Raw genomic sequence first — 72,089 nt, forward strand, 5'->3', positions numbered from 1 at the left:
GGCCTTGCGCACAAGATCCTTTCTATGCCCAGCTCATCTGCCTTCATAGAATCAATTGCCTCGCATTACGATTTATAACAGTGTTCATTGGATATTCTGCATTTATTATTCTTTGTAACCCAGCCCTTATGTGATACCCCCAAGTGGGGTCTTTAATAAATAAAGTGAAAGTGAAATACTGAAGTAATTTTCATATAATTGAAACAGAAAAGTAAGTTTATAGCTCCAGTGGGGACAATTCAGGTAACTTCCTTAAAGTATTTGAAAGCATTGCACGCGTTAGGGATCAATTTGTTTCTTTTTTTTTTGTAATGGCTCAATGTCAACTGATTGCGGATTTGCACAAAGCAAAGACCATAGAAAATTCGTGTTTGCTTAGACCCAGCGCAACGTAAATTTATAGAACGTGTTTGTCTGCAATCTTTAAAAACAACTTTTGCAACACATCGAAATAGACAGAAAAAAAATGTTTACAGGAAAGCAGGGAAGTCGGCCGGAGCTACAGCTTGCTCTCGCCTGCTGCTCTACAGTGGGGAAAAGAGGCGGGAATGAAAGGGCTGATAAATGATGATGAGAATCGCAGAAGGAAGTGCATATATACAAGTCCACAACGTTGCGGTATTTCTAAAGACACATGTCTAGCCCAGTAGCTTGTATAAAAGCTATACCTGTATTTGTAATCAAAACTGCGCTGCTTGAATCAAGCCAAGAACCCAAAAGAAACTCACATGATAGCGGCCTCTTATCAGCGTGTCCTATGGAAGAGACAAGTTTTTATCGTTATTGCGCACATGTGCCACAAATGAATAATGTGTCAGCATTCATAAAATATCAAACAAAAGAGAGCTCGTCGACCTGTTTAAACTGAATACTTTCTCGCTTGAAATCACTTTTATTTTCGATCCGGATGCGACAAGATGTGGCGAGCAAAAATACTGAGCGCTAACAGAAGCCACACTTCTCAACGCAGCCGGTGTGGTAGATGCTGCAGAGCTTGAGAACTTCTTAAATCAGCACATTGTTGAAACAAGCAAAAAAAAAGTTCACAAGAGTATTTAAAGTTGTATAAAAGAAAACGAGATCATCTTAGCTCAGCCGCAATTGACAAATTTAGATAAATGCTCCCATGCAGAGAATTTTCACGTGCCACTATAGTCTGTTTTCTTAAAGTGATGCTGCGCTTTATACGCGAGCTATCGCAGTTTCGGTGTTTCCTCGGAATTGTGGGCGTTCGGAAAAGAAAAATATTGCTTAGCTAATTTTCCATGTATACAAGGCGGAAGTACGATGCATTTGATACGAAACTGGGCGAACTGCGCGAAGTACTACGAAAAGACATCCGGAGCACACACATCTGCTCTCGTTGTGTCATTACGTGCTCCTTCTTCGTGTCTTCGTGTGCAGCGCCGTTTGCATCACTGAGTACGCTTTGTTCGAGTAGCAGTATACTAAATACTTTTTTTCTTATGCCTACGGTATTGCGCGACAGAAACCCGATCCCGAATATGAGGAACGTCATAGCCAGAATTCCGGATCAATGTTCACCCCCTTGGAGTTCTTCATGCACCTAATTACAAGTACATTAACCTTTTTTGCAGCGAAGCTGTTAAGGGGTCACTCTTCGATGGTCGCGTCCGGCAATAAAAAAAAAAAACTCTCATTGGCCGTATGCTGTATGTGCGAGTGAAAGCGCGCGAGGGCGAGGGACGCACGCATTCACGGGGAGCGAACGCACGGCGGAGGGCAAACGCGACTTCCCAGTGGAAGAGGAGCGGTGGGTGAGGAGGGCATCGAGGCACCCTAGACTGTGCGTGTGCGTACCCGCTCTCCCACTGCGGCGCATGCGCTGAGCCCTGCCGGCCTCTGCCTCCTGTGCCACTGACTCTCTCTGGGCTCTCGCCCGCCTCACCCCTAACAGTGTCGACAACGGCGTTTAGCCGTTCCGTCACGTAGCCAGCGTTTTGACAGCAGTTGCGTGCGGTCAAACACACAACGCGCACAACTGTTGTCGACGGCGGCTGCGTTTTGCCCGCGTTCGCACCGAACGCGCACGGGATTGGTGACGTGTTTATGAAGAACGTGCCAACCTTTGCCGTACACCCCATGGTGGTGTACCGTAGCGACCATAAGGCTATGGTCCCTGTGGTCGCTAAATAAATGAAAACCACCGGATCATATACATTTCTCATTCTTTAAAACTTCAAATGACCAATTACACCATCACATCCTAATAGTAATAATTGGAAATACATAATTCCCACCATAGTACAGCTGCGCTGGTCTTCCATCTCCACCACAGTGCAAGGGCTGACAGTTTTTTTTTTCTTTGTTTCCTTTATTTTTTTTCATCTCGCACCCATCGAAATATGGCCGCCCTAGCCTGGATTGAACCCACGGCCACAATGCGGAAATAAAGTGAATGAATGAATGAATGACGTTGGGCCCCTACAGCGCCACTCCATCGCCAGTAAGCCGCCACGGCTGGTCTTGCTAGCGACTGTACTGCATTGAAAGATATTGGCATTCGTTAGGCGTGTTTTGACGCCTCGCTTACGTAGGCTAAGTCTGCCCGGAAAGCGATGCCACATTTAGTAATACACTAGTGGGAGTGTCCATTGGCCCTTCTGAATAGCAATGGTCTTGCGCCCAGCTTTGCGCATTTATCCCCGTGGTGCCTCTCCTTTCAATCGGCGTACTTGAACTGAACTTGCCACTCGCGGGAATGTTTGCTAGAGGGATAACTCGACAGCCAATATTATGTCATCTGGCCAAGGGAAAAGGTCCGACGAACGTTTTGTACCAACGCTAGGAACCAACCGTCCGCGCACCTGAACTCACGAATAAACAGGTGCTCGCCAGATCGAAAGTTCGCATTGTGCGCCATCCTATTGTTCGCCTAATCTCGGGGAACAAACAGCGCCTGAGTACACACGTTCGCATTGGAGCTTAACAAAGAACGTTTTGATGCAGAATGTATTGACGAACGTTGGAACCTTGCAGCTTCATTCCTTCCCATCCACGCGAACCCTGTACACCTAGTCCAAGCACAGTGGCCAACAGAGGGCCTTCGTAATGTTTGGTATTGGGCTTGCGATGCGGCTTTTTCGAACAGATTGTAATTCAGTCGGTCTTTTCTTTAGGTAAGTGCATTTCTCGGCAAAGAAAGGGCTGGTGTTCAGAAAACACTCAATCTTAGGAAGCCAGGACAAAACGGAGCTCAACAAACAACACGAGTTTAAAACTCAATAAGAAGCACGTGGAAAGACGTAGAGAAACTTTGAGCCACATTGAGCATACTGCTAATGATTATTTCTGGCATACAGCCGTATTGTTGTTGCTAAAGATAAACAGGTGGTATATTTAACTGCAATCTGTCAAATGTCTATCTACATGTATGAAGAGCGCTAAAAAAATAAAGAAACAGTTCTTAATGCACTCGTCAGTGTGCGTTCGTCTAATACTTGTCAGTGTTACTTCGTGCGTGGCCCCTCAGCAGCGCAACCATACTGCAGTCTTGCCATTAGACATGTGAAAACTTCGAGAAAAAGAGAGAATATCGGCGAAAAACCCTTTTTCTATCGTCTTTATTTCCCAATGCATAAAAAGCGGAAATGAAAAGAGTCCAACTTTACCCAATAAAATGGAGTGCATTGTTGTAAATTTTGAAGAAGTTATATCGGTGTCCCTACCTGAGTATAAAAATTGAGACGACATATTATTTCACCTAGTTTGCGTAATATTTTTCATGGTGTTGGTGTGCTACAGCTCCATTGTTGCTTGCTGAGAGCGACAGACCTTACTTGCGTCACTTATCCCCCCCGCAGGGGCGTCTGCGTAAGCAGGCGTTTGGTGTGTTGCGACACCACGTACCCGAGCACATGAGGGTTGGCCCCTGCCGCGTGTAGCCGTGCGCGGCTTAGCCGTGTCCGGGGAAAAGGGGATCCTGGGGGTTGAGCCGACGCTGAGTGTTTGGACCTTTAAGGCCCCTCGGCGGAGGCAACACACCTCTTTGGCCTCTGCTTCACGTAGACGGCACCCCCGAACTGACCCACCCGGGCGAAATCGGTGGTCGCCTTTTCCTGTCCCCCTCTCCAACCTTTTGCTGTCCTATCTCCTTTCTTTTGCTCTCCTATCATCTCTTCTCTTCCGTTACTTCCAAATTTTCACAGGCGGCTTGGGTTAACCTTGTGTATGTGCCCTCCCTTGGGCATAATATATTAGGTTATAGTGGCAATGTACGGTTGGCGCCTGCAGCCTTACGCGTTAAGTGCTGCAACGTCCCCTAGTTGGGCTCCGTAGTGGGTGGTCGCTATTGCCGCCGAAATAAAACAAACCGTTATGGGAACACCAGCTTTTCCCCGCATACTTGATCGTCATCCTCTAAAGAGGGGACGCACCGATGAACTTTACCTATCTTTCAACCGACCAAAAGATAACTATCCAAAATACCATGTTGTACACAGTGAGAACTCTCAAAAACCGGCCAGATCAATTTCACCATTCATTGTTGCAAAATCTTTAACCGAAGCTTTAGGGTCAGGTTACAAAGTGATCAAAATGGCTAGCGGAGACCTTCTTCTTGAGGTCCCTCAGAAACAGCAGTACGAGAAACTCAGCAACCTTGTGACGTTCGGCAACATACCAATTTCTGTATCCCCACACCGATCAATGAATAGCTCACGCGGAGTCGTATCAGAAGCAGACCTCCTAGAATTATCAGAAGCAGAACTCCTGGAAGGGTGGAAAGATCAAAACGTCACCAATGTAAAACGTATCATCATCAGACGGGACAACAAAGAAATCCCCACCAAACATCTTGTGCTAACATTTGGATCTAGCGTTCTGCCTGAAACAATCGAAACAGGATACATTAAGTTAACTGTCCGACCATATGTCCCTAACCCTAGACGGTGCTTTCAATGCCAAAGATTCGGCCATGGCTCGCAGAGCTGTCGTGGTCAAATAACTTGCGCAAGGTGTGGAGTCCAGGGCCACTCCTCTGACAATTGTAGTGGCACTCCTCACTGTGTGAACTGCAGTGGTGACCACGCATCCTACTCATGTTCCTGCCCGAACTGGAAAAAAGAAAAGGACATAATCACCCTAAAAGTAAAAGAAAATATTTCTTTCAAAGAAGCACGTAAGAGCTGCTCACTTTTCCACAGCACACCTTATGCTGATGCGGCGCGTCGGGGGGCAGCGTCGCAGCGGCCACTGCCACCTGCCCAGCCCACGCGCAGCGAGCTGTCGCTTGTGGCTCCTGCCCCTGGGGTGGAAGGATCTAAGCCTACTCCACCCAACCAGCAAACAGGCCCGGTTACTCTAGGGTTGCCGGTAGCACAAGAGCCCGCGGCGACAGCCTGCACTATGAGTAGCGAACCCGCAGGACCGCCAGCAGCTCCCACGGTGGGTGCAGTCAAGGCTGCCTCACCCTCTCCAGCCTCTGCTGGCGCTGGCAACAGCCGGCGCAGCTCAGGCCCAAAGGCAGCCCCATCGACCTCCGGGCTGGTGGGCACAAAGGTCTCGTCCTTCGCGGCGAGACTTTCTCGCGAAATTTCTCGCTCGCAAGAGCGTGTGTCCAGTGCCTCACATGAGGCAATGGACACTACACCCATGCCGACGGCGCATCAAGCGCCTAAGGAGCGGCGAGGCTCCCTCGACCGCTTCAGAAAGGACAAATCCCGCGTTACAGGGCCTGGAAAAGGTCCTGTAATCTAAGGCAACACTTCCTTTTTTGTACACAAAGCACCAATTTTACTTTCAGTATGGATATACAAATCATACAGTGGAACGTCCGAGGCATTCTTAGGAACCTCGATGATGTGCAAGAACTTCTCCATGAACACAATCCAAAAGTGCTGTGCGTACAGAAAACTCACTTAAAATCGGAACATACAAACTTTCTTCGACAGTATGTTACGTTTCGTAAAGACCGCGATGATGCTCTTGCATCTTCAGGCGGTGTTGCCATTATAATTCAGAAAAGCATAGCGTGTCAACGTTTACCGCTGCAAACGCCACTTGAAGCAGTGGCAGTTCGACTTGTTCTCCTAAACAAACTCGTCACAATTTGCTCGCTTTACATACCCCCACATTACCACTTACACAAACATGAATTCCAGTCCCTAATAGACGAATTGCCAGAACCTTATCTTGTTCTTGGGAATCTCAATGCACACAGCGGTCTGTGGGGCGACTCTCGCATCGATGCTCGAGGCCGTCTAATTGAAGGCTTTCTTTTCTCATCCGGTGCATGTCTGCTAAACAAAAAAGAACCTACATATTATTGTCTTGCAAACAAAACTTTTTCTTCTATAGATCTCAGCATAGCTTCTCCATCCATATTACCCGAACTTGAAAGGGAAGTTATAAAAAACCCTTACGGGAGCGACCATTTGCCAATACTGCTGAGAGCAACTAGACACCACGAATCTCCACCACTTGCTCCCCGGTGGAAGGTCGATTCAGTGGACTGGGAGAAATACCAAACACTTACCAGTACGATCTCGTGGGCTGACATTTCATGGCTCGGAATAGACGGTGCCGTCGAATTTTTTACTAATTTCATAATTGATGCAGCTCTTAAGTGTATTCCCCAAACAAGTGGACTTTCTAGCAAACGCCGTGTTCCATGGTGGAATGAACAATGCCTGAACGCGCGTAGGCAGCAGAACAAAGCATGGAGGCAGCTTCGCGATTCTCCTACTGCTGAAAACTTTTTCAATTTTAAGAAAATCAAGTCCCAAGGTAGGAGAACGCGCAGACAAGCCAGGAGAGACAGCTGGCAAACATTCTTATCAAGCATCAATTCAAACACTGATGAGGCCAAGGTTTGGAACCGGGTCAATAGAGTAAGAGGACGACAAACACATCCGCCTCCCCTGGTAAACACGCAGGGAGACAGCCTGGAGGACCAAGCGAACCATCTGGGTGCACATTTTGAACATGTGTCCAGTTCACCGCACTATTCTACAGCATTTACAACATACAAATCAGCAATAGAAAAACAAAAACTACACCGAAAGAGCCCCGGGAACGAGCCATACAACTTACCTTTCTCTCTAGCAGAACTTCATGCATCACTCGCCTGCGGCAACCAATCTGCCCCAGGCTCTGACCGCATACTATATGAAATGTTGAAGAACCTGCCCTCCGAAACGAAGAAAACCCTTCTCTGTCTGTACAACTGTATATGGACCTCCGGCAAGATCCCCTCTGCCTGGAAAGAGGCCATAGTGATTCCTATCCTGAAGCAGGGCAAGGATCCATCGTCCGTATCGAGTTATCGGCCCATAGCTCTAACAAGCTGCATCTGCAAAGTCTTCGAGAAGATGATAAACCGCCGTCTGATACATTTCCTAGAATCAAACAAGCTGCTTGACCCATACCAGTGTGGATTTCGCGACGGCCGATCCACCACTGATCATCTGATACGCCTAGAGGCTCAAATTCGTGAGGCTTTTGTCCACAAGCAATTCTTCCTGTCTGTTTTCCTTGATATGGAAAAAGCATACGACACCACGTGGCGATTCGGAATACTAAGAGACCTCGCACACTTTGGAATACGTGGCATTATGCTGAATATCATTGAAAGTTATCTGTCCAACCGCAGATTCCGTGTTCGTGTGGGTAGTGCCTTATCAAGACCATATGTGCAGGAAACTGGAGTACCACAGGGTGGTGTGCTTAGTTGCACCCTCTTTATCGTGAAAATGAACTCTCTGCGTCTGTACATCCCACGCAACATATTTTATTCAGTATATGTCGACGATGTACAGATAGGGTTCACGTCATGTAACCTTGCAATCTGTGAGCCGCAGGTTCAGCTTGGTCTGAACAAACTGTCTAAGTGGGCAGACGAGAATGGGTTTCGGCTTAACCCACAAAAGTCCACATGCGTCCTCTTCTCCAGAAAGAGAGGTCTGCACCCTCATCCCAACATCGAGCTACAGGGTGAGGGTCTACCTGTAAAAACTGAACACAAATTCCTAGGCGTAATTCTAGATGCGAAGTTAACGTTTATCGCACATCTAAAGTATTTAAGAAACAAGTGCCTGAAGACAATGAGCATCTTAAAAGTGTTGTCTCGCACTACGTGGGGCAGTGACACAAGATGTCTATTGAATCTTTATAAGAGCCTCGTTCGATCACGTATAGACTATGGTTCCATTATATATCACTCCGCGACGCCGAGCGCCTTGAAGATGTTAGACCCTGTCCACAATCTGGGCATCCGCCTGTCTACGGGTGCTTTCAGAACAAGCCCCGTAGAAAGCCTCTACGCTGAATCAAATGAATGGTCGCTCCATCTGCAGAGAACGTACTTATCCTTTGTATATTTCCTAAAAGTGAACTCAAACAATTCGCACCCTACCTACACAACCATACATGATCTGTCCAGTGTCCAAACCTTTCAGAACCGCCCTTCCGTTAGAAAGCCCTACGCACTGCGAGTAAGAGGTCTTGCCGAAGAAATGGATGTGTCACTCCACGAGCATGATGTCATGCCCCCTCCTGTACAGCTACCACCATGGCAGTGGCAGCTGATTCAGTGTGATCTGTCCTTCATTGAGATTACAAAGCATGCGCCGGTCCTACATATCCGTATGAATTTCCTCGAATTGCAGCACAAATACTCTTGCCCGGAATATTTTACTGACGCTTCAAAGTCACACGCTGGCGTTTCTTACGCGGTGGTCGGTCCATCCTTTTCTGCTGCGGGAGTTCTACACCCAAACACAAGCATCTTTACAGCGGAGGCCTACGCCATCCTGGCGGCGGTTAAACATATCAAACAGCTAGAGATACGCAAGGCAGTCATTTACACTGACTCTTTGAGCGTGTTGAAATGTTTAAACACTCCAAGTAGGCACAGAAACCCCGTAATTATAACTCTTTATTCCACCATTTGCACCGCGTATGTATCCAAGCAGCAAATTGTGCTCTGCTGGGTGCCAGGGCACCGGCCGCGAGATCGAAGGGAATGAGTTGGCCGACAAGCTAGCCACATCAGTTCATACAGACGCTGCCACTTCACCCATAGCCGTCCCTGTAATGGACCTAAAGCCCTTTATTAAGAAAAAGGTCAGGACCTACTGGCAACGTCTGTGGGACAGAGAAACGGGCAACAAATTACACACTATCAAACCTCATCTCTCTCATTGGCCACCAGAACCGAAGACACGCCGCACACAGGTTACACTTTGCAGACTCAGGATAGGACACACATACAGTACACATGCTTACTTATTGTCCGGTGGCGATCCGCCTGTCTGTGATAAATGTGGCGAGCCACTCAGTGTACTTCATGTCCTCTTACAGTGCCCTGAACTGGAGCCTCAGAGGAAAAAACATTTTCCATTACCATCACGGCAATATCTCCCATTACATCCTTCTATGTTTTTGGGCAATGAACCTCTTTTTAAATATGAATCAATTCTCGCGTTTTTAAAAGACATACGTAAATTCCGTGTTATCTATCCAGGTGACGTGTAGCACGGCCTCTCTGCAGAGGCCACTGCTGCGGTATTTTATTAAATAAAGCACGTGCCTCGTGGTCTTTGTTCACAAAGGCCTTCCGTAGGCGTTGTGCTGCTTTTATATCCTTAACTTTAGCACCATGACCACTTCTCATACATTCACGACCCATAGATCACACCACACGTCACTGCCATAATTCTATTAGATATATGTTTTACGCTTATATACCGCGATTTGCTCTTAGGCCTCTTTACAGCCACATAGCATCCTACCATCGGAACCCACTGATCATGGCAAACATACTATTCATTGTCTTGGCGCTCTTTGGCCACATTTGGCCCTTGCGCCAAAAAACACCAAATATCATCATCATCATCACTTATCCCGATACAAAGGATTCAACCTTTTTCGGGTAAAAAAATGGTAGAGGGAACAGCCCTGGTAACACGCCCATTCAGAATGACCCGGAACAAAATGGATTTGAAGGTTTCTCAGGTAACTTGCCTAGTCTACCCACGGACGTCTTGGACGGCATTCAGAAAAAAAAAAAGAAATTGTCATTTTGAAAGGAATACTGACAGAAAAAAAATTTGTCTTATTTCTTCATTGGAGAGCTATCAACCCAGTAATCACGCTACGAAGCCTCGATTTCTTCACAACGCAGGAAATAACTATTCATTTGACACTTTAATGCGACTGGGTCCACCAGCACTCAACTGTAGAAGAGAAGAAAGCGAGTTCTCCTGCGTTTCCAACAGAATCAACCAGTCGGCGACATGCTCATTGTAGAGCGTTGAACCATCGCATTAGGCGGACTGGCCCGCCATTTAGTTGTTTGTGATAACTTGTGACCGCTACCTCAACTTTGGGTGAGAAGAGCAGCTTCTTTTTTTTTCTCCATCAAGTAACGCTGCGCTTTTCGCGCGCTTTGAACTGGTTTCACCAAAGGTGCTATAAATAATAATTCGTGTGGTTTTATACAAATTTTGGCTTCGTATCGTAACAAGTATACCTAAACAGCGCAAAACGTGGAACCATAATTTTCATGTCATCAGTACTTCGTCCTGCACTTCTTGCTGTGCATAATTTTGGAGCCGCAGACAATGCTGCACATATATTTTGCACCTATGCGCATGTGGAAATCAGACTCCGTCCATAATTCGTAAACCTAAAGTGCTTGAAGCACGCAGGCACTACGCCAGCCTCGGCTCCCCCAAAAAATAATAGTGTGCAGCTTTCGTAGTTGGTAGACAAGAATTTCCAAAGCTAAGAAGAATCTCCGAGTGAATTAAAAAGTGGGTTATTTGTTATAGAATGGCCATGTCGCGCTAAAACATTTTTACACACATATGTGCATACACCATCGTGCGCTCTTATTTTTACAACCCTATGCTATAAAAGGTTAGGATATTTTTCCATTGTTTCCGAAAGTTCTTGAAAAAAAAACATTTTTTTTCAAGCTATTTTTTCTTAGCTTCAAAATTGCCGGAAGTTTTGCATCACTATTTACCATACCAACTAGCTCTCGTCGAAGAATATCTGCATGTTATTTCAAAAGCGTTTCCGAACACGAGCTGAATTTCGCCGTTTTTATTATGGGGTGGCTATAGTTACATGATATTAGGATTTCAGCTTCCTCTCATAGATAAGTTTATGCGATTTATTTTACACCTTATTTTCTTCACATCACTGATAGTGATGTTGGTAAACAAATACGCTGCCAGCAGCTCTTCGGTTCTTGAACAGATGGTACAGTTATATACGTGGCTTTTCAGTTCAGTTTTATTTCATTCTAGACCCTTTTGTTAGGGGTATTACCGTTACTAGGGCTTTGGGTGATTCTTCGCATAGTTTTGTAAGAGTAAGAGGACAGCGGTTAATGCACACGGAAGAACATTATCCTTCACAAGTCAAAACAATACCTCGACATCACAAAGAAGTTCTCACAGCAACAAGCGAATAACCTATCACATAACACAGCGACATTATTCAGAAGCACTCAAGCAACAATGCGAAGTACAATAATTTCACAAATCATACATAGCGACAACAAATGAAGAACGGTTTGATATATGAAACATTTTCTTCTCGTGTGTTCGTACCACACAACAATGTCGCTGTCTGCAAGAATTTTTGGATGTATCAAAGCGCACTTTTGCATGACTCTTGTTTACCAGGGGTCCAATTATTTCTTTAAACTGAGTGGTCAACGGTCTAATAACCTTAAATACTATTTAAGTCAGACTGATAGTTAAGGTGTCATGATGTGGTCATTCTGGATGAAGGTTATATCTGTCATCGCAAATGAAGCCACAATCACCCTCCTAAATATCACTGTTGTGAAATCTGTGTGAAAGGCGTTTTGTCTTTTTGGAAACATTTCTTTTACACCTACACCTCCGTACATCCTGGTAGATTGCTGCGCATCCCGGGAGCGTAACAACAACTCCAGCACAAGCACGGACTGTAACTTTTCGCTCTATGTATCACGTGTTTTTCCACAGTGTAAATATCGCAGGTAGTGCTCCATTGCAACGCAACGAATTTATTTTCTATGTTTATGAGTCACACCTTCACAGACACGTGGACGAAAAAAATCACTCAGGCAGTACCTTACTTTACCTCCTCAGATAATGACCTCAGATGTACAATCTGTTCTCAGCTTTCAGTTAAGATTCATCTAAGCTTTCAAAATGATCGCAGTCATTCGTAGATAATCTTCGTTTCGCGTACTTGACTTTTCGAACCGTAGTACGAACATCATCGTGAAACATACACGAAGCAGACAAGGGCGAACGAATTAAGTGATTCTCAATAGCGTGGGCAAGTATAGTTCTTGCAACCTTTTTTTTTTTTTGTAACCTCGGCAAAACTTCATGCCACTAGGCAAGTAAAATGTAAGGTGAGAAATAGTGCACAAGTGTAAAAAAAAATATTTTTATTTATGTCTTAGAAATACCCACCTCAATATAGAGCTTTCAGTCTGCTTGTGCACTCTTGACGAAAACTTCCTTTCGACAATGAGTCTGAACGCGTTTTGGCGTTTTTGACACAAAACAATAAAGCAAGCCAAAAATTTAAGGACTTGATATTAGGCTCATTTTTTTCCAATTTATAAATTCTCAATTAAATTATGTGTATAGATTTGAATTTTATTACAACCATGAAAACTCATTATTCCCGCTACTCTCGTTTTTTTTTTCTCCAGGATATGGCGGTAAAAGAAAAAGTACGCACAGGCAACGCGTCAAATTTAAAGGAAGCTTATTACAGCGAAAGCTGTATATGACTAGGCGAAACGAAAAAGCGTTCGTCCCATGTTTCGCTAAACGTCTCCATAGGCTGCACCGTCAGTTACGTCGTTCTCCATGTCGCACCCAAGCGCGCGCACCATTGGCAGCACCGTTAATGACGTCGTTCTCTGCGTCGTACCTGCTCTGCCCGAAACGCGGGCTCTTCGGCTCGCCGTTGTCGCGTGCGTTCGAAATGTCGAGTTAGCTCGGCCTCATGGTTAGCAGCATCCGCCAACCATTGGCGCTTGCGTTCCACGAGAAATAGGGAGCCTACATGAAGAGCCTACATGCAAAACAGCGTTGCATGTAGGCTCTCTAACTAAAAACACAAACATGTAACCAATAATTGAGAAACGCTTCAATACTGCATCGGGATTAACACACTGCTAAGCACCGGGGCCGCACGTTTCAGCTTCGCTGGTTAACCATCTGTACGGAGTGCTTGGGCGGTGTTTATTTCCAAGATTTGTCGCAAGAAAATGTCGCAGTTTCACCTTAAGGGCGAGCGACGACAACTAATGCAAAATCTTGAGTAGAGCTCGAACTCCAGGAGCGGTGTTCTAACTCTACGCGGGTCCAACATGTTGGTGCGACGCAGCAGGCAACGGAACTCCTGCTGCGTAGAAGAAACAGTGCTTTGATCTTTACCGGGAATCTCACAACGCTGGGGCGGTGAAGAGCGTCGCCGATGGCGTTGGAGGCGTCACTCCTATTTGGTGCACGAGGGGAGACTGATGAGAAACCATCGGCGTTAGTGAGCCACCACGCCCAGTTAAATATTTCATATCACTAGCTTGACGATTACTCTCTGTTCCGATCAAGCCAGTGCTTACATGCAGCCGCTCAGCAAAAAAAGTTATGGTACTAAGATGTCTGGTTCCGCCAATTAACCGATTGATCTTAGCGCTAATGGAGCGTACGCTTCACTTCGTCATTATTGCCGCCAAGCGCACCTCGCATCTCTAAAGACACTCTAACCCTCCGCCCGCTACCGGCGCATGCGCCGTCGAAAGTGGGACTCTTCAACAACGCCACACCGACGGCGACGGCGCGAACGCACCTTGAGCTTCCGTATAATTGCTGTGTCAGTAACATGTGAACAACTGGAGTCTTCTCGCACCGACAGCGTCGTTTGTGGTTATCCGATCGCACGACTCAGCTTACATCAGACATCTGTCAAGCACCTTAATTTTCCAAGTATGATTTCTTGCCGTTGATTGCCATGTAATGGAAGACAGCTTATCTTTGTTATCTGGGGGCGTATTCTGAAACGATCCACTTCGGCGATACTATCGCCTTGGCCACGCCTCTGACAACGGCGCGCGCTGATTGGCTGTTTTAGCAAAACTGGATGAGCTGATTGGCTGGCTGAGCACAATGGCATCCAATTTTGAACAACCAGCCAATCAGCGCGTGCCTCACGGCGTTATGTCGCCGAGGCGAAACTATCGCCGAAGTGGATCGTTTCAGAATACGTCCACTGGTTATTTTAAATCACAGGGAGACAGCTATATTACGTACGATATTTTCACGGCTATATCTTAGTGTAACAAGATCACTCTGATAAGCCGGTGATCTCATTCGCTGCGCCCGCATACGCACACACACTCGCACACGCACAACGTCTGCGTATATGCGTTGTTCTTTTGTCCTACGTCGTAGGCGATGCATCCAGGGCCTTTAGTATCACTCAACCTGCAACCTTGCTTCAAATGGCTGCGACAGCCTTGACACGAATGTGGCGAGCACTTCTCGCCATGAGGGCGTAAACATAACACCGGTCATTCCTTGAAAGCAAATGATGAGGAAATCGTGGCAGAAACGACAAACATGGGACTATCATTTGCTTGAAGCAGTAGATAATGCTGATTATGCTGAAGCCGTAGATTATCTTTTGCTGGAAGCCGTAGATTATGAACTATCTACTGAGCTTTGTTTATGCGAAGGACTTTATAATATGTAGGGCTCCGTGTTTTCGGTGTTTATGTTTCTTGAAAATCGGCGGGTGTTTATCGGAGTTTATATTTCTGGCGGAAATTCGACGTTTATCGGAGTTTATTTCCCGTAAATCCCCAATTCTCCGAAATTCCGAGTTTTGCATTCTTCTCAAAACCCGAAAATCTTAGATCAATTCATATCTGAATACTAAAATATCAAAACACACGAAGCACATTTTATTTTTCCTAGAACGTTTGAATGGACAAAAACGTATACGCACAAGCAAAATACTTGAACACAGAACACCTTTAATTTTGCGTTTAATAACCTTAGCTTAAAGCTTATTGTAAAACACGCAAGCATACTTCGCGAGATTGCTGTCAGTGATCGAAACGCGCTCCTTTCTATTGACGACTCTCAGCTTTGAAAGCGCCCTTTCAACGTTAGCGCTAGCAACAGGAAGCGCCAGAAGACGGAGCGCGCAGCGAGAAAGCACTGGCCACTGGACATTGTGAAGTCTCCAAAACGACAGGGGTTCAACAATGTTACGTATTTCATAGCACTGATAGTTCGCAAAATCACTCAGGAGCTGGCTCAAGTCGTCAGTTTCAAGAATCAATAATTGAAAAATAGGCGCATAGGTTTCGAACGCGCAGGGAAGCTCATGCTTCGTATTTGGGTTCACAATTTGAACACAGTACCAAAACGATTCTTTGGTGTACTGGAGTTGATCGCACAGGTTCCTCTCAGATGTCTGTCTCCACTTTTCGGCGACAGCAGCGTAGTATCCGTTAAAGTCTGCGACAGTCGTTAAGCGTTGATTCTTGTCAAGGAGGTCCAACATACTTGTGACATCTGATGCGAAGACCTCGCTTGGATCCCGCCATTGACTGATGAGTGCGTGCAAACGAACCCCCAGTATGGGATAAACTTGGTGTACCAGGGTACTCTCTGCCTCAAGTTCCTTAATGATTGAGGTCATGGCACACGCATTGGTCTTCAGAAACCTCTACTTAACGAGCAAGTCGTGCACAGCTTCAGGCGATGAAACAAGACTCCCGAGCTTCTTACGCTTCGTCCCCTTGGCTTCGTCGCTTCTCAAGAAAGACAAAATGGCGCGCCAGTAGTCCAAAATATCTTCTAGAGCTTCATAAAAAGAGAACCACCTCGACAGACATACGGTTTTCAGCGACTTGATGGTCATACCCACGGCCAAGCACACAAGACCAAACTTACGGCGCAGCTCCCGCGACGATTTCAACATGGCAGGAAAGTGCACAACAAAGTCGTGAACTACGTTGAACGAGCTCGTCTTGATTCCATCTTCCAGAGCGTTGTTCAGTAGGTGGCACGGATCTTTGAAGTGAAGCGCCTTGAATTCGGGGTTGGAGAGTTGCAAGTCCTTGTGAAGCTTCTGCATGTAGGAAGCTGAGTCGGAGCACAATACAGCTCCGTCGCCTCAGTTCTGTCCAACCTTCTGAAGGGCGGTTTGTATCAACATGTCAATTGATACTGCGTTACACTGCTGCACTATTTGCAAGTCGATCTTGAGGGTTCTACGTCCACGAAGCTCGTCATCGTAGAATGTTGCAAGCACCGCCACGGCCGAACGTCCACGAAGTTCCGGTGAGTCGTCGATGGTGACGGAAATGGGCTCGTCTTTCATCAAAGAGCTTATCGTCGCAAGGTCTTCGTCACTGACCTCATGTCGGTATTTCCGATATAGTTGGTCACTGCCTGGCATCGTGCGTGCCGCCGGACACTTGCTTCGAAAGAGGCTGCCAAGAGGTCCATCAGCCTGGTGCAGTGGAATCCCAGCATGACAGAGTGCACGGCAAAACTGATGCGGGATGTCATTCGCATCTTCTCTCTTTGAGCGGGCCCGAGTGACGCATTCTTCCAGCGAACTTTGCTGTGGCAAGTTGCCTGTGAGATAGGAATAACAAGACGATGTGAACAAATCGGACTCCAACCATACAAGTCTGTTTAGACCCTGGCATAGAAGAAAGCGTGCACGACGAAACCTCGTGAGACTGTACGAAGTATGCTGCATTCACTCTCACGCAGCCGTTAATTCAAAGCACCAACACTTCAGCAAGATCTTACCTGTGTCTGCGTGGCGCTTCTTCATATAGACGTGGCGCTGTGATCGTAAATGCTCCGCAATTCTCACGGCGCCCTTGCCGTTGGCAATGCTGTCACACGACAACAATGACTCCTTCAGAGGAAGTCGACTCTTCGAAATCGCTATAGACGGTTTCATCCAGCGCCACCGCGATCTGGCAACGCTGTGCGCCGGCATCCGGCGCCCTTAGAAAACTTCCGGTAGCCGTTCCTTTTGCTCGTTTTTGCTGGTATTTGTTCGCTCGCGCGCTCGTCCTGCGCATATTCTGTGTTATTTTTCGGGTATATCGATAGAAGTGCGACTTGTGGCATTCAGTGTTTGCGTGACGGCGAGGAGCTCTTGGAGCATCGACTCTTTTCATCACGTTTACTCGTCAACGGTGTTTTTCAAATCTGGGAGCCTACCAAGAGCTCCCAGATTTGCTCTGCTCACTTCATCCAAGATACGTTACTACGTGGCAGGGGCGTAGCCAGGGGGGGGGGGGGGGTTCAAACCCCCCCCCCCCCGAAATTTTTTCCGCGACCCCCCCCCCCCACTTACCCACCCTTTGTTCTCATCGCTTCGCGCTGACATAATTCATGAAACCGTTGCTACTATCACAATTTCATTCCTGGGCGCTTCCGTTTGGGTTGGTAATTTACAGCGAATCATGTCTACATATGGAAAAAATTGTCACGGTGTTTGTCAAGGCTTTGACACTCTGTGAAGTTTTGGGCGAAAATGTGGCGGGCCGCATTCTGAAGCAACAAATGCGCAACAAATGAAGCAACAAATGTGGCAGCCGCATTTTAGATGATGGCGAAAACGCTCGAGGCCCGTTCACTTATATTTAGGTGCACGTTAAAGACCCCAGGTGGTCGAAATCTCCGGTATACATTTCCGCCGCTTCCCTTCAGGTGCCGGTTAGGCCGCGCTCGCGCAGGTTATTAGTCTGCGCTTAGTCTGCGTAGGCTTAGTCTGCGATTGCGCCCCTACGGAAGGCTGGTAATTACTGTTGTATTGTTGAATCCCAAACCAGCAATTACGGAAGGCTGGTAGTTGCTGTTTTGTTGTGGAATCCCAAACCAGCAATGTACACACGAAGGGGTTGATGACAGCAGTGAAATTCCACCGACTCGCAACAGAATGCACGAAACAGACAGCCGACAAGCATGAATTACTGCTGTGCGCAGTACAGCGTAAGTAAACTCTTGTTGCAGGCGCTAAGAGTTCTCGTCGGAGTTCACGCGTCCTGAGAAATTGATTATGTGCACTATGCACTGAACAAGACCGGAGTTCATTCCTGCATCACTAGTACACCAATCAGTCGAGATTCTGTGAGGTACAAGGCCGCTTCCTGTTTGCATCGGCGTAAGTGAAGCAGAAAGGAGTTGCACGCACTACTTAAAATGCGTACACATGCCATATCTATGCTGTGCGGTGAAATATTCTGTACAATTCTGAATCTGTTGACGTAAAGACAAATGACGGCTGCACGCTTGCACACAGCGGAAGACACAGCGTGTCCCATGCACTTGCCGCAGGAAATGCAACCCTCTCGTATGAGGGAGCAGGGCGACGAAAGCTTCGAAAAAAAAAAAAGCCTTACGCGTTTTTGCGCGTATTTACGTTTTCTAGCGCAAAGACGCAGCGAACAAGCTATTGCTATGGGAGTAGGTATAGCTTGGTCACACGTGCATTTTCACGCGTACAGCCGTCCTTGACTTGTGAAACGCACTTCGCCCCGACGAGGACGACGCCATCTACGCTTAACGGAAATTAACAATTAATGATGTCTGCTCCGATCGCACGGGTCGTCTCAATGATGCGTTTTCGAAGACTGGTCCATTCAGTGGCGCGATGAGAGACCGTTGCTCCAAACGCCCACTGTACCTGTCCGTACTTACTGTATTTACTGAGCTTACTTTACTTTTTAGTTAGTTTCTTCACAAGCAAACGCACACGCGAGGGGGGGGGGGGGGGGGAGGGGCGGTTCCATGTCTTTGACATACATGTATAAAGTCTGCTCAAACTACCGATATTTATTATCGATCACGTGACGTAGAGGAAAGCAGAAGCTTGCCCCCCCCCCCCCCCCCCCCGAAAAAAAATTCTGGCTACGCCCCTGCTACGTGGAGTAGCCAGACTGCCATAATGCTGAATAATAAAAGTGCTACTGCGAGATTATTCTGGCCGTATGTCGTGTAACTCACGCCACAGCACCTCGACTCGCGCCCGAGTTTGCCCGCTCGTCCAGTTTCTTGCCTCGGCGTGGATCGCCATGCTACGAACATTAGTTTAAATTATTGTTTAGCGCGTGCCATGCTGCCACCGTTTTATTTTATTGTTTTTCGTATCTGGGGCACAAGTGCACTTCTGCAGCTTTACAACTTAGGTACATGTGCGCATTGGTTTATCATGTTTAACGTCCTAAAGCGACTCCGGCTATGACGGACGCCGCAATGGAGGGCTCCGGATAATTTCGACCACCTGTGGTTCTTTAACGTGCACTGACATCGCACAGTACGCGGACCTCTAGCATTTCGCCTCGATCGAAATGCGATGGCCGGGGCCCAAACGCGTCTTTCGGGTCAGCAACCGGGCGCCGTAACCGCTGAGCCATCGCGGCATGTGAGCATTCGTATCGGTATCGCAGAGCAGAATCGCAGAAAAGCTAGCGATTTCCGTGCATGCATGTAGGAAGTTTCAGCCACATTCTAAAAGCATTTACGAATTAACGGAGGCCAATTATGGATTGCAATCTCGTGCATAACACTACAGGTTTCATTTTGTTAGGAGTGTGGTAAATTCGTGAGCATTTAATTTAGTCCCATTTCAGTCGACTTAGGCTTCTTGCACTAAATGACTTTTGAGAATGTACAGTTCTTCGTGAATGCATATTGCAAAGCAGAAACAAGGCATACGCAGAAAACATGTGCATGTACACATGCACAGTTTACCACTTCATCCTCCATCTTGCAGCAATAAAAGTGCCATTGCGAAATGCAAAAACGCTCGTGTGTTGTAGGGCACGTTAAAGAACTCCAGGTGGTCAAAATTAATCCAGAACCCTCCACTACGGCGAGCCTCATAATCAGAACTGGTTTTGGCATGTAAAACCCCAGAAAGAAGAAAAAAGTTCCATTAATTTTTTTCTACTTTTCGGCAGTCCCATTACCTGCCTTGAAGACAACAGTCTGCGTTCATTGCATGTCCTCACTAATATGCTCCGCTTGTTGCTCCGGGTTTGTAACTAAGGGAAGGTGTTTGGAGCCCGGCGAAAACGAAAATCGCGCGACATCATCGTCCAGCGGATCGGGCAGCTCTCTGCGTCTAAACATCAGCTTTTGGCGATACCGATCTTTTGCTTCGGTGCTAAGCGCCTTAAAGTAGTCGCTCGTCATCTCGACAATATTCACGATGTAGAATCAGCTCATCACAGATTCCACCAAGCAGTGCAAACATCGACACGCCGGCCTCACGTCGCGCATCCTTTCAAACAACATAGCCGGAAGTGCTTCTAGCTCCCGTGCCGGAAGTTCCGACGGGGCAACCAATCAGCGGCAAGCGAGGTTCGTTGGTAAACACTGAAACCGTCTATATAGTCGCCGCTAAGCTTTCGTTTTCTTCCCATTTTGCTCTCTTGACGCGCCGCAGAAATGCGTCATGTGAGCATGCGAAGGTTTACGTGAGCAGGCTTTACACGCTTGACTGTCGTGGCTGTCTGAAACTGTTCTCTCTCGCGCGCGCGTGCGAGCAGACCAATCATAGACACCCAATACTCCGCGTGGCTGCAATCTACTCCAATGAAATCTCTTGAGGGGGGCAGCGGGCGGCGAAGCCCGGGGCCAGTATGTTGTCTAGGCGCCCTAGCGCCGCTGTCGCCTGGTGCGTCTTAGTGTCGCCAGGGGACCGTATATCAAGATGCCGTCGCGCGCTTCTGGTGCACCTACATTCGTTGACCTGTTGACGTCTCTCGCTTCGTGCGCGACAATGCCGTTAATAAATGTGCGATGGGTGCGGTCTCCGAGACACTGTCGGCGCGCGGTAAACTTTAAATCGGTCAAACCAAAAGTTCTATAAATGAGCGCGTAGAACTTGTCCTTTCGATAAAGAACGGAACCAGATCATATTGTCCCTTGAAATCGGAGTTTATCGGATAAATCCGAATTGTCAAAAATTTTACCGGCGAATGTCTATCGGATTTTTTCGGATAAAACCGAAAAAACAGAGCCTTACTAATATGCTATGTGGAGCACTTAGATGCTTAAGAGAAAAATGTGAGCAAGGTTCGTGTGAGGCGAGCAAACGTGACAAAATATGGGTGTTCTCTGAATCAATGAGAGCGAAATGCTTTTTTTTTTCTTTAATGAGTGAATATGTTGAAATTTTTTTCTCGCCTTTCTCATTCTGTTTTCGGGTAATGCGATTATAAAAATGATCGGTTACAGGAATGTATTATTGATATAGCATATTGTAGCAGCATATTGATATAGGCGCGTTGGACTGTATCTTGTAAAGCAGTAGTTCACCACTGACTTCAATAAATTACTTTCGAGTCTCCTTTCTGACATGACATTAATTTTCCGCAGCTGCAGTGAACAATGCTCGAGCAATGGGAAGAAAAGAAAATGAGTTCGCGGGGAACGATGCTGTTTTGGCACTTTCTAATCGTAACGCTTCCAAACGATCCAGAGATTTATACAAGTGCAATAGGAGGCGAGCTGAAAAATGAAGTCGTTTACAAGAAAACAATGTAACAAGCGCGAGATCGATGTGCGTGTTCTTCTTCGGCTGGCTTACACTGAGGCGTGCTGAACGATGTTTTTCAGAGAAAAAAAAAGAAGGTTTCGGCCGTCCTAGGACCCACTATCGTGTCAGCCGCAGCTATTCATCTTGGCCAATGCTGTCTGGCAACACCCTCCAGTCTGCCACTTGCGGGCGCAGCTGGTGAAATCTTTCGCTTTGAGGCAACCTACACACGAATGAGACGGGCCACTTGCGGGGGAATATTGCTTTTTTCGCTCGTTTATGCGGCTTGAAATTTTGTTGCATATTTCTTTCCCCCTAAGTTCGCAGGGCCGCTGAACTTTATTCGAAATGTGCTGACGGGACTGACGTGTCTTCTTCGATAAGGGAAATACTCGAGAAAAGCAATTTTTCTCCACTGGCTTCGAACTGGCACTAAGCGGCTTCGTATACCCTTGTGGGCTTTCAAGTATCCCCTTCGTCGGCTCCAAATGCCGGAAGTTAATTGAAAATCGCATCCATCATCGTCAATGGTGAATATTTTGGCTCTTCATTGTAGGAGGCCGGCTTGACAGGTTGTTGTTATTCTTCTGTCTCTTTATTGAGAAAAATCTGGCAGTTCAGTTCAATCAATTTCACTAAAAATCGCCTATGCCATTTACCGCTTGTCCTCTGTTGCAGAGTTGTGGACGCCACTTGTGAGTATAATGAAATGGCTGCTTGCATATGTAAGTATCTGAAGTATACCTCTAACTAGCGGTTTTGTGTGCCATTGTGGATGACGGGATTAAAGAGTACCACGCACAGCCCTTTTCGTTGAAGGGCCCCCTCAACAGGCCACACAGCTAATTTTGGTTACACACTGCTAGTTGTTACGTGCCGTCTAGGGAGCGTTCTAGCCAAGAATTTTTCAAATTGGTTCATTAATAGCCGAGAGAGAAATATTTCAAATCCCGCGAAGCCATGATTTCAGTAGCCGAGGGTCACCGCCAACACAGGCACTCTCTCTACCAGTCTAGCCTCCGCAAGAGAAATTCCTTCCCTGCGTTCTCCCATACCGGCGTTGGAGCATCGCGTGACGGGCCCCGCTTTTGCCACGGGCCCCGCTTTTTTATTTTCCTGGCGTTTTTGCTGAGTGGCGCACTTCTGGTGACGGTCTCGCGCGCGAGCCGCTGCGTTTGCCTCGTTTCGCACAGCGGATGATTTTGCGCGCTCTGCACGAGAACACCTGATTAGCAGTATAAGTCAGTGCCACGATCACGAGCACAAAGGCAAGCGTGAGAGGGTGAAAGGGAATCATCGCGGTGCTGGAACACGGTAGAAAAAGCCATAGTTTCGTTCTATGCGCTCGCGACTGCCGGATGTGGGAACAAGCAAACGAAACGGAAGTACATCTCTCTTGCTGCGGTACGAAGTAAAACAAAAAATGGTTGTGGCTTAACTCAGTTATGCCTGGGTGTGCGTAGCGAGAGGTACGGTTAAGCTTATTGTTTAGCTTGATCCTCACTTCGGTTACATCTTTATCGTTTAGCGTCGTACGTCTGAGTGTTTAGGTTTGGTTGTTACCTCTTGTTAGGTTAAGGTTACATTAAAGACTAGACATTTTTAAGGTGTAACGCATTTATTTTGAAAGTCTTCATCTTGTTGTTTCTCAATTGCCATAAAGACGGCCCGATGGTCGGTGAGGCAGGAGGATAAGGGGTTGTCGTTCACTGAATTGAACGCATTTCGGGTGCTATCCTCATCTGAATCCACTCGCCTTGTCACTTCGCTGTTTCGACGCATCTCGAGGCATGCGGCTCGTTCTTCCTCCGTCTCCTCGGCTCGCTGCCTCCTCTTGGTTTCGTTCCGACGACGAAGCCTGGCTTCTTTCAGCCTCTCCGACTCACTTTCCATATCTGCCAACGAATCCCACCGAGCCGCCCCTTCTATATATACACGATGCAACGCCGGCTCCTCCTCTGTTGTTGCAATGCGGTTTCACCGGCTCCTCCTCTGACGTCATGCCAGATGGCGCTGCCAGCTGCGGTGGTTGCTAGGCAACGGCTCAGCTCGCGGTGCGGCCACCGGCCACAGCGAAACGGCGAGAATACGGCCAATGTAGCTCTCGCTACAAAACACGCATACATTCGGTATGTATGTTTTATTATTTCTCTAAACATTGATTCGTCTATTGAAGCAACACATTAAACAAATTACTGATGTTGTCTTGAATAATTCTCGAAGTCACGTGTCACTATGAGTGACTTCACAGCACTGCCATGTAAATAGGTTCGCGATAGACGTCGATTCTCCGGCTTCGAGCGCGGCGCCCGCGAGGAGAAAGGCTAACGGCGTCTGGTCTGAAATGTAAGCTTTTTTTGCGGTACGTAGGGATGTAATACTTAACAGAGATGATCGTTAGCGCACATTCTATGCACTGCGCTGGTCAGCTCAAAATGGCCGGACCCAGTGACAGGCTCTTTAAGAGCTTCCCGCGTGCAAGCCAATGCGTTGAGACACTTGGCGCGTTTTATTTCGATAGCAACAAGTTAACACGACTTCTTTAATGGAACAAGGCCAGCATCGTGACCCCGTCCGACCGCATAGCACTACCGTCCCACCCAAAAATCGATGCCGCGGCCGAATGCCATTGTATCTGTCGTCCTCTGCCTGCAAAATAATCAGAAGAGCCACCAGTTCCCGAGCACCACGGCAGGCGCCACTTTTCTTTTCGTTTACCCGGCTCATATTTTGTTAAGATGTTTCCTAAAAGGTCTTGGCGTTAACCTGAGAAGGAAAAGTGCGTGCTTGGATAAGCTCAATCATAATAATACCTTGACCAATAACACTCAAGATATCGCTAACGCAATTAATAAATATTTCAATTATGCGTTCCTTTTTCAGATAATGACAATACGCAGTTGCAGGTATCATCACTTTTCGAGCATGAATAACATCACATGAAGGCGTGCTTTCACTCTTGTCATAGATGAAAGAAAAGAAAATCACCATCCAAGTACTCCGTGCAGACGGTTAACCAGCGAAGCTGAAACATGCGGCCGCGGTGTTTACCCCTGTGTTAATCCCGACGGCACATTAAAGTCTTTATCAATTATTGGTTACGTCTTTGTGTTTCTTAATGAGGTTGCACACACGTTCGGCTGCGGCGGAGAGAACGACGTCACTGACGGTATGCCCGCAGTCCGCCGCTGTGGCTTTGCCGCTTGCGATTCTTCAAAATTAAATGTCTTCAAAATTAAATCTGTCCGTCACGTAAGAGAATGAATGACTCATACCCCCTTTAGCAATGGCTCATACCTCTGTAAACGCAGCCTCCCCATTACGACGACGACAGAAGAAAAGTGAAATTCTACGCTGGAATGATGAGCGGTAACGGAGCCAGCTGAGGAAGACGACGACGACGAACGCGGTAGCAGTGGCACGAGCGCGTTCGCGCAGTTGCGCTGAAGGGCGTCAACGCGCCAGCTGTGGAAGAAGACGACGACGCTCGAGCCATTGCTGATGATGATAGTTTCTGCGCACATCGGACGGACGAATTTTGGTTTCGCCTAGTCATATTTAGCTTCGCTGCAAAAAAGCGAGAACGTTTGTAGCCAAATATAGCCATTTTTATTTGCAGTTTCGTTTCTATACACATTTTAACATTCGACTAGGGCAATCCTTTTTTTGCAGGACCCATCGTAAGAAAATGTCCGTGACGCCTGGCCGCACTTGCAGACTTTGTAGTACGCCATCTCAGAGGTGTCGCTTAAGCGTGCACTTGATAATGATGCGATCCAGTCTATAAAACAAGAAAAGTCACGTTTCGCACAAGGTGTGCTGTTCACCTGAGATAGTGATCTTGAACAGTATGTCCCGGCCAAATCGGACCAACGCTGTTTTTCTTGCGACCACGTTACGTGAACTTGTGAATTTTCCTCCTATTATTGATTCCCTCATTAGTGAAAATTGCTTACGAAATCTCTATGTGCTTGCACAATTGCCAAGGACCACATGCCAAATTTTGAATCACGTTCGAAAACATCATGTTCAATTGTTTCCAGCTCGCAACACACCATATCACCTAGGTATTTTTCCGCATTTCAATGTTGCGGCAGAAAACTAAATAATGAACGCACTGGGTGAAGCGCCCGCGCCGTCACTATAGGGGCTTCAAAGAACTTGGTCCGTGACCTCCGCTACCTCCACGTACGCCCGTCGCGCGACCGCGGCGTGATCGCGGATGCCACGGGTCGCCCTCAGGCGCACGGCTGACAGTGCAGCGTCGTGCGGATGCTTGTCCGTAGCAGGAACTAACATTTAAATCGCTGTCTTGTCACTTTATCACCATTGCCACATAGTGCACTGAGAAGAATAAGTTTTTTCACCCCTGTCGAGAATGGCAGCTGCCTCGCGATCACTTCGCACCCTTGTTCGCGCTCTGCGCTATGGCTGCTATGGCGTTGGAAAGCGGAATGCTTAAGGTGTAGCGAGCTCGAAACATCTGGACATGATGTTTTCGAATGTGATGCACAACCTGACATGAGATCTTGGGCTGTTGCGCAAGTAATTAGTAATGTCATTTTCTCGAATTGCGTACGCAATGGTAACCGAAAAATATACCATTTCGCTCACGACACACTTTGTTTCATTCGTCCTATCTTGGTTTCTCTCTCTCTCTTTTTTTCAGTTAGCTTTGTCCGCGTTAGCTGGGACAAAGTCCATACAATCTCGATTTACAACATCCTGGCCGCCATCTTAAGTCTCTAGCACGCCAAGAATCATGGTAAACCATCTGTAAATAAAAGCACCAGGACCAACCTTTGAGCTCGGGGTCTTGCTCGCATCCATTTTTATACTTTCTCGCACACCTGGCCCACTTACCCACGTTTGGATTCTTCCCTCCGAGTAGGATCCGATATTAAGTCCAACCTGTCGAAATGGATCTCGAATGTAAGTACAAACAAAAATTCATCTTGCAGGAAAAGGAAAATGCCAGTAAAGCTTACGGTGAGAAACGTCGAGCAGGTCGAAAGCTGTGCCCAGCGCGATACTTCGCCCAGAAGCCATGACATCATGAACACACTGGAGCGTGTCATCTACCCGTGCTTCCCTTCTTCAACGCTGGTGCCACGATCGCCCGATCCTATTTTATTGCTCTCACATTCCTGAGCATAGCCATGTTATTACAGTGTGCTGTGAAATACCCTCTGCTCCCAGGCTCACTCCGATACCCGAGGATCGGGTGTTCGATGACTGAAACCGATAAGACGAAGATGAGACGATGTTGCTGGCGCAAATGTCTGCACGGTGAAGCGCGGTGTAACTTTAAATGCATAAAAGATCAATGCCCCCGGCTCAGACAACGTCGCAGACTCGCGCACGCACACGCATGTACGTGCGTATAATACGCACAGCCCCACGCACACACGCGCGGACGCACACACGGCCAGCCGCACGCACACACGCTCACACCCACGCACACATGCACAGTCGTTCTGCCGACTCCTTTGCCTAGGGCAGCCGCATATACCGTCCTTCGTTGTACCATGGTTTGGATAACTGTCTGTATACGTATGCAAAAAATGCGGCTGAGCGGCCGCCCTGTTTCGGTGGCCGTCATCGGGTCTATGTGGTTGGAGAAAGAACCCATTTTTAGGCACCAATATATTGTAGCGTAGACGTACACGTTTCTTTGTCGGCTGTGTTCTATATAGAGTGTACTAGAATACGGTCGAGTGGGACGAGCGGCTGGGGCGGCGCATGCTTTGCAGTGAGGCGCCCGATGTGGAAAAATACAGTGGCGGCGCTGCGATCGAAGTGGCTTGTGCCACATCAAGGTCGCGCCGTTGGAAACTGCTGGCGATTAAAGCCCCTCTATATACTGACGATACAGCTCGGCAAGGGTCATTCGTACTACTTCGCGCGCTGATATTTGCGTTCAGACCGCTCAAATGGTGTTCATAATTGCATATGACATGTATTTATGCCTTAAGAACAAATTCATTTCTCTTTATTTTATTCTTTAATGCCGCTCGGTGATTACGCGTGCATTGCGGCCGCAGTGTCGGCTTTCATTCTACTATGTTATTGTACGATTCCCTTTGGAGAACAAATATTTTTCTCGTTCTTCAAGCAGCATGTATCTCTCGTGTGTATTGTTGCGTATATAGTTTTCCACCAGTAGGTGTTGCGAAACGTAGACGGAGAAACACATGTACCCTTCCTACTTGCCGCTTCAAACAAGTATATAGCATATCTGCCCCATCAGGCGCCTTGTACTCAGATTTACGGGAAGCATTGTTAAAGATAAAAAAAAAGAGTAAACAGTAGCGCCACTTTCCATTCAAGTTTCGCCTTCCTCGCGTAACAGAATGCGCAGTAATTGGTACGGGGTCATTTATTGCGATGGGACCTCGAGCAGCGAAAACAGTTTTAGTTAGTCATTCTATAGGCTCATCTTTGGCCTTATAAGCCGTACGTGGAAATTTATTTGCCTGTCAATACTTCAAAAAAGGAAGAAAGAAAGCTGGCGCGGGAGCCTAATTAGTGGCTATATAGTGGATACGGCGTTGAGCTGATAAACTCTATAGAACTCGCGGGTTCAATCCAGATCGCGGAATTCGGCGGGAGCCAAATAGAAAAACACTCGTGTACTTCTATTTAGGTGCGCATTAAAGAAGCCCAGGCGGGTGAAAACTAAACCTCATAATCATATCGTGGTTTTGCCACGTAGACCCAAGAATTTATTTAAATTAATAAATAGAGAGAGAAGCATGTGGCTGCGTTCTCTGGCTTTTTTCTAGGGGTGTAAACAAAATGTCACGCTTATCCTATATTTCGTACATAAATGTAATGCCATTCCCAAATGTGTGACCACTCAACTCAGCAGCTTGTATATTATAAACGGCTGCTTTCAATTATCCGGTGCGCTATCATAACAACCATAATGAAAAAATTAAAGGAACGGCATACCTCACATACACGTAGAGATATGTGCAGATCTGTTGCGTTCGTTGAAGGTAAGTGTGGTACCACATGGGGCACCCTGTTTTCATTGGTTGCAAACATGGTGGGATGGCCAAAAAAGTTTTCCTTGCCTGAATCAAGTTAGCAGATCTACAGGCTGCCCCAAAACGGGGGCGTTTATATTGAATGACAGCTGGGAACTTGTTAAGCAGGACTTATTGACACCCGTGCGTTAATTCTTACAGGAACTGCGTCTCTGCGCAACATCCACGACTCCCCGGGAGCACAATCATTCGGAATAACAGTCCGCACTTGCATCGGTCACTCACCTTTGAGACTTTTAATGGTGCTGTGTTGCGTTACATTAAATGTAAACGACTATTCGAAGTCGTACAGTCTATCAAGAACACTTGCGTAAATTTATATATAGATATATAACTTGGGAACGAACGTCTTGTGTATTCTCATTCACTCCGATGAAGGCCGGCGCACCGGCCGAGACGTCAGTAAAATAATAGTATTTTTGTTGTTCAGCGTGTGAGCATTTCTTGCATAATATATAAGATGGTTTTGCCTGCTATGAATGTTATTTCTGCAAATGAGAGCTCTATGTGCAGTATTCACTACTACGTGTCTTTGTTACTGCAAACACGTGCGCTTATTCCGGTCAGGAGTTCTTACTTTTTCAATTAGTGTATTTAGAATATTTGTTATTTGTGTTCTTACACATAAATCGTGAATAATTAAGTCTATGTACCCTTGGATTTAATTACCTAGAAATACATTCGCCATTCTTCGCGCCACGCAGTTACTAAACTTGGTTCATTTCACTCTAGTATTGTTTTCTTCGATCATTGTCCCTAATAAATATCCACCAACAAGAAGCGCGCGTAAAATGACGCGATATCAATACTAAAATGTTCTTACGTAGCTTCATGTTGCATATATACCAGTTACTTTTAGAAGACAGTGGTAAAAACAGCTGTTCACTTGGCTAAAACTACATTTGGTACCAGTAACCGGCCGTCAAGAGCCATGGGCGCATCAAAGCAACTAAAACATTAAAAAAAAATCTACTGGCAGACGGTCTGCGAGAAAAACGGGGCGTCCGCCATGCAGTGTCCGTGTAGCGAACGCGCGCTTGCTAGAAGACGACGTGCTTGACAACGACAGCAAAATTGAAGGCGTCGCGTTTTATAATCCATGCCTCAAATATATATGTTTGGCAAAATGGTGTAAACATAATTTTTCAGTAGAAATAAAGCACCATTTGAAGAGCGTACTATGCGCAATCGGCTTCGGCGCCCGCGGAGCGCGTCTCCGCCCCAATCCAGTTCGCTCGCAGCGCCCTCGCACAATTTTTCCACACGCGGCGCCTCAGCGGGATAGCGCCGTTCGGCCCACTCGACCATTGTCTAGTACACTTATGGCGTCCATGGCGTGTTTCCGACTCCGCAATTGCTTTTGGCGCTTCTGGCCAGCTAAAACATAGCCTTCGAGATTTGTTTTAGCTCGATGAGCATCGAGAGCCACCTCTGCAGCCGGGATTAGGGCGCCATTTAGGCCAAACAAAGCCATGTCACAAATTTTCGGTAGCCCAAATGCCCAACTCACCGAAGTCGACGCCAAAGAACCTTTTCTGTAGCCCAATTTGGCTATATATAGTCAAACCTGGCAACACGGGCGCGACGCAATCAGTGTGGCTACCGTTTTTTCTACTAATCTCTCCGCTTGCCACGTTGCGCCATCTACCAAACTATTGTGAAAACAAAGCGTAATGACGCACCAATCACAGCGCGTTATGGGCGCCACTTTGGCTTGGGGCTTGGCTGGCGCGGTGTAGATCTCTTTGTTGGGTTACAGTGGCTAGGCTGTAGTTGGGTGCTGCGTGCCTGGCGAAGTTGGAAGCTTTGCCTGGTCATCGTTGCTTCGAACAGGTCGTCAAGCTTCGCTTTGAGATTGACTTTATGTCAGGTATGTGTCCGCTTTATGTCTTCAGTGTCTCACGGTTATAGGAAGCGTGCGTGTTCGTGAAACACGCTTCGGCGTGAGCAGGCCGATCTCGTGATTTCGAAACAACGTGTTCGGCGGCCCTTGCTCCTAATGATTCGATGTTTTGTGATTCATTCACTCACGACGCGCGTATCGTGATACTCGCCTGAAAGCACATTCGCAATACGCGTAGAGCCTCCCTGCCAGCGATTTCGGTAGACTCCATGACCACAGAACCTTAAAGGTAAATTATTTTCGGGCAAGACGTCCTTTTGCAATGCCTGCCATCCAATCATTTTGGTGCGTCACATGAGTATTGCGACGAAAGGCAGCTTGGGCATGTGCAAATACTTGATCATGCGAACGCGAATTGAATGATTCTGTTTCGATTGTATTGTTGCTGGCCCCTCGAAGTATTGTTGCTGCTTTGTCGCTGCCCCCTCGGCACGCAAGCAGGACTCGCAAGGCAGGCCTCTTTTGGCGGGCTAGGCGTTTACGCTTCCGATCTCGCTGGATCGCTCGGATGTCTTACGCTTCCTCTATGACATAACACCATACTTTGATCACAATCAGTTGGAAATATTGTATTTGCATATTTTTTCTGAAGGAAGAAATAATGTCACCTTACACCTGATTGTGGCTGTTCTATCGCGGCCGAGAGATGCGTCCGAGCCGACGTACATATCGGGCGCCGTCGAGACGGAGGCGTCTGAGAAGGCGTTCGTGTCGAGCGCTGCAGAGACAGAGGAGTCCGAACAGGTGTGTGGTGCCAGGAAGAATGACTTCATTCGCATTGAACGCGCTTCTTATAGAGCTCGCGCTAGCAACACTCCGACGCCTCAGCGACGCGCCCGGCGCTTTAGTGGGGCAGAACAGTGGCGATTGTAGGTGTGCTCCATATGTTAACAATGCTGTGTTCCGGGACCCAGATTGCTGCACGCACGATATTGTTGAGACAGCAACAATAATTAGTGACTGTTATGAGTATGTGGGCTTGCCACCAGGTTCTTTAGCTGGAAAAGAAATTGATTCTCTCGATAGTAGCATTCTCGATGGTGCATGGTGACAGCTGAACATAGAGTTTTTTTTTTTTTTAGCTGCACCAGATTTTAAAAATTAGAAAAAAAAATGTAAGTCTTGGTCACGTTATGTTTACCATTCGAGTGTACGGATTGGTGGCCTCTAGATACAGAGCAATTTCCGCACTTACGTGCGTCATTAGCGAAGTTATGGTAATTAACTTTCTAATTATCAACAGTAGGTGGCTACAGCAAAGGAGTACTTTGGGGCCCGTCCTCGACACTACCTATCCCAACGATCAAATTTTGAATAGCGGATTGCATGTGGGAGCTACGCGAACAATTAGTTCCCCTTGGCAGGCTCCTTGAAACCGAAACTGTCCTCAAAAAGAGCGTCTGTATCGTCGATGTCGCCGCCCCCCCCCCCCCCCCCCTTCACCCACACACACTATTCGTCACGTCTCCGAGGTCATCGCTTGTCCGACCGCGCGAGCAGCTTGCGTTATCGCCTTGCTGTCTGCGGCGTTGGCCTAGCGCTTCAATGCCGGCGGGCCGCAAATTCGTCATTCCGTCGGGCGCCACGTTGCGCTGTAGCGCCAACCCCGCTCCATGGGCCTTTAGATACTGCAGGTACGGCGTCATATCAGTCGGTAGCGTCGTCTGCGAGCGCCGCAGACAGCATGGAGATAGCGCAGCTGCTCGCGGGGCCGGACCGGCGGTGACTTCGGAGACGTGACGAAAGAAGGGGGGGGGGGGGGGCGGCGACATCGACGACACAGACGCTCTTTTTGAGGACAGTTTCGGTTTCAAGGAGCCTGCCAAGGGGAACGAATTGTTTGCGTAGCTCCCACATGAACTCCGCTATTCAAAATTTGTTCGTGGAGATGGGACGCGCGCTGTCACGGAGAGCGAACGCACGGCGGAAAGCAAACTTGACTTCCGTGGCGCGAAACGCCGTGGTGGTATGGGGGGGGGGGGGGAGGGAGGGAAGGGGGGCGACGCTTTGCTGCGGCACCAAATGCGTATCTTGCGACCGGGCGCAAGGGGAACTGGCAACGCAATCTCCCACGCGAAAGGAGCAAGCGGGAAGGCAGCGCGGGAGGGAGAGGGGGGGGGCTTTAAATTTAGCTGAAAGTTAGGGCTTGTGCCTCTTTCGTGATCTTTGGGTGTGTGAGGGCGAGGGAGGGGGCATGTGTTCCTCTGTGTATTCAAAGCGTCTGGCTTTAAATTTTAGGTGTAAGGTAGTGCTTGTGCCTCTCGTTTCGGGATCTTTGGGTGTGTGAGGGTGAGGGAGGGAGCATGTGTTCCTCTGTGTATTCAAAGCGTCTGGCTTTAAATTTTAGCTGCAAGTTAGCACTTGTGTCTCTCGTTTCGTGATCTTAAGGTGTGTGAGGGCAAGGCAGGGGGGGGGGGGGTATGTGTTCATCTGTATTTTCGAAGCATTTGGCATTAGATTTTAGCTGCAAGTTGGAGCTTGTGCCTCTCGTTTTGTGATTTTTTGGGTGTGTGAGGGAGGGGGCATGTGTTCCTCCGTGTATTCAAAACATCTGGCTTTAAATTTTGGCTGCAAGTTAGCGCTTGTGCCTCTTGTTTCGTGATCTTTGGGTGTGTGAGGGCGAAGGAGGGGGCATGTGAAGGAGGGGGCTCTCGTTCCGTGATTTTGTAGTCTTAAAGTATTGCACTAATATCTAATTAATAATTTTGTCCGTTTAGAACAATAGCGCAGGAGATGCAACAGTTCACACAGCTATGGTGTGTGTTTTTTGGTTCTTTTTTTTTTCACATAACAGTTGTAAACTTAGGAATATAATTTTTTCATAATTTTTTTACCTTCATAGTTTCAAGAAATCCGGTCCCTATACTGTCTGTAAATTTAAGTTTTCCTTTTGAATGCAATCAACCTCACAGCAAGTTCAGTGATGTAGATGAATGAAATATTTTCTCCTTCCCGTGTATTTGTATAAGACAGGCATAGAGGCGTTATAGCGATTTGTCACTGCGGTGACAACAAATGACAACGAAAAAGATACACCGGAGTAGACTTGGGGCTTTCAACTGCGTTTTTTTTTCTCTCCTCTTCTCGACCTCAGCCTTGCACCACAATTAGAGTTGCCAGCACATTCTCAGCACCATTCATGCATCAGGTTGTCAGAAATTCCAGTTCTCTTTGTGAAAGCTAGATTGATGACTTCAACACATAAAGGTCACCTTGTTAACCATCATATCCGCTTTTGATATCTCTAATTATCTTCTTACGGCTTGTCAAGAATACTAGTTTTATGGAAATCTTCCCGAATCAGCACATTCTGCCAATCGACACCAATAATTTAATTAAAGCTAGCATTTTCACTGTCGACGTTGCAATGGTCTTATCAGATAAGCACATTTGCTCACATGTCAGAGGCATGCGATCGTGGTTGTGAGAAAGTTCACAAGAACTTTGTTGAGTGTACAGAACGTGTCAGTGACTGCACATGCGCAATCGGGGTAACAATATGCGGGTCATGATATACAATATAAAGGTAACGATATGCGGAATTGTTCAGGAGCAGATCGCATAAAAGTCTCACATCGTCCATGCATTGTTTCGTATCAATGCAAGTTGGCTGCTTTGCGTCAGTTGAGCACTGCGGAAATTTTGTCCGGATTGGGCTGGATGCCGTCTTTGCTTACGAGATGACCCAGGACTTTAATCGTTGTGCTAGTGAAACGACAGTTCTTCGTGTTTAGTTGAAATCCGGCACTACAAAGGTATATGTGAGCACTTCATCTAGGCGTTTCAGATGGTCAGTGAAAGTTGAGGAAAACACGACGATGTCGTCGAGGTAACATAGACAAGTTCTCCACTTGAGGCCGCGAAGAACAGTGTCGATCTTTCTTTCAAATGTGGCGGGAGCATTGCATAGGCCGAAAGGCATTACGTTAAACTCGTAAAGACCGTCTGAGTAGAAAAGGCGGTCTTTTCTTTGTCCGCTTCGTGCATTGGAATTTGCCAATATTCAGAGCGAATATCAAGGCTGGAAAAGTATTGCGCGCTTTGCAAAGAATCAAGGGTGTCATCGATACGGGGCATCGGATATACATCCGTACGGGTGATCTTGTTTAGCGCATGGTAGTCAACACAAAATCTTACCGATCCATCCTTCTTCTGCACTAAATCAACGGATGATGACCAAGAACTGGCGGAGGGACGTATGATGTTTCTTTTCAGCATATCGGCGACATTCTCCTCGATTTTGCGTTCGACCAGAGACTGAGTAGGGACGACGGCGTACAATAGTCTAGCCACCGGTGCCGATACGATGGGAGGCAACAGAGGTCTGTCCGAATGAAGAAGTACTCATATCAAAGGAGGCCTGATGCTTCGTGAGCAATTTTAGCAGCACTTCACTCTGAGCAGTAGTAAGGTCAGGACTGATCTTGGAAGCGAGGGCAGATGAAGCAGATTTGCTCTGTTGAGGAAGAGCTTGTGAGGCGGATAGAGGAAGCAGAGAGACTGGTTGGCTGTCCACATAACAGGTCACTGCAGAGTCTTGAGGTAGGAGGATTGTCTCAGTGGTCGTGTTCAAGGCAATGAATAATGCAGAGCTTTTCTTTGAACCGCACCAGGCTGGAAACGAAGACAATCCCACGGGCAAGACAGCGGCCGTACGGAGTGATGAACACGTCGCCATTGGTGATGTCCTAGAAGAAAGTGTTATGGTTTGCTCCTGGCGGGGAGGCAGTACAGAATCGGTAGCAGTGAGAAAACACAGTCGTGGCTCATCGGCACTCCCGCTGCAATGAACGGTCTCAGTCATAAGGACTACACGTTGGCGGCAAGAGATTAAAGCGGATGCTGACGTGAGGAAGTCCCAACCTAAAATTAGTTCATGAGCGCACGGGAATAAAATCGCCAACCTAATGTGATGAAGGATACCATCAATGAAGACACGTGCTGTACATTGGGCTGATGGCCGAATGATTACTCCATTAGCCCCAATCAAGGATGATCCAACATAAGGCGTCTTCACTTTCCGCAGACGAGAGCACAGGTCCGTACGCATAACAGAAATAGTAGCTTCCGTGTCAATCAGAGCTAACAAACGCACACCCTCCACAGACACCGATAACATGTTCGACGGACGCTCAGGAGGACTTGTAGCACTTTGTGGAGATGCAGTTTTCCCTCCAAAAACTGCACTGGTTAGTTTTCCGGTCACTTGACATCGAGTTGGAAACAGGCCGAAGTAGTGAAACGTCGGAGCGGCGATGGGAAGCGGCGTCTCGAGGTACGTGTGTTGTGGGCTGTGTTGGAGAACTCGGCCGAAGATGGAGATCGGCGAGCGGGAGGATTGTCGTCATGAGGGCGGTAGACACGAGGAGGAGGTGGCTCGTCGCGTTCAAAGGCAGCGTAGCCACGACGTTCGTCTTGCTGGCTACGTCGGCACAACCGGGAGATATGTCCTCGAAAGCCGCAGTAATAGCATATAGGCCTGGACAAACGCCAGGCATAGTAGTAAGGCGGGTTTGGTGCTCGGGCGACTAAAGGGGCCAAGTGATCGTGAACAGGCGCAGGCGGTGTTATTGGAGACGGTGCGGCTGGCATTGCAGCAACCTGTGCGTAAGAAGCCGGTTGTGGGCAAGGAGAAGCGTTGGCATCGTGGGTGTTCTGCAGGGAGGCCCATTCCTCTTTAAAAATGCCACGCAGGTCAGTAGAAGCAGGTTGCACGTGAGTGCTGCTGCAAGCTGGTGAGCCATGCGCTTGCAATTCCTCACGAATTATGGCTCGAATGATGGACCGGAGCTCAATACTGTTTGCCAGGGATTTGTCGGAAAAGTCTTGTTGCAAGCAGATTGATTGCAGAGCGTCGAGGCTCTGACAAACGGAGAACAGCGTTAGACACCGTCGAAGGGTTTTGAGTGGCGAGTGCGTTGAAAGCAGTAGATCCTATACCTTTAAGAAGGTGTCGCACGTGGTCAGTTTCTGGCATGGCACTGTCGACATGGTGGCAAAGTGCGAGGATGTCCTCAGTGTACGAGGTATGCGACATGCCATAATGCTGGATGCTCTCAGACAGCCTCTTTTTCCCAACATCCGAACGAACTGTGGGCTTGCCAAAAATCCGATGTAGCTGCTCCTTGAAAGAAGACTAATCACGGAAGTCTCTCTCGTGATTCAGGAACCATGTCGTGGCTATTTGAGAGACGTGAAATGGTAAGTTTGTTAACTTCGATGTCTCGTTCCAGTTGTTGTACTCACTGGCACGATCGTAGTTGTCGAGCCAGTCTTCAACGTTCTCACCAGGCAACCCAGAGCAGATTTCAGGATCGTGATACCTGTTGTTGGCAAGGCGGGGAGTGGGGGTGGCTGGCACTTGAACCGAGCTGGTGGACGCTACGGGCCGGTCTTGCGACATGGCGGCCTCTTGGCGTAAGCGGCGTCCCGAACGTAGCTCCAGAAGAGATCTTGAATTGGATTGAGGTGGAAGGGATCTTAAAGCACTTCCACCACTTGAAATACCACGGTCGAGACCACACTTTATTTCAAGAAGGAAAGATGGCGCCGACGCAAAACAAACACGAACTGATGATTGATGGTTTTGTACAGATGACGATGAAGTCCGCATAAATGACAATATAGCTAATTGCTACAAAACTCACTAAAGGCAACTCTGGCGGCAATGTCTATGCCAACTGTAAACATGGCGGTTCAGCTAGCATAGGAATGAAAGTAGGTGGATTTTCCTAAGTTTCATCGTTGTAGCATCGAACGACCAAATGGCTTTGAAAATTGATCGTTTTCAACAATACATCAACAATAGTATTGCGTTAGAGATGTAACTTACAGTTCGCAATGATTGCATGCGCACAGTCATCCTGCCTTCGGCATTTTGAAAAGTAGGATTGCTTAGAAATTCGGGCCAATGAAGGTAGATACATCGTAGTAAATAAAAAGGAACACCGCCCAAGCACTCAGTACAGATGGTTAACCAGCGAAGCTGAAACGTGCGGCCCCGGTGTTTAGCAGTGGGTTAATCCCGACGCTGTATTAAGCGTTTTTAATTATTGGTTACTTGTTTGTCTTTCTAGTGGAACGCAAGCGCCAATGGCGGGCGGATGCTGCTAACCACGACGCCGAGCTAACTCGAGATATCGAACGCATGAGACAACGGCGAGCCGAGGAGACGGCGTTGCGGGCAGAGCAGCGTCAACGTGGCAATGGCAGGAATGCGTTCGCTAATGACGTCACTAACGGCGCTGCCAATGGCGCGTGCGCTTGGGTGCGACGTAGAGAATGACGTAACTGACGGTGCAGCCAATGGAGACGTTTAGGAAAACAGGACGAACAGTTTTTCGTTTCGCCTAGCTGTATACACCTTTCGCTGTAAAAGACTAGCACAAAGAGTCAGATCCTTGTACTAGCCATCACTCCAATGGTAGCTGAACCAACAGAGCACCATAGTTCCCTATAATAAGTTTAGTGGAAAACTCGATGCCATGAAAGACCATGCGCATGACCGAGCTTGCATCCTGGCTTGCTGCGAGACAGAACTGCATGTTTGAATAGCGCATACGTGCCAACTTTTACAATCTCTTCCGGAAACTACATCTGCTTGAACACAAAAAGAAACAAGCTTTCTGGAGTTCAAGTTCCTTCAGTTGCCAATTGCATAAGCTTGACCCCTTGCTACGGCTGCAACTGCCATCTAATCTTTCCCGCGGCGAAACAATCTTGCTGTGCCGCTTGTAGCTGGGAGTGACATTCACGAACGCTTACTCCTATCGTATGGGAATGGCGGAGAGTCCGATGTGCGACTCCTGTAGGTGCGGGGAAACCATCGAGCCCCTATTATGTACCTGTGCTCACTACGACGTACAACGCCTCTCTCTCAGGACACTTTAAATCGACTGGACTCGAGACCCTTCTCCGAGTCAGATACTTGAATTGGGGGTACACCCGTCACTGGCACAAAAAGTGATTGGTGCACTAGTACACTACTTGAAGTGCACCGGTATAAGAGACCGCTTATAGTGTCCATGTGCATCATTCCACATACACTCAGTGCTCTCTCCTTCTTTTCTTCCTTCTATTGCCCCTTGCCCCCAGTGTAGGGTAGCAAACCGGATGCTCGTCTGGTTGATCTCCCTGCCTATCTTTTCCTTGCTCTCTCTCATCGTAAAATGCTTGAGTTTTAGCGATTGTTTAAGATCGCCGAATAGACACGAAGATACTACTCTTTATTTGCGTATAACTCAGTGCTACAGCAACTTCAAAGGAAAGACAAGTGCTCCCCTGGGTGATTCTACACGGTTATATTTTTCTGGCCCGTTGATTTTTGGGCGTACCCGTGTCGCAGAATCGAATAATAGAACCAATGCATTACATCAACCACATGTGTGACAGCCGTAGATATTGCATTAATAAACTTCCTAAACATTTCTGTTTGAATCTGAGGTCATTGTTGCTGCGACTCTATTGAGCAGGGTTCCTGTTTATAGCATACCCACTGAACAAACTCCTAATCTTTAATAAGCACTAAACAAATTGAATAATAAGACAAGTATTTTTTTGCTTTCCGCTGTAGTGTTTCCTTTTCGAATACTGTGGCTTGAAGGTTGATAGCGAAACTCGAATCTAATACGAATAATCGAAAAAGATGATTTTTGAATATCAAATCGAATACTGAATATGAATCGAATCATGTTACTTATAGGAATCCTGATTTGTAATGCTGTTTGTAAGTTCATTTAATGAGACGGCTCGTTAACGGTAATAATGACAACTAATGAGCCGAACGAGCACCTGAAATAACCTGTGAACCAAATTCAAGACCTGCACTTCCCCCATGGCTGGCAGCCTTGAGTAATAATAGACCGATCGCATATTCGGCAATAATTGAATATTTGAAATGGAATTTCGTTTCGAACACTTGGCTCATAGAAGTGTTCGATTCGGGTTCAAAATTTATAATACAGTATGCTTCGCTGGATCATATCCGTGTCATAAATCAGGTAATCGAGAAATCTGTGGAGTACAATCAACCTCTCTACATGGCTTTCATAGATTATGAAAAGGCATTTGATTCAGTAGAGATACCAGCAGTCACAGAGGCATTGCGGAATCAAGGAGTACAGGAGGCATACGTGAATATCTTAGCAAACATCTACAAGGATTCCACAGCTACCTTGGTTCTCCACAAGAAAAGTAGAAAGTTACCTATCAAGAAAGGGGTCAGGCAAGGAGACACAATCTCTCCAATGCTATTCACTGCATGCTTAGAAGTATTCAAGCTCTTAGACTGGGAAGGCTTAGGAGTGAGGATCAACGGCGAATATCTCAGCAACCTTCGGTTTGCAGATGACATTGTCCTATTCAGCAACAATGGAGACGAATTACAACAAATGATTGAGGACCTTAATCGAGAAAGTGTAAGAATTGGGTTGAAGATGAATATGCAGAAGACAAAGATAATGCTCAATAGCCTGGCAAGGGAACAAGAATTCAGGATCGCCAGTCAGCCTCTAGAGTCTGTAAAGGTGTACGTTTATCTAGGTAAATTACTCACAGGGGACCCTGATCACGAGAAAGAAATTTACAGAAGAATAAAATTGGGTTGGAGTGCATACGGCAGGCTATACCAAATCCTGACTGGGAGCTTACCACTGTCGAAAAGAAAAGTGTACAATCATTGCATTCTACCGGTGCTAACATATGGGGCAGAAACTTGGAGGTTAACAAAGAAGCTCGAGAACAAGTTAAGGACCGTACAAAGAGGGATGGAACGAAAAATCTTAGGACTAACGTTAAGAGACAGGAAGAGAGCAGTGTGGATCAGAACAAACGGGGATAGCCGATATTCTAGTTGACATTAAGCGGAAGAAATGGAGCTGGGCAGGCCATGTAATGCGTAGAATGGATAACCGGTGGACCATTAGGGTTACAGAATGATACCAAGAGAAGGGAAGCGCAGTCGAGGTCGGCAGAAAACCAGATGGGATGATGAAGTTAGGAAATTTGCAGGCGCAAGTTGGAATACGCTAGCGCAAGACAGGGGTAATTGGAGATCGCAGGGAGAGGCCTTCGTCCTGCAGTGGACATAAAATATAGGCTGATGATACTGCTTCGCTCAAACAGAGCTCAAAGAGACAGCAAATAGAGTTCTATTTATAAAGTTCATTTATGCGAAAAACGCACAAATTCCGAAAAACTATTTCATTTTCAAAGGCTTCGAGTGTTTGAATCTCTCTACGGTGAAAAAAAGTAATTATTGTACATTGCTTCGAGTATCACAGCTTATTTCGCGCCAGGTATTGCCCCCTAGCGGGGTCTTCGACATATTACAGTGAAATGTAATTAATTGTTCATGTGCCCTCTGTTTTTGACTGTCGCCATCACGATGCACAAAAGAACGCGAAAGTCAGGCAAAGTGAACGCTGAAGAGCCCGCTAATGCAGCAACAGCGCAAATAACTGATACATTGGATTTTCTTGACTATTTGGTCTCATTTGAAATTCTTGTCAATATAATCCTGTTTCATATGAAGGTGGCAGCGGATGAAGTAGGTGCAGTCTTGGTTGCAGTTGTGGTTGGCTGGAGTTCACAAAAAGAAGCGTTCTGTTTAGACAAAGTTAACGTTTCCTCTATGGGTAGCCAACCAAAGTAGGTGCTTTCTACCAGTTTATCGTGCAGTTTTGTTTCAGCAAATTTCGTTTATCCAGAGTACACTGCATTTGAGCGCGACTGCCGTGTAAACCGACTTAACGGAATGTATTGTTGCATTACCAGAACTGACAAGAGAGTGTTTTGTTTCATCTGTTCAATTATGTCGTCTTTCCACTGGAATGTAGCACCACAACTTGGGGAGACACTAAGTGAAAACAATAAATTGTGCTGGATTGATAGATTATTCGTATCGAAGTATAACATCCTTTACTGTGCGTCAATATTCACTTTGGGCGCTATAACGTAAAATGATTCCAAACTGTTTTGATTCCAAACTCCTGACGTCAAATTTACGTAACCACCGACGCAAGCATTGGGCGGTTACCCGCAGCGTTGTCTGAACAACCCAATCAAACACTCCTCGTTTATAGGAGGCCACCTTTGTTCGCTTTCAAAACCAATAACGTTGTCTACACTCAGCGGTTTTTCTTATCTAATTGGCTGACAAGAGGCAAGGAGCACGCTCTAGTGGAGAGGGTTTCGATGGGGCCGAGCCAGCACTGTGAAAATAGATAACCGCATGAAGATTGTGGTGCCGGCTTCTCCGATTGGTCCGCTTCGCCTTACTTAGCTTGCGGTGGCTGGTCGAAAATCGCGGCGGCGTGCAACAGAAGGATAAGAATGCCGCTAAAACGGATCCTCAGCAAGGAAGAGTTGGCAGAACGATGTCGTATGCATGCCGAAAGGGCTCGAAAACGTTTTACTGCCACGCGAAAAGGTTTATCATGCGCAAATAAATACATGCTCACCGGCAGGTGCGAGTAGCCTGAGCAATCGGCGGGCAGCCATCTTCTATTCCTTTCGGAACGGGACAGTCTGTGGCTATTTAGAAAAATTGTCAGTTTTGTTCGGCATATTAATCCATTTTTTTCGCATACACGTCACTTTGACGTGGTGGGTTTTTGCGGTTTTGCGACGTTGCGTGACAGACAGGCGAAGTGGGCGTAGCCAGAAAACATTGGACCAATAGCAGAGGGCTAATGGTGAAAAGGCGTCGAATCAGGAATAATTATTTTTCTTTTGTGCGGTTTAATCATGCATAATCAGCGTGTACATGTTATATCAGATGGGGAGCTATCGCAGTTTTCGTGACGTCGCGTGACAGACAGGCGAAGTTGCGAGTGGCCCGAAAATGTTTTGACCAATCGTGGAGGCTGATTGCAGAAATTGGAATCAAAACAGTTTAGAATGATTTTACGTTTAGCGCCCTTTGGTGCGTACAAAATTGCCGCCACCGCTGCTTCTCAATTTGAACCACCCGTGCCAAAATGAACAAGTTGGCGTACTTCTCACGTGACCTGTGAATTCTCATTCTTTGTGAATCTGCCAGTGCGGACATAACATGAGATGCAGTGTTGTCTACAAGAGGTGGCGCCACTCCATTGTCCATTTTCGCCTCTTTGTTGCCTTCAAAGCTCTCTTTCGCAAATAATGACGAATTCATAATTGCAGAAGTCTAATCCTTTAGTCTAGCTCGATTAATCTTTCCCCTTAAAGGGCAACTGCAACGAAATTTCACTTTGCCTAAATTGGTTATAAATTAATATATGTTATAATATTTAATAGGTGCGGTCAAAGCGATCTTGGCACAACTGTGGGGCTAGAAGTTTAATTTACTTATTAGCAGCCTTGAAATAGCACCTAAGCAGACGACGCCTGCATCTGGTGGCAATGGATATGATGTCAATCCCAGCGCGTCGCCTTATCTCGGAGGTCATGCAAAGGAGCCGCACGTTCTAGTCATGCGGCACTTCCGGCGAGTAGTAATGGCACTTGTTTTCAGGTATGAAAAATGTACATTTTTTCGAGCTAACACTGACGTATCCACTCGTATTTCAAAAGTAAGATTTTGCATGGAGGCTACTCTATACCTAGGTGTCCCACTTCCTTTTGTGCTTCATTGCGTAAAACGACATTTTCTCAGAAAAGTAGAACAGCGAATTCTTACCACAACTTCGATGGCGCATATCTTGAAACCAGTGCCATCCTCGCTATTCACTTTAGGTGGATATTCCTTGCAAGCTCTCCGGCTACAATTCGTAAATTGTAGAATGTGCCGTAATGTAATGAATTAAAAAAGTTAATTAGTAATTTTTTTATTAGTCGATTAGGCATTTCAATTTCTCATGCGAGTGATGTGCGTTGCCTGAAGTAATCCAGCTCAATGACTACGATTACGCTATCTGCTACAGGCGATCTTTTTTTAAAAATTGTACGGTCTAAAAATTAGAAAGCACTCCTTATGATATGTGATGTTTAACGGCGCAAGGACCAGGTGTGGCCAAAGAGCGCCATGCAAGTGATAATGACTGTTCACTGGAACAATGAATTACACTACATTTATAGAACACGGCCGTATTCAGACACCCCTTATATCAACACTATGTGGAAATATATACGCTTTCATCGCGGTGATTAGTTTCATTGCTGTTGTCCTCACTTGACGACCATTCAATTTTTTTTCAGCCATGGACTTTGTAGCTGATATGATGCGTGCTTTGCCGTCGTTGGTACCCCAGCAAATGCTGAACCGCGAAGACTGGAGTGACGTCGTCGCCATGAAGGGCGCACGGGAAGTCCTGAGTGGAGTCAGGTACCCGGAAGACTCCACCCGGCAGTCTCTATACGCGTCCTGGCTGAGAGTCATCGCCTCCACCACATGGCAGGAGTCATTCGACCTACTCATGCTCGAGTGCGTGGCCGCCACACCGTCGCCAACTGCCCCCTGGAAGCCGCTGTTCGCCAGCATCTACAGGGTCTCTGACTTGATGAACCTGCCGTTCCCGGGTGTAATAGAGCCTGTGCTAAACCTTGACAAGATTCCCAAGCTCTTTGTGCACAAGCTTGAGGACGTGGAGCCGCTCCCTTCGTCTCCCGGATTCGTCGATTTCCTCGCCGACCTGATAAGGAAGAGTCGCAGCTCTGGGGCGGCCCTGAACGAGGCCGGCCTGATCATCAGCTTCTACAGCCTCGCGCTGGCCGTTGTTGCAGCCAAGCCCGTGAGAGAAGTGCTGGACTTCTTCCGCACCCGGATGAAGAGGGCGCTGGCCGCGGCTGTGCCCACGTCGTTTGATGGAGACGTGTTCTGTCCCAGCGCCAGGTTCCTGACCAAACTGGCCCGCAAGACGCACTCAGGGGAAGGAAAGGTGAAGCCTTACATCGTGCTCCTGGTGCTGGCTCAGTATGCATACTACGTCAACGAAGTTGAAGCATCGCCCAGGTATTGAGACATTTACATTTAGCACTGTGCATGCTTGCATGCGTGCTTTGAGTGTACAAAGTGTCCCAGGCAAGGTGTTACAAACATATCAAATACAGGTATGCATGGGACCAGCGATTTTTTGTCTTGAGTTCTCTTCCATAACGAGGATAAATTTTGTCTTATTATCGCCTTGCTATTTCGAGAAGGTAGGTAAATCAAATGTTTGAATTAAAGGGCGTGACTTTCCATGGGAAAGCTGTTAGTGTGTCCGAAAACATGCCCTTCATTTAGAGCGCGCTATGTTCTGCACCGTTGTTTTTTCCGTACTTTACTCGTTGGGAATAAGCTATAGGAAACGTACTGCATGCAGCGATACCAGTAGCTGTGGAAGTGATTAGAAAGGGCTCCATCTGCTCATTGCCTGACTCCCCAACTGTCTGGTCAATCGTGTAGGCAGCAATCGTCTTGCGGAACATGCACCGTGCGATCACCGTAAGCATAATTCAATAACACACTTTCCCACTTCCAGGTGATTGTCTAGTCAAGCAATCAGTGGGATTCCTCCAATCTCTTTATGACGCCACTGGGGTCGCGGCGAGCGTTCACGTATCTAATCACGGAGCCCTCTTCACGAGCGCTGCGATTAAAGCGCGGAAAAATTACTTGCGCAGGACATTGAAACCGACAGAATTTCTTATGATGGAATTGAAATAATTCCCTTCGAAAATCATGCCTCAAGCTTTAAGGTAAATATTTGTTTTTTTAACCTTCTCTAATCAGCACACAAAAATTATTTTGGTGGTGGAACAGGTCTGATCACTGAACACCGTCGGTCTCGTAATCGTACTTCCTACCAACATGTTTTACAGCATGTCTACCTTTAGATGGGGCACCCTGTATGCATTATCCGAAGAAAACCTACATTATCGGTGCACCTCCTTGTTTAGTGATTCACTATATGAGCGCATATGGGAACATTGCTCCTATTTTGACACGAATTCCTTACTGCGGGACATCACGGAGACTGAGGCAATCCACGGCAAACACCGTATACAGGGTATTCCAAAAAATGCATTCGAAGTACGCCAAATATAGGGAAACTGCCATAATTAAACGATATCGTTGGTATTGATTTTACCACAGAGCCATAGGTTTAAAAATGTCTTGTCATAGTAACGTATCAAGTAATTCTGCAAATTAGATTAACTCTAATTTGAAATGTTCCTGTTCATTTTCCTACGACGTTAACAATCGCAGCCCCGGTGCGCAGCTCTTTGCCGTTTGTAGCGCCTTCATGTTTTCTGAGGAGGCCGTATGGAGTAGTTGACGTAGAAGTAAATGAAAGAATCAGACGTTTTAGCAGAAAGGATGTCCCGTGGGGAGATTGGGAAGAGGCAGATTGACGTTTGACCTCTGGCGGTGCGTTTGCCTTTCATCTAAGACTGTCAGCTTATTGTTACAGCATTAGATTTTCTTGGCTAGTTGCTTCGTCTTGCCCCATTGGCGCCGTCCGCAGTGGTGGGCCGATCCTGGAGATGGTGCCTGTCTATAGTTTTCATGTTGTGTGCCCAGTGTGAAGTGACGCTGGGTATGTGCCACTGGGCATGTCGTCATGCCACTGGGTATGTGCCATTATACAGTCGTCATACAGTAGTCCTCACACCATCGTCGTCATACCACTGTAGACGTTCCATCGATGTCGATGCCATCGTCATCATGTGTTTGTTGTACAATTGTGATGCCGTCGTGGTTTTGTCTGTTTAATGTGCCATTATACAGTCATCATACAGTAGTCCTCACGCCATTGTCGTCATACCACTGTAGACGTTCCATCGATGTCGATGCCATCGTCATCATGTGTTTGTTGTACAATTGTGATGCCGTCGTGGTTGTTCCGTCGATGTCATTCCAGCTTTGTCATCAGATTCTGGTCACGCTGTGGTCGTCAAACCGTCTTCGTCGTCATCATGCCTTTATTGTGATGCTGTCTGTCATCATTATACTATCTTTTTTATTGCTTGTGACCGTTGTTTTTTTTTGCCAGCTCACTACTGTTGCAATGTTATTTTTGTTTTGTTTTTTCACTACTGTTGCAATGTTATTACATAAGTCGCATCGCGCCTTATGTAACAGAGCTGTCTCGAATGTTTTCGCCAATCTTACAGGGAAATAATCTTCTCTAATTAGGTTGTGTGCGCGACGCTTATAGTGGTGTACATTCTGAGACGCGCGCGAGCACCGGCGATTGCCCTGCAATGTCCCACGTGTCATGTATAAAATTTGAGCAGGCGACGCGTTTGATCCGCAGATCAGATTTCGACGGCCGACGACTGTGGTCGCAACTATCGTGCTTTGTGTGCTTTCATTGGTAGGCACAAGGTTGGCCCAATAGAGAGTTTATTTTTGAGCCTGGTTATTCACCGTCACAACGTGAAATCATTACATGTGATGGATGTGCTGGGTATCGGTTCCAGAACCTCTCGCATGATAATATTTCACATTGTTGCAGTTTACCCAGGACGTCATAGCAATATTTCACGTCTGTGACTCAGTCCATTGATGGAGTCTTGTTTTTCTCCATTCTTTATTCAGCGCCGACTTGAGGTTCCTGGAGGAAGGTTACCTGATGCGAGCCAAGTTCGGTCTCCTGGACATAATACAACTGCTGCACGTTGTGCAAGAGAAGACTACGCTGAGCGCCGAGTTGCTCAACGGCATCCTGCAGGATGGCCGCTCTCAAGAGGTAGACCTGTCTTGCCAGCGCGTTCGCCAGTTCCTGGCAGACGCTGACGAGCCGATGCAGCAAACGAAGCCGTGGTGCCGCACAACCAACTCATGTTTCTTCACACACCTCGACTTGTGCGACCACGTGGACTACGCCATGAGGCTGACAGCGTTTGTGGCGCCGGACCCCAACGACCTGCTCTGGGAGAGACCAGAGTTTGCCGATGTGCCAGCGGCACGCATTAAGGATGCTCGGCTCTGGGCCCGCAACTTCAAGAGAGCCTTACGGAAAGGAAAGTACGGCACAGCCCCCAGGCTAGACCAGTAACAAGCTCGCACGGTTTGAGAAACCGACCGTTAACGCTTTGTAGCCTTTCAGCAATCTCCTTAGCCACATTATTACGCTACCAAATCAGGCATCAAGGGCATGCTCGAATATTCCACCTTGCTCCAAGTTTATGCAGCCGTTATTGCGAGTCTGGTGATCATAGCCGTCCCACTGCCAAATCCAGCATCAAAACATGCCGGAATGTTTCACACTGAGGCTTCACCTTGTCCTATATGTCTTCATGCAACCCATTTGTACTTTATTTAGTGTCGCAATTCCACTGCCAAGTCCACATCTACAACACACTGTGGGACCTTTTACCGTTGCTGTTCTTTGAGATCATCGACCCGTTGAAAAACATTTTCTTGCGATGCCATACCAGTGCCAAATTCTCAACTTCCAAGAGTACGCCAGAATATATTGTGTCGGAATATTTTTTCCGTGACCTCTAGTTTTCATGAAGCCCTTATCGGCACTTTCTGTATCCTTGTCATTCCAGTGCCAACTCCAGCAAAGAAATAATGCTGGATGTTTTATTTTTATTCCATTTCATTTCAATTAAACATACAGCTACTGCGTTTTATGCAGTTTTTTGCAATGAATAAACGGAATCAGACGTTAGCTTTCTCATTCCCTGCTTGGATGCAACAGACCATGCGGCTGCGTGGTAATTGTTGTGAGCTTTGACCCCATGGGATTGGCTCAACGGGAAGCGGCCGACAACAAGAGTTTCAGGCGTAAGTCGTGCCACTTTTCCGTATCGACCGCATACGGTAATAAGGTAAGCTTCCTACGTGCACTGGCTTCGCCCTGCCGGACGGGAAGAGTTACCGTATGCTAAGTAAATGCATACGCGAACGGACCTTCGGAGGTCATGATTAGAAACCGCATGAAAGTTGCTACGGGCGTATTTTTTGCGTCAAGCACCCAGCTGCCATATTTACATGTTTCACCCCTACACCCTAGACACGGTTACGTCTATAAAATGACTTTTTTTTTTTGGCGCTATACCTGTCGTAAGTAATGCCAGTGTACGGATTGAGAATGTAAATTTGTTTTTGATAATGCACATGGCCTGAAGTAATGTGTTGCCCAAAGTTTTCATAATTGGGAGTAAACTTCGCGGAAACCCACCGTTGCTGTATGTGGTTCTAAGTGTCATTACAACATGGCGCTTGGTATTGAATTTCGATAAGCTTATGCCAAATTTCCGTCAACAGAATTTATGATACAAGTCTTGTCTCCATACCACTAAAAATGGCCCAAAATCCAAGCGTGCATATGGCTCTTGTCTTTACGGCAAATAACGTGTCGTATCTATTGAAATGCGAATATGGGCAGCTTATACGTCTTACTGTGTTTGCAGTGCAGACTAGAGCACTGCACGGGCCGGTTTCAGGCCCAACCCGAGCCCCAAAGTACTATGCGTTGGCCCGCCCGAGCCCTGCCCGGTTATTTTAAAGCTGGCCCATACACGACCAGGCCCGAAAGATTACGACCCGGACCGGCCCGGTTCTGTTCGACCCATTAGCCGTTGAGCTTATTAGCCCCGAGAACGAACAAAAGCGGCCCTGCGAGCGCTGCTCGCATGACGTTATGGCAAGGATTGACGCTTGTCGTCTGCTACAGTTCGGGCTGCGTCCGCGCGCCTCAACGTTTCCGTTTGTTCGCTCTCGTTCCTTGTGGTGGTGCACTTATGACAGTCTTCTGAAATATATTGGCAATGTATTCGTTCATCAAAATTTATTGAAAGAGCTCAGTTTCTAGACAACAATATATTTGTCAATGGCAACGTTAGAGTGCCGGCCAACGGTGTTCAGACATTCTCACCGCGCCGATGAAGAGAGCTGGCATTTCATTTCGCCAAGTCTAAACTTCCACAATAGCTGAGAGAATGGGAAATCCGTGCAGCGTTTTCAATACCTACGCTTTCCCCTTTCTCAGCGATAACGCTACCGCGCGACAGTTTTAGTTACACGTACGTAGGGACTTCACGTACGCAAACGTGAAAAGTCTACTTACCTTACTGCACGCAATCTGAAACACATTCAACTACACGTACGCGATGCGCGCCAAGAGGAACCACGTAGCTTCATCTATCGGGAAATATGAACACTGCGATAGCCTATTCAATCCAAGATGAGTATTTCAGCCAAGCCGGTGATGTGCATTGATTCGTGCCGGTCATAGTCTCTGATGCCTGGAAGTGTGTTGTGCAAGCGTTACCAGGGCCGGTATTTTGTAGCGATGCCTTATGACTTATTCTAGGCTAGGGGTGCGGTCTTGTACGCGTTCCAAAATGGAACGGAGGCGGTCCGTTCCATCGAGCCGCACACGATTGGTCAATTTGATCGTCACCGTTTAAATTGACCAATCGTGTGCGGCTCGATGGAACGGACCGCCTCCGTTCCATTTTGGAACGCGTACAAGATCGCGCCCTAGTCTTATCATCCACCGCTCACGGCCGGCTGATCCCGCTGATATCGCAAGCGGACCGTCGCTCTGACCATTGACTAAGCGCAAAAAGGCATCGCTACAAAATACCGGCCCAGCTGTCATCGTTGTCTTGGAATGAAAAATACATAGAGTGTTATAGTGAGAAACTCTATGGAAAAAGATGACCAGTCATCTTGTCGGCGTGTTTCGATGCAAGCCGTCTGCGCGCGCTCGGCACGCTATCGCTTGTTCTTGATCTCGCGAAACCCCCACGTGAAGCTGTCTACGTGCGCAAGAAAGGCACGGAAAAAAAAAAAATTGCCCGCCAATCCACCCTGTGAAGGTGGTTGGAAAGCGAAGCTTTTTACATCACCCTCACGGTGACTGCGGCGCACTTGATATTTCACACACTACAACGTAACTTTAACCACGGCCTTTATTATTATTCACTTCACAACAATGTTCACTACTGCTTTATGATCGGTGTGATATACACTCAAATTTTCAGTTTTCACTGTAGTTACATTCTTTGCCAAGGTTAAATCAATGCACGTTCCGCGAATGCACGTTCTGCCGTCTTTACTTTCCGTGGTCTACCCATAGTGGGGTAGTCTAGAAATGGAACCGAAGCAGTTACTAGGCTGGAAGGGTTTCGAATGACGTCAACCCTCTTTCAAGCAGCTGCATACGCTTTGCAACAGCTGCAATCTAATCTTACGGACCGCGCCGAGCCTGTTTCCGTTGTTTGCCCGCAGCCCTTATCATCCATCATGTTGGCTCATCACTTTGAAGCTTGTTTTTGTGGTTTTTCTTGCGCAAACGAGTGCTTAGTTGTACGCTGAATGCTTGAATTCAAGTAAGCTATACTGCTATACCTGCAATTGTTAGCGGTTCGTCGGGATCGTTTTTTGATTACAACGACGGACACGACAGAACCCTTGGCTGGTAGAGGTACAAAGCTTCGCTTTAAAATCGAATCTCACGTACGTCCGTGCGACCAGCGCGCGGTCGCTACGTTCTGCGCATGCGCACTGCTTGCACGTAGAAGCTTACACGCACGCAAAGCCTCTACGTACGTGTAACTAAAACTGTTTAATAATGTCGCGCATTTGGGCACTGCGCTCTACGGCCGGCGCCTGCGGTTCAGCGTGCCCGGGCATTCGGCGCCTAGCTGTCGGGCCCCGTGCGGAGAGAGCGTTGCGAACGGTGGCGACGGTGTCGATGTCTCGGAGCGCTTAGTGGATTATTCAGCTTAGTGGCTATCTGCAGTTTAGTGTGCTCACTCGAGGGCCACTGCTGCTCAAGGTTGCTTCGTCTACATTGCGCTTCCCTATCGGTAAGCGGTTCCTTTATTTTCGTTAGCGCTCCTTAAAAGAAATATCAATGTAGTCGACGTTCTAGTTATAAGTGTTGTAGCACGCTCCGCCGGCCCAAAGTATGCAGTCAGTATCCAAACCATGGGTGTGTTTCGTTGCGAATGTTGGCGCGTATCATGCAATTTCCTCCAGAATTTGTAGCAGCTGAATCCTGTTGCCTGCAGTCACTGAATGATAGCCAGCAATTCTCAATTTTCCTATCTCGAAGACATTTTACTTACGCTTAACGCATCTGTAAACATCCGTGTTCGGCACTTAAGTGGCGTCGTTGTTTACGTCGTGTGAAGTTGTATTATATAACAAGGGTGTATATGTATATTGTATATCCACATAGATTTTGGGTACATGAAAAAAGGGCTCGCCGCGTCGACCTCCGTGACCTTATTTTTTTTTTCGCCCGTACAACAGCGTGCTCATAATATCAACCATTATTTGTTCTCTTAGCTCTTGGGCGCGCTGTGCCCGGGCTATCGTCTGCCGCGTGCCGTTTTGTGCTAAAAACATCCATTGATTTCACGCTCATGCCAGGCAGCCTATTTCAGCCCCCGTCCTTGCGGAACTTGCGTATGAACCATTCTGTAGCTCGGGGCAACGTGTCGCTACGGGACTGTATGTAGATAAATAGGACAGCGCCGAACCGGTTCGCGAAATGTTGTATTTTTGAAGCATTAGTTCTTTCTAGCCGTTGACGCCGTCCGCAGTGCACGGAGGGGCCGACCCCGGAGATACGGCAATCTACAGGTCCAATGTGCCGCTCGGTATGTGCCAACTGGGTATGTTATCATACCACTTGGTATCTCTCATCGTCGTTGCACTGTCGTCTCATCCTCGTCATCCAGCCACCGGTGACGCCATCGGCGTCCTACCATTATCGTCATGCCGGCTTCGTCATATTGTAGCGAAGTGACGCAGCAGTTAGTTGTTGGACGCATCAGCTCACCAGGGAGACGACGATGAAGGGGGATGAGCTCTGGCAGCGGCAGGTGCAGATCGGCAGGTACGACGACAAGAAGTAACGTTTGAAGAAACTAGATTTATTTAACTTGGCATTAACTTAGTTCATAAAAACTGTACACACATATTATACATGAAACGATGTCATACCGATCGTCGACGGCCTGCCTGACCGGCCCGGTCTCCCGTGGTGAAGTGGCGCCGTGGGCTGCTGTGTCCTTGCTCACTCCAAAATGACCCAAAACCCCTTCCTTAAATGTGGTTCCACAGCATCCACGGGGCCCGCGGACCCGTGGGAGACGCAAGCCTCTATTCGTCAATCAGGCAAGCCGTCGTGCTCCAATAGGGGACAGAGTTTTGGGGACCACGCAGACATGGTCGCAACAATAGACCGTGAACTGGCATGACCTTTCCCCCCCAGTACAGCCGCGCGCGGAGCGACCGCGCTTTTACACGTGCACAAACCCGTTTCGGTATTCCTCAAGGTCGGGCGCGGCATACGTTCTTCGCGACACCTTCCCCCTACGAAAAAGAGTGTCCCACTCGTTTCTACAGAGCACTTCGAACTTGAAAAGAAATTATGGCTCTAGAAATTAAACACATACATGAGGGGTTGCAAGAAATAATGGAAAAAATAAAAACAAAAATGAACAAGCGCGTTTTAACAAAAAATGTAAAAAACCGCGAGCGATCGCGACACACAAAAATTAACACTAAAGTTCTATTCACTGGTGCTGTAATATACATCAGTATCTGTGTCGTAAGCAGCGATGGTTGTAGGTTCGGCCTCGTTGAGAAATGTCCTCCAGTCGGAGTAAAGTTCAGTCCCAGCGTCCGAGCTTTCGACTACGGGCACCTTGTCGTTGGTCTCTGTCTCGCACGCACGATCACACGAGTCAAGCTTCCGATCACTACGTGGACCGCACTCACGCACACCACCACTTAAGTCGCACTCGCGCACATCATCACTTGAATAGCACTCGCGCACATCACCATGTGGGTCACACACCTCCTCTGGATGTCCGTCAACAGACTCGTCGTCTGCGTCCTCATCATCGGAACCCTGTCGCACGTGGCAAGGTTTTAATCGCGCAACATTCACAACGTCGCGTTTTTTGCCAGTTCGATCCACGACCTCCCAGTTGTTCTCGCCGACTCGCCTAACAAGGCGGAAAGGCCCGTGGTATCGGTGAAGGAGCTTTGTCGTCTTTCCCCGAGCTCTGAAGGGAGTCCACAAGTACACCAAATCCCCCGCATGGTAGACTGCACCACGCCGTTTAGCGTCATAGCTGCGTTTGTTTTTTTCTTGCTGACGCCTCTCTCGTTCGTTCACTAGTTCGCGAGCACGCTGCAGCCGGCGGGCCACTTTCCTGGCGTCCAGCGTGCAGTCGAAACCGCGTTGCGCGCCCAGCCCTACATCTATAGGAAGCGCTGGCTCATGTCCGTGAAGGAGAAAGAACGGGGTGAATCCAGTTGTCTCGTGGGTGGAAGAATTGTAGGCAAAAAGCACATACGGAAGAAATTCGTCCCAGTCGCGATGATGAGAAGAAACGTACATGCTCAGCATATCGGCCAACGTGCGGTTGAAGCGTTCGCATAAGCCGTTGGCTTGTGGGTGGTACGCTGTAGTAGTGGCATGTTCGCTACCCACGAGTTGAAAAATTTCTTCAGTCAGGTTAGCGACGAAATGCTGTCCCCGATCACTTATAACTTTTTCTGGGGCCCCATGACGTAAGACAATTTGCCTGACGAAGGCTTTAGCTGCTTCCGTAGCGGTGGCCGTTGGGCACGCTACAGCCTCAACCCATTTCGTGTGGTAGTCGGTAATCACGAGGATGTAGCGGTTTCCTGCTTTACTTTTTGTGAATGGGCCTAGAAAATCCATGCCCACTTGTTGGAAAGGTCGACCTGCAGGTGGGATCGGCTGGAGAAAACCAACCGGCTTTCCGGGTGGTAGCTTTCGAGTCTGACAGTCAGGGCAGGAGAGAACATACTTGCTGACGTGGCAAAACATCTTTGGCCAGAAATAGCGGCTGCGAATTTTCTCCCATGTGCGCTTGACACCGAGGTGGCCTGCCGTGGGGTCGTCATGGCATTGCTTTAGAACTTCCGATCTCAAACACTTGGGGACTACGAGCGCCGCGCGATCTTCTTGAAAACCTTTCGCTCTTCGGTACAACACACCATCGATCAACCGAAAGCTCCGTGCCGTTCTTTTCGTTTTTCGGACAACGGGCGCACTCGGCTGCTCTAGGTGCTGTATCACTTCTTTCATCCACGGATCTTCCCTCTGCTTTTCCCCAACGTCCACATGATTCAGCACGAGCAACGGTAAGGGGCTTTCTTCGCTTGCGGGTGCGGGATCATGAGGAAGGCGGGAAAGCGTGTCGGCATTTCCATTCTTTAGGCCAGGACGATGTCGCAAGGTTATGTCAAACTCCTGAAGCAGCAGAGACCATCGCATAAGGCGACCATTCGGATTCCTCACTTTCATTAGCCAGGCCAAGCTAGCTTGGTCGGTCACGACTGTGAACTTAGATCCAAAAATGTACGGACGAAATTGTCCACAGGCGTACACGACAGCAAGACATTCCTTCTCGGTTGTGCTGTAGTTCATCTCAGCCTTATTAAGGTGGCGGCTAGCATAGGCAATGACTTGCTCTTGGGATCCGATTTTCTGGACAAGTACGGCACCAATCCCGTAATCACAGGCATCAGTGTGCACCTCTATCGGCTTGCCCGGTTCAAACTGACGCAAAACGGGCGCCGTGATCAGCTTCTCTTTGAGGGATTGCATAGCCGTTTCGCAGGCCGCATCCCAGACGAAAGGGGCATCCTTTTTTGTTAGGTTAGTAAGTGGCCGAGAAATACGAGAAAAATCCTTGATAAATCGCCGGTAGTAGTTGCAGATTCCGAGAAAGCTCTGTACACCTTTCTTGTTTTTGGGTGGGGAAAATTTTTCAATCGCGGCCACCTTGTCCGGGTCCGGTCGGATGCTTTCACCAGTGAGAATGTGACCGAGGTACTTAATCTCCTGGCGAGCGAAGCTGCACTTTTCCGGCTTCAGCCGCAAGTTCGCCGCGTCCAAGGCCGAGAACACGCTTTCCAGATCTTGCAAATGAGTGGTCATGGTCTTAGAAAAAATGACGATGTCGTCCAAGTAAGCCAAGCATACCTTCCAGAGCAGACCACTGAGCACTTTGTTAATCATTCTCTGAAACGTGGCCGGGGCGTTACATAAGCCAAAAGGAACAACGTTGAACTCGTACAGCCCGGGCCCGCAGGCAAACGCGGTCTTTAACTTATCTTCCTCCTTGATTTTCACTTGCCAATAGCCCGATGTAAGATCAAGTGTAGTAAAGTATTTTGACCCCTGTAACACGTCGAGAATGTCATCAATACGTGGCAGTGGATGTACATCTTTCTTGGTGACTTCATTCACTCTTCGGAAGTCGACACAGAAACGCCATGTTCCGTTTGGCTTTTTTACGAGGACAACAGGCGATGACCAGGGACTGCGAGATTCCCTAATTATCCCATCGCGCAGCATCTCCTCTACTTGCTTCTCTATCAGTTTCCTTTCAAAAGGAGAGTGACGGTAGGGATGCTGATGAATTGGTCGAGAATCGCCTGTGTCGATAACATGTTCTGTCACATGCGTCTGCCGAATGGGGTTGTCTTCGCCAGTGAATAGATGACGGAACCTGTCAATGAGCGAAAGCAGCTCACCCCTTTCATGCGGACGCAATTGATCCCCAGTCTCCACGTCAAAATCCTGAGAGACTTGCGTGTCCTCGGGCGCGATGACTGCCAATTGTGCGTTGTGGATAGAAGTGGCCCATCCAAGCTTTGTTCCGCTGAGCAAATTTACTGGCGACATGGTGGGATTCGCGACTCGAATCACACCTGTCCCTTGCACGATCTTGGTCACGGTACGTGCAACCTGAAGTCCATTTCTTAGCGTGTTGTTTGGTTCCACGAGATGGACTCCGTCCCTTGCGATTTTTACTTGGACAGCGATTTCAGTGCGAGGTTCAATGCGAATGTGCTCGTGGCACCGCGCACTAAGTACATCATTGTGCGCGAGGGCGCTCGAGTTTAAATGCAACCTCAGAGATTCACCGTTGAGTTGGAGCTCCCTCTTGGAGAAATCTATAAGAAGCCGCACTGCTCGACAAAACGGGAGGCCACCTAATAGCTCGTAGGGACAGTCCCGGACAATTAAAAACTTTTCTTGAATACGCGTGGTTTCAAGATCAAGAGTTATTTCAGCTTCGCCTTGGGGGGAGAGCAAGCCTCCGCCAATTCCTCTGATGAAAATGTCTTTTCTTGATTTCGATGAAGCACCAATTTTTTCAGCGAAATGTGACGAGATGACATTTACCGACGAGCCAGTATCGATCACGAGTTTTGTGTCGGTGCCGTTTGCTCGTATGGGCACTGCTATGAGCTGACTTTCTGACATAGTGCACACGGGGCGGCCGGGCTGGCCCCCTAGGCCCGGCCGTTCTCGTTTCCCGAAGGGTTAGGACGCCCACCCTGATTATCGTTGGGCTCTCTCTGTTGGTTTCTGTCATCTCGAAACCGCGTCCAGCACTGGTGCGCGACGTGGCCGATGCGGCGGCACAGCTGGCATCGTGGACGCCCGTCGTCGGCACGGGAATTTCTCGCTGGCCAAGGCACAGGGGGGCGACGTACGTCTTCTTCAATAGCCTTCAGGCGGTCGGATAACGAGGCTATGGAATCCGCGATCGCCTTTAGGTCCCTGTCGCGGTCTGTGGCCTCTCGCGGGCAATGACGCTCCGCCGCAGCGCAAGTAGCGTAACAGGTCGGAGGCGGCTGCACTGCTGCTACAGCGGGTGTCACTCCAACGGGAGGCGTTGAGGCGTACGGGAAACACGGTTGCGGACCGGCAGAGAAATGGGTTCTAATTGGTTGTGGCTGGTAGGCATGCGCCATCAAAGCTGCCTGATTTATGCGCTGCAAAATTTGGAGAAATGCAGAGCAACTGTCCGGGTTGGCGATGATAATTTTCTCCTGCACGTCCGGACGCAGGCCGCGCATGAGGTGCCGCAACCGCTCCTCTTCAGTCATGGACGGGTTAATTCTAGCGCACAGCTGCACAGCGTCATAGTAATATTGCTCAGGGGACTCTGATGGCAGCTGGGTCCTGTTTTGCAGTCGCAAATGGGCGATCTCGACTGAGTGACGACTCGTGAATGACGTTTTTAGGAGAGTCGCCCACTCTTCCCATGAATTAGGGGCACCCGTTAAAATTTGAGTGGTGTGCCACTTTTTTGCGTCCCCGTCCAATGCCAGATACAAAAATTTAACTTTCGTTGCTTGATCCCAGTTGTTCAATGAGGCTACATGTTCGTAGCAAAGCAGCCACTCGGCGATTGATTCCTCTGGTATGCCTCTAAAGACTGGCGGTCCGACGAAAGGTTTAACTTGGGGGGTGGACATGGTAGCGATAAAAGTAGGGGCTTCGGTCATAGTAGAGCTCTCAGAGGTAGGTTCCTGAGGTTTGTTACCACGGCCCATGATATTAGAGCGTGGACTTCGCTACCCAGCAACCTCCACCACTTTGTAGCGAAGTGACGCAGCAGTTAGTTGTTGGACGCATCAGCTCACCAGGGAGACGACGATGAAGGGGGATGAGCTCTGGCAGCGGCAGGTGCAGATCGGCAGGTACGACGACAAGAAGTAACGTTTGAAGAAACTAGATTTATTTAACTTGGCATTAACTTAGTTCATAAAAACTGTACACACATATTATACATGAAACGATGTCATACCGATAGTCGACGGCCTGCCTGACCGGCCCGGTCTCCCGTGGTGAAGTGGCGCCGTGGGCTGCTGTGTCCTTGCTCACTCCAAAATGACCCAAAACCCCTTCCTTAAATGTGGTTCCACAGCATCCACGGGGCCCGCGGACCCGTGGGAGACGCAAGCCTCTATTCGTCAATCAGGCAAGCCGTCGTGCTCCAATAGGGGACAGAGTTTTGGGGACCACGCAGACATGGTCGCAACAATAGACCGTGAACTGGCATGACCTTTCCCCCCCAGTACAGCCGCGCGCGGAGCGACCGCGCTTTTACACGTGCACAAACCCGTTTCGGTATTCCTCAAGGTCGGGCGCGGCATACGTTCTTCGCGACAATATACCGCCTTCATCGTTTCATCGACGTCATTCTATCGTAAACCTGTTGCCGTAATCGTGTTGCCGTCATGCCGTCGTCGTCATAGCGCCCTCGGCTGCGCCAGTTATATGCATAGAAAGTTGCTCCAATGTGCCAAATTTGCCGACACAGACGCCGACGCCGGATTTTCTGCGACACGAGGCCCTTAACGCTGTCGCGTTAATATTCGAAGAGGCGGGCATTGCTAGCACGAGAAATGGAACCAGATATTTAATTAACAGAAATACACTAATGAACTTTTTATTTAAACACTTGCGGTGCATTACAATTCATGAGTTCTAGGTGACGAGTTTGCAAGACGAATGCACTTGAAATGAATTTCTAAGAGGACGCCAGTTTCGAGATCATTCCGAAAGTGTAGGACAAAATACACGGGTGTTCCAATTACTTTTGTGCTCCCATGTATAAAAGAGCGTTTTGTTTTAAAAAAATGTCGCAGTTTCGCCCGAAAGACGAGGCATCGATTGCGCTAGCAAATTAGTAGACACCTCTACGAACTAAGGATATTAGGTTTATCGGCCGTATGAACTTTTGAACATTCGCTTACTCACTAAATTAACAAGCAAGGTATCACGCGCGCAAAGGTAAACATGAGCACATCTCGCTCGATGACCGCGGAAACTCGTCAAAACGCTGGAGGGAGTAGGCGCGGCTGCAGCAGCGTGCGAATTGACCTTCGTGCCGTCTCTCGCTTCAACGCGAAAGTCGAAAGCACAGCGCATACGAAGCGACCGGCACTAGTTGCACTTTGTCCTCGTCGCCTGGAATATGAGGCGTGCGCGGGCGCGAACTTATTCCACGTGGCAGATCGCTTGCAACATACCGCGGTCGCGCGGCCACGCCGTAAGCAGCCGCCAGAGTACAAGACTCCCTCTTATCCCCCCCCTCCCCACTGTGCCTCGTGCGCGAAAGAAGATGGCGCAGTGCTTCCGATTCGCCTTCCTTCCTCGCGCGCGCGAGATTAAGCCCCGACCGTCAGGTCACCCTTGCAAGCTTTCACTCGCCTATACGGCGCGCGGCAACGATGTTACCGTGTTTAGGCGTTATATGGAACCTCACGGCGACGTCAACGACCACCGCGACTGCAGAAATGCGCTTGCAGTGTCCCTATAATTGCTATCGCAATAAAGCTAAGTGGCACAGTGCATTCTTAAGGCCAGTTTGAGGACGCATATTTACGAACTAGTATCATCCTGGAAATTTATTCTATAGGTGGACACACCTTGCAACCTCACCGGCTACAATGCGTAAATCTCAATATGTGCTGTTGAATACTTGTTTAAAAGTGAATTCGGGATGTTTTGTTGTGTAGTTCAAAATGCGTTTTCATTTGTTTTGAAAGTAATGTTCGCCTGTGAATAATCCAGCTCAAGGGCTAGAATTCTGTAATGTGCAACAGGGAATTTTAAAATTCTGTAAACCTTGAAAATTATCGCCCGGTATATAGATTCAATAGTTCCGGTTGATTCATTTCATTGGTTCATTATTTAAAGTGCCGCGTGCCCATAACTTGAGGCGGAGAGCGTCACCGCCAACGTAGACACTCTTGCCACTTGCCCCCGTCTAGCCCCCACAAGTGCGTTCCCCACACCGTGCGTTCCGTGCTTCCGTGCGTTCTGCCACACCGGAGCCGTAGGGTGGAGTGACGCGTTCGTCATGTGCCCCGCCTTGATTTTTTTTTTCTCTCGCTTTGTTACTGCGCGACGCACTTCCAGTGCTATCGCGCGCGAGCTGTTGCGTTTGTTTCGTTTCGCGGAGCGCACGATTTTGTGTTCTGTGCACGAGAACACCTGACAGGCGGTACGAGTCAGTGCTACACGAACACTTAGGCAGACGAAAGCGAATCACAGAGTATGATCGCGCGCTGGAACACGGTAAAAAATGACATAGTTTCGTTCTCTGCGCGCGCGACTGCATGACATTGGAACAAGCAGACGAAACGGAAGTACATCTCTCTTGCTACGGTAAAAGGCACGCAGATCTCAGGGTTTTATTATTTCTATGAACATTCATTCGTCTATTGAAGCAACAGATGAAGCAAATAACCGCGATTGCGTTGAATAATTCTCTGAAAGTCACGTGCCACTGTGAGTGACCTCACAACACGGTGAACTACGTAGGCGCATCTGCGCGATTGACGTCGACTCTCCGAATGGGCGCGCGGCGCCGCAAGCACTGCGCTTGTCAGTTCGAAATGGCCAGACCGAGTGAGGGGACCTTTAATGCTCATCAGGTACTAAAATTAACAAGTTAATTAGCCATAACACGTCGTTAGTAATTTGTTTTCTTGTTCCCGAAATATCCCATTTGCACACATAAGAACATTAACCGGCGTTCAGAGCTTACAAGATTCCATGTGTCAATTAAGTACGTTCGCACTTCCATCTTTATGCATCCTGATTAGCTCACTTAAAACTACAGAAAAGGGAAACGTGTGTGTGTGTGTGTGTGTGTGTGTGTGTGTGTGTGTGTGTGTGTGTGTGTGTGTGTGTGTGTGTGTGTGTGTGTGTGTGTGTGTGTGTGTGTGTGTGTGTGTGTGTGTGTGTGTGTGTGTGTGTGTGTGTGTGTGTGTGTGTTGAAATTTATAACGCGGATCCCACGTTCTGGCGCACAATTCAACAATTGAAACTGTGACCGTCGTCTTCTTTTCTATCAATCAATGTTTTACCGCGAAAACAAAAATAACGGAGTTTTCAAAGAATACTTTATCTGCCTACATTGATTTAGTGTTCGTCTTTAGTGTCCGTTTAATGAAAGAAACTCTGCTCCAGTAAGGCGATGGTGTCTGTTGCTATCTTCCGACCCAGACAAATTTTCCAACTAGTGTATCATGCGACACCATGGGTTTTGCTCTTTAATTAGCGGATTCTGAAGAACAACTGCGTGTTGAGGTAGAAGAGGTAATCCTATGGTTCAGTATAACAATGACGCGGAGTTATTACTTCATCAGAAATAGAAAACCAAAATCAGGTTGCGATAGAATAACGAAACAGTCTCCGTGGAGTGTTTAATTACATTGCTTCATATGAATATGACTTATTTTAGGAGAGGGATATGTTGATTGGTTAGAAACGCAGACTGCCCATGAAGGTATTTTTACAAGGTTTTTACATAGTTACACAGGTTTCTGACAAATTTGAAATTTCGGAATCACGCACGAAACATACATAGTGCTACTGCTTACGCTGAAAAGGTCTGTCACTGTAATTTCTATCGATGCTTTGAACTTCGCTCCCAATATATCACTGACAAAGTTTTCATTGTTTAACTTGCATTTCAACAATTTAACATTCAGTTGCGAAACTAGGTTTTTTTCATTACAGCCACGGGAACACCAAAGTGTTGTTGAGTGTTATAACGAACATGTATGGGAAACTGAAGCAGCCGAATTTGGTGGCGTAACTTTTGAATTTCAATCTTAAGATCTCTTTCAGTAGGCTCCTTTTTTGATAACCTTCTTAATGTTTATAAACAGCAACTCTCAATCGTGGTCTTCCTATAAACGATCAGTACAGCTATCTTGAAAGCGTTTCGGCAGCTACCCAGTTCTCATCATGCTCATTCTCGCAAACCATTAAATTGTTCTAAAAGCTTTGAAGACTTGCCGTAATATAGGACTGAAAGAAATTTGCCCCGGAAATGCCCACAAAGTTTCACAACAACGTTGTTGGCATTCGTCTAAATCCGTCTATCATTTTTTAAACATGTTTTAACCCTTACAGGTGCATTTTCTCGAATATGAAAGGAAGGCGCGCGTACTGGCCTTTGCTTACATTCGATGGTTTTCTGCTCGGGCTGCCTTGATCCCTAACTCAGTTAGAAACGACGCAACGCGTTCGTAATGAAGTCTGAAAAGCTAGTGTCGCGGTTATGCAAAGGGAGCGAGCTGACGCAATCTCTGTCGTCGCTCAGCGATTCTTGGGTGTGACGCCAGAATACAATTTTAAGCGCAGACATGCAGGTCAGACCTTTGTTTGAGACGCTGCCGAACTAGACGCTCTCATTCGGAAGGCGTGCCTGGTTGTTCGTGCGCTCAACTCTGTTCTCCCGTCACCTGCTCACAAAGTGACTGGGTTGTCGCCTAATGTGGTTTCGCAACAGAAGCGAGCACATTAGCGATGTACGTTGTTAAGCTGTTATTCATTACGGAGCATTCGAAATGCAAATGTTAGTGCCACCTGTGTTCGCAACCCCCGCTGTTTAGCCCCAGTTTCATTAGCATGCGGGCTTTTTCACCTATTTACGTTGAACTCTTTCTTTCACCTGCAACGCTTCATCGAAAAATATGATCATAATAAAACCTAACAATATCAAAAATTAAACAATACTACTAAGGAACAATGTAGAAAGAATCTGCTAGTTCATTATAATAAACTGATCGATAGGGAAAACAACGGCTTTAAGCTTGCGGTTACTCTCGGACAAGCACAGTGCCAATATTTTTTTATGCACATTTCAGGTGCATACTTGACACAGCCTCGATGATATGTCATCTCCGCACGACCGCATCGCGTAGTATTCCGGCAACCACTCCCTATAGATTACGTATTCTTATCTCGTGCACACCTCATGAACCTTAAGTTTTCAATATATGTAACTCTCGAGCCAGCATCGCCAATGCCCTAGTACACTCTCTGAAGCTTTCTAAAAGCTCTGGTTACTTCTTTTGCAGTAGAATGTGCAATGTTTATATTTGTTTTTATTAGAGCGAAGGAAACCCGTTGCTTAGTGGCTTTGGCGTTCGGCTGCTAAGCAGGAGGTCGGGGGCTCAAATCCCGGCCGCGGCGGCCTCACTTTAATGGGAGCCAAATGCAAAAACGTCCTTGTATCGAGCACTGGGGGCACGTTAAAGAACCCCAGGTGGTCGAAATTAATCTGAGTTGCCCACTACAGGGTACCTCATAATCATATCGTGGTTTTCGCACGTGAAACCCCGGAATATATTACAAACTTTAGAGCTCAGGAGCTGTCAGCTTGAGGAATACCGCCTATGTGCTTTTGTTAATGTCATAACAATTTTCAAACTATTAGATGCGCAAAAGCTCTGATTTCAACACTCACTGCCAATAATTTTATTACCTACACTAAGGCAGGGCAAAATAAGACAAATTTTCTAATTTATGAAGATATTTATTTATGTTGATCTTGGTGCAAAAGGCAATCATATTTCTTGTGTCCTTGTCTTTTTCATCAGCAAGAATTACGCCACTGCTGTGACCATTAGTATTAAATAAAAATTATTTTAAACAAAGTTGGAGATGCCATTTCTCATTGATTTCTCACGGCACTTTGGTAACGCATGCAGTTAGAAGACCGAACGCGTGAAGTTCAAGATTACGCGTTTTGCCGCCCGTCTTGTCAGGCGTATCCAGTTGGAATTAATTTCCAGAATAACACCAGTTCGGAGATATGCGCCCAATTTTGGAGGATACGCTCAATTTTTTTCTTGTCTGCTTAGGACAAGCCCTCCATAAATGTCCATAAAAGCCCATAAGTGTCCATGAAAACGTGAATACCTGAAGTGGTCAAGCTTGCGGTAAAAGAATTGCCTCAGACTACAGTCAAACGTTTTACAGCGTAAGCTGTTATGGGATCACTCCAATGGGCGTGTCGGGTCGCGATGATGCCGCCGTCGGTGTCCAGCCGCGTAACCGCTATCGCCGGAAACGCGAAGAAAGTACCCGATTTCCGCCGGGATCGAACCCGCTTCCGCTGCGTGGGAGCCGGATACTCTACCATTGAGCGACGCAAGCGCTTGCTATCGGGCCGCGGAAAATACCCTAAAGGCAAACGCAGGGGGAGACGACTCGAGCCTCCGCCAGTATGGTGGCGCCATCTAGGTAGATGCCTGCAAACGCAGCGTCCGCAGGCGCAGACGACGATATGCGATTCAGACGAGGCGTGCTATCAACGCGCTCCCTGAGCTGCCAGAGCCTCCGCCAGTATGGTGGCGCCATCTAGTTAAGGTGCCTGTTAACGCGGCGCGCCCGGCATGTAAATTGTAGTTGTCAAGGCTTGATCGGGCTCAGCAGACTGCTATGCAGAGAGCATTACAAGCCGCAGCTTGCCGTCGACGCCGGGCGGGCAGTTCAGATCGTTCTCGTCAAAACGAGGCGAACAGACTGCCGCCAAGAGCCTGTTGTGCGTGTGCCCAAATTGGAGCTGCTCTTGAGCCGCTCCACGAGCTTACGCTGTGACTGTGCTGCGTGTACGGCGCAGGCCTGTGACTTTTTTATTAAGGGATAATTGATTTCTTCCGAGCTCTCGCAAAGAAATGTTCTTGCGTCACAAACGCTGACGCTTTCAATTTTCGGCCACTGTTGCTTATGTCAAATAGCTTTTCAGTAGTGCATGCATATGTATTTTAGGGGCGAAGCTCCTTATAGCGGCACCCGTTCCGTCCCCGTCCCCGTCGTCGTAGTAGTAGTGTGTAACCAGTCTGAGAAAAACGAGAAAAACATTCCGAAGTTGTGTCCGTAGCGCGGAATTGAACCAGGGACCCCTCGCTTCCGAGCGCGCGGCGTTAGCCCACTACGCCACGAAGCGGACATAGACACACGCACCACGATGGCAATAAATACCCAACATTAAGAAAGGCCGCGTTTCTAGCGCGTTTCTAACCCGTTTGTGCTAGCGCGTTACGGACCGTGTAAGAAGCTGGTGTAAGACGCTGTGGCCTCTCCGCCTTACCTTCAACGCGTTTCGAACGCGCTGCCCAAAGCGGTGGCAAGTCAAGTTCAAGTCGAGGAGCGTTTATGAATATGGGGGGTATACTCTCTCAGCAGTCATGTGATGGCGTCGGCAAACGCGGTGCACGTTCCGGCATGTGTAAATGGCGGCGTAAGACGCTGTGGCCGCTCCCCCTTACTAGAGAGTACTGCACGTTTCTAACGCGTTTGTGCTAGCGTCCCCTTAAGCGGGAGATCCGATGATTCCCTCCGGAGCTTCGCCCACTCATCATCATTCACCCCGTGGATATGCTGTGATTTTTTTTTGTGTCATATTGAAATACCATGGTCTTGCGTATATTACAATCAAATTTGCGGTTTAGTCATTTCATTCTTTATATCTGAACTAGCCAGGCTCACTCAAATGGTCGACGAATTTAAGCAGCTACATTGTCTGGCAACTGCATACATGGTTGCCTTTCAAGAACGCAGTGTAAAAGCGGCAGCCACTTGAAACGCACATTCAGAGGTAACTATGCAGCGCTCAGCGTATACGACGTGAATCGAATACTGGGAAGTCACGTTAATGATATGATAATGTGTTCCATGCGAATCTCTCTTCACCATTTTGTCAATGCGTCACGGTTATGCTGATTTTTTCTTATGTGCTTCGGCTAGACATTTCACACAAACAAAATATTCACTAGACGATTATTACTTGACGTGATAAAATTTGAACCGTGGCCTAACAACGGAAGTCTCCGCCTGGCGGCACCGTTTAGACAGGTTGCATGTTCAAAACGCTTAGGCTTTTTTTATGTTTGCCCACACGAATACGTAATATTAGCCTTGAAGCAGAGATTGCTAGTGGAAATTGGCATCATAACGATAGAATTTTCCTTCGAAGGTATTACAAGAAAAATCATATTTTCGTGATGCATGTTTTTCTTGCATATTTCATCTGATACAACTCGGCTTGCCTAATGTGATGTATCCCCGCAGGGGCGTCTGCGTGAGCAGACGTTTGGTGAGTTGCGACACCACGTACCCGAGCACATGGGGGTTGGACCCTCCCGCGTGTAGCCGTGCGCGGCTTAGCCGTGTCTGGGGAAAGGGGGATCCTGGGGGTTGAGCCGATGCCGGGTGTTCGGACCTTTAAGGCCCCCCGGCTGAGGCAACACACCTCTTTGGCCTCTGCTTCACATAGACGGCACCCCCGGACTGACCCACCCGGGGGAAATCGGTGGTCGCCTTTTCCTGTCCCCCTCTCCGATCTTTTTCTTCTCTATCTTTCTGTCCTCACTGTCCTGTCACCTCTTCTCTTCTGTTACTTCCACACTTTCCATAGGCGGCTTGGGTTAACCTTGTGTAGGTGCCCTCTCTTGGGTTTTTATATGAGGTTATAGCAGCAATGTACGGCTGGCGCCTGCAGCCTTACACGTGAAGTGCTGTAGCGTCCCCTTGTTGGACTCCGTGGTGGGTGGCTGCCATTGCTGCCGAACAACACAAAATTGTTATGGGAACGCCCGCTTTTCCTCGACTTCTTGATCGTCTCCCTCAGAAGAGGGGACGCACCGATGAGTTTCTGAATTTGTTCACCCGGCCTAAAGACATCTTCCCCCGATATCAAGTAGTACATAGTGAGAGAACGGAAAGACTAGCAAGAACCATATCCCCATTTGTAGTTGCGAAAACCTTGACGAACACGCTAGGCCCTGGCTATAAAGTCACCAAAATGCCAAGCGGGGACCTTCTGCTTGAGCTACGTGATAAGGAACAACACAACAGACCCGGCAAGCTTCTGACTTTTCGTGATGTCCCAGTTACTGTTTCACCGCATCGCTCCATGAACACAGTACGCGGGGTAGTATCCGAAGCAGACCTCATCGACCTATCTGAAACCGAGTTGTTGGAAGGTTGGAAGGAGCAACACGTCATGAATGTGCAGCGCATCGTTATGAGACGGGACAACAAAGAAATCCCCACGAAACATCTGATACTTACCTTTGAATTGAGCGAATTGCCACAAAGCATTGAAACAGGCTACACAAAAATAGCAGTAAGACCATATATCCCAAATCCTAGACGATGCTACCAATGCCAAAGATTCGGCCATGGCTCGCAGAGCTGCCGTGGTCGACTCACCTGTGCCAAGTGTGGAGTACAAGGCAATGCCTCAGACAATTGCGTAGCTACACCTCACTGCGTAAATTGCGATGGTGACCATCCAGCGTACTCCCGGTCTTGTCCAAGCTGGAAAAAAGAGAAAGAAATTCTAACACTGAAAGTCCGTGAAAGCATATCGTTCAGGGAAGCACGCAAAAGGTGCTCACCATTCCACACGACCACTTACGCTGATGCGGCGCGTCAAGGGGCAGCGTCGCAGCGGCTACTGCCACCAGCCCAGCCCGCGCGCAGCGAGCTGTCGCTTGTGGCTCCTGCCCCCAGGGTGGAAGTAGCTAAGTCTACTCCACCTAACCAGCAAACAGGCCCGGTTACCCTAGGGTTGCCGGCACCACAACAGCCCTCGGTGGCAGCCTGCGCTACGCGAAGCGAACCCGTAGGCCCACCAGCAGCTCCCACGGTGGGTGCAGTCAAGGCTGCCTCACCCTCTCCGGCCATTGCTGGCTGTGGTAACACCCGGCGCAGCTCAGGCCCAAAGGCAGCCCCATCGACCTCCGGGCTGGTGGGCACAAATGTCTCGTCCTTCGCGGCGAGACTCTCTCGCGAAACTTCTCGCTCGCAAGAGCGCGTGTCCGGCGCCTCTCAAGAGGCAATGGACACTACACCCATCCCGACGGCGCACCAAGCGCCTAAGGAGCGGCGAGGCTCCCTCGACCGCTTCAGAAAGGACAAATCCCGCGTTACAGGGCCTGGAAAGGGCTCTGTAATCTAAGGCAATACTTCCGTTTTTAGCACACACAGCACCAATTTAATTTCATTATGGATACACAAATTATACAATGGAACGTCAGAGGCCTTCTTAGGAACCTCGACGATATCCAAGAACTTCTTTACCAACACAATCCAAAAGTGCTGTGTGTACAGGAAACGCACTTAAAATCAACACATACAAACTTTCTCCGACACTATGTTACGTTTCGTAAAGACCGTGACGATGCTATCGCATTATCAGGCGGTGTTGCCATTATAATTCACAAAAGCATAGCATGTCAACATTTGCAGCTACAAACGCCCCTCGAAGCAGTGGCAGTTCGACTTGTTCTTCTGAACAAACTCATCACCATTTGCTCGCTTTACATTCCCCCACATTACCACTTACACAAACATGAATTTCAGTCCCTTATAGACGAATTGCCAGAACCTTATCTTGTTCTTGGCGATTTCAATGCGCACAGCAGTCTGTGGGGCGACTCTCGTATCGATGCGCGAGGTCGTCTTGTTGAAGAATTTCTTTTCTCGTCTGGTGCGTGCCTCCTGAATAAGAAGGAACCTACATTTTACTGTATTGCAAACGGAACCTTTTCTTCTATTGACCTTAGCATAGCTTCCCCGTGTCTATTTCCTGAACTTGAGTGGGAAGTTACCAAAAATCCTTACGGGAGCGATCACTTCCCCATATTACTGAGAACAACCACAGAAAATAAGTCTCCACCACAAGCCCCTCGATGGAAGGTTGATACAGCAGATTGGGAGAAATTTCGAACTCTTACTAGCAATATCTCCTGGGCTGACATGTCTTCGTTAGGAATTGATGCTGCTGTAGAGTATTTCACTGCCTTCATAATTGATGCCGCTTCTAAATACATATCCGAAATAAGTGGTGTGGCATGCAAACGCCGTGTCCCATGGTGGAACGACGAATGTAGGAACGCTCGTAGGAAACAGAACAAAGCGTGGGGGTTGCTACGTGATTCACCTACTGCGGAGAATCTTATGAACTTTAAGAAGATAAAGTCACAAGGCAGGAAAACGCGCCGACAGGCCAGAAGAGAGAGTTGGCAGAAGTTTTTATCAGGTATACACTCGTATACAGATGAGGCCAAAGTATGGAACAGGGTTAACAAGGTGAGAGGACGACAAACATATTCACTCCCTTTGGTAAATACACAGGGCGACCGCTTGGAAGACCAAGCGAACCACCTGGGTGCACATTTTGAACATGTGTCGAGTTCATCGCACTATTCTCCAGAATTCACAAAATACAAAGCAGCAATAGAAAAACAAAAACTAGACCGAAAGAGCACCGGGAACGAGCCATATAATTTACCTTTCTCTTTAGCAGAGCTTCATGCATCACTCGCCTGTTGCAACCAATCTGCCCCAGGCTCTGACCGCATATTATATGAAATGTTGAAGAACCTACCCTCTGAAACGAAGAAAACCCTTGTCTGTCTGTATAACTCTATATGGACCTCCGGCGAGATCCCCTCTGCCTGGAAAGAGGCCATAGTGATCCCTATCCTGAAGCAGGGGAAGGATCCATCCTCTGTATCGAGTTATCGGCCCATAGCGCTAACAAGCTGTCTCTGCAAAGTCTTCGAAAAAATGATAAACCGTCGCCTATTACATTTCCTAGAATCAAACAGACTGCTTGATCCATACCAGTGTGGTTTTCGCGAGCGTCGATCCACCACTGACCACTTGATACGTATTGAGGCGCAGATACGCGAAGCTTTTGTTCACAAACAGTTCTTCTTGTCTGTATTTTTAGACATAGAAAAGGCCTACGACACCACATGGCGGTTTGGCATACTGAGAGACCTCTCCCACTTTGGTATACGTGGTAATATGTTAAATGTGATTGAGAGTTATCTGCTGAATCGCACATTCCGTGTTCGAGTTGGCAATGTTTTATCACGACCTTTTGTACAGGAAACTGGTGTACCCCAAGGAGGCGTGCTCAGTTGCACACTCTTTATCGTTAAAATGAACACGCTTCGTGCTTCTTTACCACCAGCTATCTTTTATTCCATCTACGTGGACGACGTACAGATAGGCTTCAAGTCCTGTAACCTCGCAGTGTGCGAGAGACAGGTACAGCAGGGGCTCAACAAAGTGTCTAAGTGGACAGAGGAAAACGGGTTCAAAGTAAACCCCCACAAAAGTTCTTGTGTTCTTTTCACCAGGAAGAAAGGTCTTGTTGCAGATCCAACTATCGAAATGTATGGACAACAAATACCTGTGAACAAAGAACACAAATTTTTAGGCATCATACTTGACTCTAAGCTTACTTTCATTAACCACATAAAACATCTAAAGGCGAAATGCCTAAAAACAATGAACTTACTGAAAATTTTATCTCACACATCCTGGGGCACCGACAGGAAGTGTTTAATGAACCTTCACAAGAGTCTCATTCGGTCACGATTGGACTATGGTGCCGTAGTATATCACTCTGCCGCCCCGAGCGTGCTAAAAATGCTAGACCCCGTCCACCATCTAGGTATCCGCCTGGCCACTGGCGCATTCAGAACAAGCCCCGTCGAAAGTCTATACGTAGAATCGAATGAGTGGTCACTCCACCTCCAGAGAACATACATCAGCTTCACCTATTTTCTTAAAGTGCACTCCGATAGGGAACATCCTTGTTTTACAACCCTTAATGATTTGAAGTGTTCAACGCTTTTCTATAATCGACCCTCTATGAGACGGCCTTTCTCACTGCGTGTAAGAGAACTTAGCGAAGAGATGGATGTTCCACTTCTAGAACATCGCCTAATGCCTCCAGCTAAGCTGTCACCGCCCTGGGAGTGGCAGGTGATAGAATGTGATCTATCCTTTGTAGAGGTCACAAAGCATGCTCCCGACCTCGAAATTGCAATGCATTTCCGCGAACTTCAATCGAAGTACTCGTGCTCGGAATTCTATACCGACGCATCCAAGTCCCATGCTGGCGTATCTTATGCCGCGGTTGGCCCCTCCTTTTCTAAATCCGACGTATTGAACCCCCTAACAAGCATTTTCACCGCAGAAGCCTATGCAGTACTGTCTGCGGTGAAGCATATAGAGAAATTGAAACTACAAAAGGCAATAATATTCACAGACTCGTTGAGTCTTGTAAAAGCGCTAACATTACAAAAGCATAAGAATCCTGTTGTTATCGAGCTTTACTCACTCTTGTGTGACATTTACCAATCTCATAGACATGTAATAATATGCTGGGTGCCTGGTCATAGAGGCATCGAGGGCAATGTGCTAGCAGACCAGTTGGCCACATCAACTACATCGCAAGCTATTAATCCTGCCGCTACTATTCCCTCCACAGATCTGAAGCCTTTCCTACGAAACAAACTGCGAAGCCACTGGCAACGCTTGTGGGACGCCGAAGCAAATAATAAGCTCCACTTGATTAAGCCACAGGTAGGGTTCTGGCCCTGTACAACTAAAACACGACGAACTGATGTCCTATTCTGTCGTCTCAGAATAGGACACACATATGGTACTCACAATTTTCTATTGAATGGCAATGATCCTCCTACCTCTGGTAGATGTGGCGAGAGGCTCACCGTCCTCCACGTCCTCTTGGAGTGTCGGGAAGCCGAAAGAGAAAGAAAGAAACACTTTCCGCTAGCATATCGCTATTGTGTCCCTCTCCATCCCGCTATGTTTCTCGGTAAAGAACCGCTTTTTAGCACCAATGCAGTCCTCGCATTCTTGAAAGATGTTGTGCTACATGTTATTAGCCCAATAAGTTCATAGCACATCCTCTCTCCAGAGGATATTGCTGTGATAGTTCTTTTTATAGCACATACCTCCAGGCCCTTGTGTTTCAAGGGCTCTGTTTAGGCACTTGTGCTTCTGGCCAAGTCCAGCATCTTTATTATTTTGTAAATCGCATCATTCCTTCGCAATGCATTGTTCATGTCCATAGTACACATAATCAGTCATTGCCATAATCTTATTACGTATATATTTTACGCACTTTACAGCGACTGTTTTTTAGGCCCCTTTACAGCCATGTCACATCTAGTGTTCATATAATTCACTATTCATGTACCACTA

The 72,089-nt window shown here is 47.6% G+C and overlaps 1 protein-coding gene across 1 annotated transcript; it reads left to right on the plus strand.

Annotated features, from left to right (window-relative positions):
- Window positions 1-30,345: 30,345 nt before the first annotated feature.
- LOC119431363 (uncharacterized) lies at window positions 30,346-48,027 on the plus strand. The gene is made up of 3 exons (XM_037698848.2): window positions 30,346-30,489; window positions 43,699-44,452; window positions 47,027-48,027. Exons 1-3 carry the CDS (start codon window positions 30,483-30,485, stop codon window positions 47,484-47,486), a joined length of 1,221 nt encoding a protein of 406 aa, XP_037554776.1. The 5' UTR covers window positions 30,346-30,482; the 3' UTR covers window positions 47,487-48,027.
- Window positions 48,028-72,089: the final 24,062 nt, after the last annotated feature.

Source organism: Dermacentor silvarum, chromosome 10, assembly GCF_013339745.2.
Source record: "Dermacentor silvarum isolate Dsil-2018 chromosome 10, BIME_Dsil_1.4, whole genome shotgun sequence".
NCBI lineage: Eukaryota > Metazoa > Arthropoda > Arachnida > Ixodida > Ixodidae > Dermacentor > Dermacentor silvarum.

What these genes read in the sequence shown, in the direction of transcription:
- LOC119431363 (XM_037698848.2), top strand. An exon ending in GAAGTTGAAGCATCGCCCAG is followed by an intron (nt 44,453 to 47,026) that starts GTATTGAGACAT and finishes TTCTTTATTCAG; the next exon opens with CGCCGACTTGAGGTTCCTGG.